Consider the following 72,089-nt stretch of genomic DNA (forward strand, 5'->3'; position numbering starts at 1 on the left):
CATTCCCTGCTCGCCACTGGACCTTGCTACTCTGGCCATGGTGCTCCATATCGTGAGCGCATAGGCCAAGGCCATCCTCAGCCTCTAGGCACACCAGCACAGCACACTCACATTGATTGTGACCATCCCTGAGCCCTTGGACGCTGTAGACCTCTCCAAGTTCCCTGGACACTGTAGCCGAGCACGCATGTCGTGCTCGCAATGCCGCCACCATGATGCAGCCCCCACCAGAGCACTCGACCACCGGTCCGAACATCAGACCACTGGTCCGAGCACCCGACCACTGGTCTGAGCACCCGACCACTAGTCCAAGCACCAGACCATAGGTCCGAGCACCAGACCACTGGTCCGAGCACCCGACCACCAGTCTGAGCACTAGACCATAGGTCTGAGCACCCGACCACTGGTCCAAGCACCGACCGCCGTGGCTAGTACCGATGGGAGTGCCTGGCGCCTCCTTGACTCGTCTGTTCCGTTCGCTAAAGCCACGGGTAACTCACATGCACACCATAACCACCCCGTAGGAGCCTGTAGTGACCTGCACGCCTCGCCGTCGTCACCATGTCACCGTGGCCGTCGGGAAGACCCTACCGGCCACCTAGGAACCGGAAGTCCTGCCCTGAGCTCTAGACGCCCTAGCCGTGTCCACATAGATCCGTAGGAGCCTACACGCCCCATTATGACGCCCTCCGAGGCCATAGCCACCACACCGACGCTGCCGACATGATTAGATGGCTGTCCGCCATGGCCAAAGCCACCGGAGGCCCTAGAGGACCCCTCGACCTACCCAACATGCCGCTGGAGCATTGTGATGCCCATGCGCACCATAGAGCCGGCCAATGCTGTTGCACCCATGCCATTCCCGCACGCCGGTTGTGCTTGAGCCGCCATTCGCCGTGACCAGTGACTTAGGAAGCACCATCCATCACCCTGACCCCACCGTTGCAGTCGCCATGGCACGGGGAGGCTTTTCCCCACCTCAATTGGATGCCTGAGCCATTGTGGGAGCTCGCCGGTGAGCACATCGCCGGTGGGAACGTGCTGTGGAAGAAACAGAGGAGAAGGGGCGAGTTGAGCAGTGCAGCCCTACACCCGGTGCACATGAGCCGAGCCGAGGAGAAATGACGATGGACTCGGTCCACCATGGACCCTACCCTAGGTCCATGGACCATGAACTTGGGTTCACCATGAGCCACACTCATGCCCACGGCCGTGACGTGGCAGCGTCATAGCATGCCACGTGTCTGGCCCGGCCTAGACTGGCCCAACCCGAAGCCCGTTTGAGACTCGGCCGTGTTGACCGTTGACCTGGCCCCACATGTCAGTGACCCTAACTGTTGACTGTTGACCTAGCCCCACATGTCAGTGACCCTGACTATTGACCGTTGACCATTGACCGACGTTGACTTTGACCAAACCCACCTGTCAGTGACCCAATGGCCTTTGGCCCCACCTGTCGGTGTGGACGACGTTGGTGACGACACGCTAACGTCATAATGACATCATTATGACGTCAGCTGGGCCCCACCTGTCAGCTCGGAACCGTGATGCTGACGTCATGCTGACATCAGCATGCCACGTCGACCAGTGACACCGTGACACGTATCAGCCCAGGATTAATTCAGCCATTATTCAATTTCAGAAAGGATTTAAACTTCAGGAATTCATAACTAATTCATACGACCTCAGAAAAATACAAGACTAGGACCAAAATTCATCTAAAATCAAGCTCTATGCAATGAACTCATGTTTGAGTGCATTTGACTCTTTTGAATTTTTGTTGCTTCTTTGTGCTACTCTATAGACGTCACTAACGCGACTATAATTCAAACATTGCAGACTCACAGGAGAACCTGACGGACGAGGACCGTGAGTACCATGAGGAGAATGGAGACGACTACACTAAAGGTGCCACATCCCACCCAATCTCGTAGCACCTATTACGCATGGCTAATATAGAACTGCTATCGCTTTACTTACTGCTACAATTATATTATGCTAGGACTTGCATGGTAGTATGCTTGCTTGGAAGCCTTTACCTTGATGCAACCTTACCCCTGCATACCCTGCTATTAGGCTAGACACACGCTTACTGTTATATATTTCATTACTTATACTTTTACTACACTTATACTACGTGTGTGGTGGAAACTGGTGTTACCTAGACTATGGGGAGAGTGCTGCATGTGTGACTTGGGTGTGTGGAGGGTGAGGGTTGTGTCGACCAAGTTGGAGTATACGACGAGCCTAGGGCAAGTCTTGCTATGGGATGCTACCTAGGCACCCCTAGAAATGGATGCCTGTGGTGGGTAAATGGTATATGAGGTGGACCTGGGTGTGAACCTGTGACAGGTGGAGCCCAAGATGGAGGTGTTGTGGTGGCACGATGAATGGAAACCCTGATGGAGACATTCTAGCTTGGTCATCCCTAAGGACTTACTAGTACTCAGATTCAACAGGAAGCCTTACGTACCACTTGCCCTATATGGTGTGGGACGGCTGGACTACTTGGTAGGATATTGCAACTACTGCTAGGTTGATAGCGGATAGTGTAAGGAGGTACGGGGCATGGAGGATTTCCCCTACACCCTTCTGAGACTTCATGGAGACCTTATGGACCCAGCTCATGACTCATAGTTTCAGCCACCCCAGACTTGACTTGGGGTGAACCAGGGCTGAATGGTAGAGTGGCATTATCCTATGCTAGCAAGCAGCCGGAATCAGCCTAGTTGACAACGGTTAGCGAGGAAGGTGGATCTTGTGGTTATGTAAAACCTCTGCAGAGTGTATGGTTGATCGATCGATACATGTGCCAACTTGTCGGCTATGGACCTTTCCTAGGTTTCGCTTAAACTAGATAGTGAGATGAGTCCTTCTCTTCTTCCCCATGAGAGAGTGTCGGTCATAGCCAGGGGCTACGGGCCTTGAGACAGTGCCGAGAGGGAGTTGGCCTATCGACTGAGCGATGGTATGGTATGCTATGGTGATGGTATGGAGATGGTGGTATGTCAATCCTAGGATCGAAACCTGGCTCGGGAAAGGGAATGGAGTGGAATGTGTGTGGGAATGGTGTTAAAACTTGACAAACTATTACTATTTACTTGATATGCTATTGCATAGGAAACCCCAGCCTTATAGGTTCACTTTGCTTATACCCAACTTGCATCCAATATCCACAAAGCAATGCTCATAGGGTTGGGAGTGGCCAGTACAAATCGTACTGATAAATTTTGGCACACAGGTTCTACTGAGGAGTATAGCTCCGAGGAGTTTGACGAATGAGGGGTTAGTGCCTACGCTCGAGTTTGGCGATCTTATCTTCAAGCTGTTCTGAATGAATGCTACTTTTGATTCCGCCAATGCGGCGATGTAATAAATTATGTAATTCCGCACTATTTGTACTATGATATTATCATTGTATGGATGTGACATTCGACTGGAATCTAGGTAATATGACCTACAACGATCGTATTACACTTCGACACTGTGGATTTCCCTTCGTGGAAATTGGGGTCGTTTCAGTTGGTATCAGAGCCATACTCGACCTTAGGACAAAACCCTTAGAAATGGACGATAGAATAGGACATAAACAGCCCTTCTTTCGGTTATATACCGACCCTGCATTTACTTTTATGCAAGGCTTATCTATTATTGACCTGCTAACACCTGTCCCCTTGAAACATGCAGATGGCAACGAACGTCGACTGGCCGCCACTAGGACTGCTACCTCTGGACCACGCCAAGCTTACCTTTGACCTACGTGAGCTTGGGGGTTTTGCACAGACCCTCTGCCGAGTTCTCATCATGTTAGGTGTTCCCGACGAGCTTGTTAAGGTCACCTGCACCGGGAAGCTAGCTAAGGAAGGAGGAATCGAAGGACCGATTGTCACCTTAGTGGAGTTCCCAGCTAGCACTACCTTACCTTCTGTCCCAGCTTTCACCGAGTTGACTATAGAGGACACAGTCGAGGAGGGACTGCGAGCTATCTCACACAAGGCACTTCGTAGAGTGATGAGGGACCACTACGAGCACCTGAAGACGACAGAGTTCTGTCTACTTCCCCAGGCCCTTGACCTCAGCCTTACACCCAGTGAGTAGAGTTTTGCAGCAGGCAGAGTTATCCTTGCCGAGGAGGATAGATGCCTTCGTGTCTTAGCTATTCACCTACTGGAGTAGGACAGGTACGTGACCCAACTAGAGCAGAGGAGACGTTAGGACCAGGCCCTCTGGTGGGAGTACCAGGAGCAAGACTCGTAGGGAGCACAGGAGCGAGCTAGTCTACTGGAGACAGTTACCAAGCTGCATGATGAACTCAACCGTCAGGAGGAGGCCCACAGAGCCAAGGTCGCTGACTTACAGGACAAAGCAGCCGACCTAGGCAATAGGAACTGCTACTTTGACAGCAAGGTCTTGGAGTTGTAGAGTGAGTTGGATGACAAGAAGGCTGAGTTCAACCGCAGAGGAGATAGAAAGAGATCCAAGGGGATTGATATGCTGAAGATCCAATCTCAGAACAAGACCCTGACTTAGGAGCTAGATGAGTTCAGGAGGAAGGCCGTTCGCAACCAGGGTCACCTGATCGAGGCACTCAGGCAGACCGAGTACCTACAGGACAAGTGTGAGAGGACATGGCAGGCTTGGCAGAAGTCTGATAGGAAGCGCTTCAGGGAGATGAAGGGTATGTGGGATCAGCTACCTAAGGAGATTCACAACAAGATGAAGCCTAGGATAGAGGAGTTTGAGTTAGCCCCGACTCACCTCAATCTAGATGCCTGCCCTACCCTACCTGGAGCCAAGCCTACTGAGGAGCTTGCCGAAGCCTTGAAGTATGTGTCCCAACTTCACAAGTCTAACAAGGAGATCAAGATCAAGAACAGTCGTATCCCAGCTATAGTATATGAGTTAGAGTAGAATGACCCTGCGTGGTCATGAGTTATGTCAGTAGCTTCCATAAGTTGTACCCCAGGATGTACCCCTTATGAGATGTATTATGAGACATTATGCGTAGTACGATTCTCGCACGTCTTTAAGTGTAGCTACTGGAGATGATGCTATGTAATAAAAACCATGTAATGAATGTTTTGGATCTTATTGCATCTTTATGAATCTTATTGCTTCTTTTGTAATGAGTGTTGGATAGCATAAATGTTTTTCTTTAAATTGTCAAAATCATGTAATCATATTGAATTATAAGCACTTATGGCACAAGCACTAAACTCTCTATGATCCGTGTTGCAGATGTCGAACCGCCGTTCTAATCGCCTAATGAATCGAGGACGTGCGCCCACCCCTGAACTAGTTGAACCCAATGGGGGACATGGTGGCAACAACCGTGGTCATGGCCATGGCCGTGGACATGGAGGGATACCTTTCCACCTGGAGAATACTCCATCGCCTGAGGAGAACATTCCTCCACCACCACCACCGAACCTAGCAGAAGTGATGGCACAATAGACCTAGCTTCTTGTAGCTCTTGTTGAAGGAGCAAACCATCGCTAGGGAGGTCAGCAGTATGACTTCCAAAGGAAGCTAGAAGGATTCCTGAAGCTAAGGCCACCTACCTACGATGGCACCGACCCTAACCCGCTTGTAGCCGATGACTGGCTCAAGGAGATGGAGAAGAAGCTTGACCTCACTACTTTCACCGACGATGAGTGTGTTGGAGCTGCCACACACCAACTCATGGGTGCAGCACGCACCTAGTGGGACAGTTTCAGTGACTCCCATGAGGACCTTGCCCACCTCTCGCGGGATGAATTCGCAGAAGCATTCACTGAGTATCACATTCCCAAGGGTATCATGGAGGCCAAAGCCGAGGAGTTCCACAACATCAAGATGGGAAAGGACAGGGTGACTGAGTACACTACTCGTTTCACCAACCTTCTGCGCTATGCACCTTCTTATGTTGTGAACTCTAAGAAGGAGAAGCTGTACTATTACCGCAAGGGACTTAACCCGCACATCAAGCTCAAGTTTGGCGGTATTGAGAGCAACACATTGCGTGCTCTGGTAGATCGCTGCATCCAGATTGAGAAGGACCGTGTTGAAGCTGGAGAAGAGTACAGGGATAGGAAACGTAAGCCTGAGGAGTCTCTCCGTGGTCGTGATCGCAAGAGGTTCCACAGAGATGCACCATCTAGGGAACGCTCTCGCCATAACAGGGATGACAACCCTGGATCGAGTAGGGGAAGTGGAGGCTACACTGCCAAATACTCCCGCCCTGCTCAGGATCATTACACCTAGGACCGTTATGCTTAGGACCGCAACAGTCAGGACTGTTTCAACCATCCCCGCACAACGAATGAACGCCCAGCACAGAACCGCTCCACACCAAGCACTAGAAACTGGAAGGCACCCACGCCAACCCCTATAGGCGGTACGCCTTTCACCTACTTTGGTTGTGGCCAACCAGGTCACAAAGCCACTGAGTGCCCTCAGAACTTAGCTGCACAGAAGTCTTAGTTCAAGGGATCAGCTACTCGTGGACGTCTCAACCATCTGGACGTCGAGGAAGCACAAGCTGCCCCTGATGTTGTGTACGATATGTTTTTAGTTAATGGCAATACTGCATCAGTTCTATTTGACTCTGGAGCAACTTGTTCTTACATATCATCCAAGTTTGCATGAGATCATGACCTATCTATAACCCCACGTGAAGAGCCTATCATCACTAGCTCACCTTTAGGAGACCTAAAGTGCACCCACATCTGTAAGGGAGTGAGTCTTACCATTGAGGGTCTTATCTTTAGAGCCGACCTAACCCTGCTACCTTCCACTAACCTAGATGTCATCTTAGGTATGGATTGATTAACCATTCACCGAGGTATCATATCATGTTCACCTAGATATGTCCAAGCAACCCACCCATCAGGCCAAGTCATTAGATGTGAACCCCAGTCTAGAAAGTCCACCTCTATCCTATGTGCCCTTAAAGCAAGTTCAGAATCACAAAAAGAGGAGAAGACAGTTTATGATGTGCCAGTAGTCAGAGACTATCCCGATGTATTCCCTGAAGAATTACCGAGTATGCCACCAGACCATGATGTCGAGTTCATCATTGATCTATTACCGGGAATGGGACCCATTGCCAAGAGACCCTATCGCATGTTAGTTGATGAACTGACTGAGCTCAAGAAATAGCTTGATGAGCTCATCTCGAAGGGATATATCAGGCCCAGTGCTTCACCTTGGGGATCCCCCGTTCTGTTTGTTAAGAAGAAGGATGGCTCGATGAGAATGTGCATTGATTACCGGAACTTGAACGCAGTCACCATCAAGAACAAGTACCCCCTACCAAGGATTGATGATTTGCTTGATCAGCTTCGAGGTGCCAAGTATTTCTCCAAGATTGATCTCAGATCCGACTATCATCAAATGAAGATTCGAGAAAATGACATCCCGAAGATAGCTTTTGTGACTAGGTATGGTCAGTTTGAGTTTACCATGGTGTCATTTGGACTCATGAATGCTCCCGCATACTTTATGAACATGATGAATAAGGTTTTCATGGAAGAACTGGATAAGTTCATGGTGGTATTCATTGATGACATCCTTGTCTATTCATCCACCGCTGAAGAACATGAACATCATTTGAGAATCGTGCTTGAGAAATTGGCCCAACATCAACTCTATGCAAAGTTCAGTAAATGTGAGTTTTGGCTATAGGAAGTTGCCTTCTTAGGCCATGTACTATCAGCTGAAGGTGTCACAATTGATCCAGCCAAGATTGAAGCTATGAAAGAATGGGATCAACCCCGCAATGTGACAGAAGTCAGAAGTTTCTTGGGATTGGCTGGATATTATCGCCGATTTATTGAGAACTTCTCCAAGATAGCCTGTCCAATGACCAACCTTCTAAAGAAGACTAAGGAGTTTGAATGGACGCCTGTGTGCGAGCAAAGCTTCCAGGAACTGAGACTGAAGCTTACCACAACTCCTGTGCTATCATTGCCTAAAATTAGCAAAGATTTCATAGTCTATTGTGATGCATCTCATCAAGGACTTGGTTGTGTGTTGATGCAAGATGGAAGAGTGATAGCTTATGCTTCTCGATAGTTGAAAGAACATGAGAACCATTACCCAACCCATGATCTGGAGTTAGCAGCAGTTGTGCATGCCTTGAAGATTTGGAGACACTACTTGATAGGCAACAAGTGTGATATCTATATAGATCACAAGAGCTTAAAGTACTTTTTCACTCAGGAAGATCTAAATATGAGGCAACGCCGATGGCTAGAGTTGATCAAGGACTATGACCTGGAAATTCACTATCATCTAGGAAAAGCTAATGTAGTCACAGATGCTCTTAGTCGCAAGAGTTACTGTCACACCTTGATCACTGAATCAGTACCACCTGAGCTCAAGGGAGAGATTGATGATTTCCAACTAGAGATACTATCGCATGGCTTGCTGAATGAGCTCTGCATATAGTATGATCTCACAGATCGCATCCGTCAAGCTTAGAAAAATTGTGAAGGGACTGAGTATCTCCGTGGTCTGATGAAACTAGGCTACAAGACCAACCACCAGAAAGATGAACAAGAAACCATCTGGTTCAAGAATAGAATCTACGTTCCATCTGACCCAGTACTACAAGGGGAAATTCTATCGAAAGCTCATGATTCCAAATATTGTATTCACCCTGGAGGGTCAAAGATGTACCAAGACCTAAAGAAACACTTCTGGTGGAAAGGCATGAAGATAGACATTGCAGGACATGTGGCACATTATGACACCTACAACAGAGTTAAGGCTGAACATCAAAGGCCTGTATGATTGCTAAAGCCTCTTGACGTTCCCGAGTGGAAATGGGAGAGCATATCCATGGATTTCATAATTGGATTGCCCCGTTCACAGAAAGGCAATGACTCCATCTGGGTGATTGTGGATCGCTTGACCAAAGTGGCTCACTTTGTACTAGTTAAGACCAAGACCAATGCCAAAAAACTAGCAGATCTATACATTGAACATATTCTCAGATTGCATGGAGCTCCCTCTAGTATTGTATCCGATTGTGGCCCTCAGTTTGTGTCCTGATTCTAGGAAGCTCTGCACAAGTCTATTGGAACCAAACTTGATTTTAGTACCGCTTATCACCCACAGACAGATGGACAGACAGAATGAGTGAATCAGATCTTAGAAGACATGCTTTGCGCTAGTGTACTGAATTATGGCTCTGATTGGGAGAAATGCCTACCCTATGCAGAGTTCTCTTACAACAACAGCTACCAAGCTAGTATCAAGATGTTGCCATTTGAAGCCCTATATGGCAGACCTTGTAAGACACCTTTGATGTGGTCCCAACCGGGAGAAAGATCATTCTTTGACTCCGCTAAGATTCAAGATGCAGAAGAAGGAGTTGCACAAGTGAAGGAGAATTTGAAAATTGCTCAAAGTCGATACAAGAGCTACGCCGACAAAAGGAGAAGAGAACTTGAGTTCAATGTGGGAGACTTCATCTATCTCAAGGTATCCCCGCTACGTGGAACTGTTAGATTCCATGTGAAAGGAAAGCTTGCCCCAAGATTTGTTGGCCCATACAAGATTTGCAAGAGGATTGGAAAGCTTGCCTACAAACTTGAGCTACCCGAGGAATTGAGGGGTGTACACTCCCTATTCCATGTCTCACAGCTACGCAAGTGTTTGAGAGTGCCTGATGAAGTAGTTCCAACTGATACACTTGACATTCAAGACACACTTGAGTATAAAGAATATCCTATCATAATTCTGGGTAGAGATACCAAAGAGACCCAAAGCAAGACTATCCCTATGTACAAGATCTAATGGAGCAATCACACAGAGAGAGAAGCAACATGGGAGAAAGAGTCTGACCTCTGGCTATGATATCCTTACCTCTTCGAAGAGTACGTTACGCTTTAATCTCGGGGATGAGATTCTGTTAAGGGGGTAGGACTGTAGCAACCCAAAAATCCACACACTGAAAATACCAACTACAAAATTTTTCTTAAAAACTTCCATGTGATGATGAGTGTCATGTATAGTAACCCAACCTAAGAGATGCATTAGGTCTAACCCCAACCCAAGTTAACACATAAGCATGGCATGTCATTAGTTAATTGTGTTTATTTAAATTCTAACAAATAAGTGTTGCATACATTGAATGTGATTTGGATTTCCCTTTGAGTTATGATATGCTTAACAACTAAAATAAATTAGGTGCACCAAATCGGAATTCAAGTTTTAAAAACCAAATTTGAATTTAAACCAAGGAAGTAGAAAAAGAAAACAGAAAGGAAAAGAAATGAGGAAGAAGGCCTCGCAGCCCAGGCTGCTCGGCTTCGCGGCCCAGCTAGCCCAACCGCACCCACCTTGCATCGACGCGCACGCACGCAGCCCATGAGCCGGCCCAGCGCGTCGCCCACGCTCGCGCACCCGTCTGCCCTGCTCGCAGCCACTGCCCGCTGGACCCCGCATGTCAGCCACACCCCCGTCTACAGTGTCGTCTTCCTCACCCATGCCTCAACCGCCTACGCGACCGGCGCCCGACAGCTGTGGCAGGGGCGGGCCAGGGGGGTCACGCCCGGGGCATGACCCTGTCCCCTTGCGCCACGCCCACGCAACCCCGCACCACCATCTGATGCGATGCACACGCCTCCACCGCATGATGCCATCTGCCCAGGGAGGCATGGTGCTCGGCTATAAAGCCAGCCCGCACGCCGCTCACGCCCGGCGCCCTAGTTTCTCCCTCAGCCTCCGCCGCCGCTAGGTGGCCCAATAGCCGCACCACACCAAGAGAAGAGGGCCATGAAGGGATCGTGAGAGGAGGATCGGAGCCCCCACGCACTGCCAAAGTCGCCAGAGCCGAAGGCGACGCCGTCGTCATCATCACAATCATGGGTCGGCACTACATGGCACTGCTTCCAGAGCTACATGGCCACAACTTGACACTGCACCGCCATCCTTTCTTCCACAGCACCCATGGTGAGCCCCGGTTCATTCCCTGCTCGCCACTAGACCTTGCTACTCTGGCCATGGCGCTCCATATCATGAGCGCATAGGCTAAGGCCATCCTCGACCTCTAGGCACACCAGCACAGCACACTCACATTGACTGTGACCATCCCTGAGCCCTTAGACGCTGTAGACCTCTCCAAGTTCCCTGGATACCATAGCCGAGCACGCATGCGCGCTCGCAATGCCGCCGCCATGATGCAGCCCCCACCAGAGCACTCGACCACCGGTCCGAACATCAGACCACTGGTCCGAGCACCCGACCACTGGTCTGAGCACCTGACCACCAGTCCAAGCACCAGACCATAGGTCCGAGCACCAGACCACTGGTCCGAGCACCCGACCACCAGTCTGAGCACCAGACCATAGGTCCGAGCACCCGACCACCGGTCCGAGCACCGACCGCCGTGGCCAGTACCGATGGGAGTGCCTGGCGCCTCCTTGACTCGTCCGTTCCATTCGCTAAAGCCACGGATAACTCACGCGCACGCCGTAACCACCCCATAGGAGCCTGTAGTGACCCGCGCGCCTCACCATCGTCACCATGTCATCGTGGCCACCGGGAAGACCCTACCGGCCACCTAGGAACCGGAAGTCCTACCCTGAGCTCTGGACACCCTCATCGTGTCCACACGGATCCGTAGGAGCCTACACGCCCCACTATGACGCCCTCCGAGGCCATAGCCACCACACCAATGCCACCGACATGATCGGAAGGCTGTCCGCCGTGGCCAAAGCCACTGAAGGCCCTGGAGGACCCCTCGACCTACCCAACATGCCGTTGGAGCATTGTGATGCCCATGCGCACCATAGAGCCGGCCAATGCCGCTGCACCGCGCCATTCCTGCACGCCGGTTGTGCTTAAGCCGCCATTCGCCGTGACCAGTGACTTAGGAAGCACCATCCATCGCCCTGACCCCACCGTTGCAGTCGCCATGGCACGGGGAGGCTTTTCCCCACCTCAATTGGATGCCTGAGCCATTGCGGGAGCTCGCCGGTGAGCACGTCACCGGTGGGAACGCGCCGTGGAAGAAACAGAGGAGAAGGGGCGAGTTGAGCAGCGCAGCCCTACACCTGGTGCACATGAGCCGAGCCGAGGAGAAATGACGATGGACTCGGTCCACCATGGACCCTGCCCTAGGTCCATGGACCGTGAACTTGGGTTCACCGTGAGCCACACTCACGCCCACGACCGTGACGTGGCAGCGTCACAGCACGCCACGTGTCCGGCCCGGCCTAGACTGGCCCAACCCGAAAGCCCGTTTGAGACTCGGCCATGTTGACCGTTGACCTGGCCCCACATGTTAGTGACCCTAACTGTTGACCATTGACCATTGACCTAGCCCCACATGTCAGTGACCCTGACTGTTGACCGTTGACCGTTGACCGACGTTGACTTCGACCGAACCCACCTGTCAGTGATCCAATGGCCTTTGGCCCCACCTGTCGATGTGGACGACGTTGGTGACGTCACGCTGACGTCATAATGACATCATTATGACGTCAGCTGGGCCCCACCTGTCAGCTCGGAACCGTGATGCTGATGTCATGCTGACATCAGCATGCCACGTCGACCAGTGACACCGTGACACGTATCAGCCCAGGATTAATTCAGCCTTTATTCAATTTTAGAAAGGATTTAAACTTCAGGAATTCATAACTAATTCATACGACCTCAGAAAAATATGAGACTAGGACCAAAATTCATCTAAAATCAAGCTCTACGCAATAAACTCATGTTTGAGTGCATTTGACTCTTTTGAATTTTCGTTGCTTCTTTATGCTACTCTATAGATGTCGCTAACGCGACTATAATGCAAACATTGCAGACTCGGAGGAGAACCTGACGGACAAGGACCGTGAGTACCATGAGGAGAACGGAGACGACTACACTAAAGGTGCCACATCCCACCCAATCTTGTAGCACCTATTACGCATGGCTAATATAGAACTGCTATCGCTTTACTTACTGCTACAATTATATTATGCTAGGACTTGCATGGTAGTATGCTTGCTTGGAAGCCTTTACCTTGACGCAACCTTACCCCTGCATACCCTGCTATTAGGCTAGACACACGCTTACTGCTATATATTTCATTACTTATACTTTTACTACGCTTATACTACGTGTGTGGTGGAAACTGGTGTTACCTGGACTATGGGGAGAGTGCTGCATGTGTGACTTGGGTGTGTGGAGGGTGAGGGTTGTGTCGACCAAGTTGGAGTATACGATGAGCCTGGGGCAAGTCTTGCTATGGGATGCTACCTGGGCACCCCTGGAAATGGATGCCTGTGGTGGGTAAATAGTATATGAGGTGGACCTAGGTGTGAACCTGTGACGGGTGGAGCCCGGGATGGAGGTGTTGTGGTGGCACGATGAATGGAAACCCTGATGGAGACATTCTAGCTTGGTCATCCCTAAGGACTTACTAGTACTCAGATTAATCGGGAAGCCTTACGTACCACTCGCCCTATATGGTGCGGGACGGCTCGACTACTTGGTAGAATATTGCAACTACTGCTAGGTTGATAGCGGACAGTGTAAAGATGTACGGGGCGCGGAGGATTTCCCCCACACCCTTCCAAGACTTCATGGAGACCTTGTGGACCCGGCTCATGACTCATAGTTTCAGCCACCCCAGACTTGACTTGGGGTGAACCAGGGCTGAATAGTAGAGTGGCATTATCCTAGGCTAGCAAGCAGCCGGAATCAGCCTAGTTGACGACGGTCGGCGAGGAAGGTAGATCTTGTGGTTATGTAAAACCTCTGCAGAGTGTATGGTTGATCGATCGATACATGTGCCGACTTGTCGGCTATGGACCTTTCCTGGGTTTCGCTTAAACTAGATAGTGAGATGAGTCCTTCTCTTCTTCCCCCATGAGAGAGTGTCGGTCGTAGCCAGGGGCTACGGGCCTTGGGATAGTGCCGAGAGGGAGTTGGCCTATCGACTGAGCGATGGTATGGTATGGTATGGTATGGTATGGTATGGTATGGTATGGTATGGTATGGTATGGTATGGTATGGTATGGTATGGTATGGTATGGTATGGTATGGTATGGTATGGTATGGTATGGTATGGTATGGTATGGTATGGTGATGGTATGGAGATGATGATATGTCGATCCCAGGATCGAAACCTAGCTCGAGAAAGGGAATGGAGTGGAATTTGTGTGGGAATGGTGTTAAAACTTGACAAACTATTACTATTTACTTGATATGCTATTGCATAGGAAACCCCAGCCTTATAGGTTCACTTTGCTTATACCCAACTTGCATCCAATATCCACAAAGCAATGCTCATAGGGTTGGGAGTGGCCAGTACAAATCGTACTGATAAATTTTGGCACACAGGTTCTGCTGAGGAGTATAGCTCCAAGGAGTTTGACGAATGAGGGGTTCGTGCCTACGCTCGAGTTTGGCGATCTTATCTTCAAGCTGTTCTGAATGAATGCTACTTTTGATTCCGCCAATGCGGCGATGTAATAAATTATGTAATTCTGCACTATTTGTACTATGATATTATCGTTGTATGGATGTGATATTCGACTGGAATCTGGGTAATATGACCTACAACGATCGTATTACACTTCGACACTGTGGATTTCCCTTCGTGGAAATCGGGGTCGTTTCAGAAAGGGCTTTGAAGGACCAAGCGAGGGTGAAGTGCAAGCGACGGCCTAGGCGTGAAGGACTGAGGGTGTGGTGAAGAAGAGAGTAGTTGCATTGAGTCTTGCTTGGAGCTATGGAAAGTCATAGAGTGAAGAGGATAAAATCATTGTTGAATCAATAGATGGAAGTGACTTGAAGCCTATGGTTGAAATTCAAATATGTGAATTGGTTTAGTCATATACTCAAGGTTGACATGCTCAAAGCATGAAGTGATGAAGACCCTCAAGCATGCATGATAAATGTGGCAAGCAATGGTTTGAAGAAGGCTCAAGAAGAAGTTTAAAGGTTGCTATCTTTAATTCTTGTATAGGTATGCTACACAATTAAGAGGGGTGCATCACTAAGTTTGAGACAAGTGAAAGTGCTCAAGTTAACTCATGTGAGAAAAGCTATAGAGTGTGAGGGAGCTAGGGCTAGTTTGGTGCTTCTACAGAAAAAATGGCTAGGCCGCGTTGTGGCAGAACCACCCAATTTAACTTAATCCCAAGCTGTACTTGTCAACCATTTGACCCTAAGTACCCGAGAGACCAAGTGAAATCAAGTAGTCCAGTCGAGCACACCCAAAGAGAGAACTCAAACAATCCACATTTGCATACAGAATCCATAAAAATAAGGAGATAAAACTTTCAAAACAACAAAACCATTTCTTACCATTACAAGGTTACATCATCAAAGTTATTACAACAAGTTTAATATAATAGTGGAAAGGTAATAGTTCCAGTTTATATGCATTACGATATATGTTACATGTTTTATCTATTTTCAAATTTGTAGCAGAAACAAACATATGGTCAGAGTTGTAGCAGAAATAAATATTTATTCAAAGACATGTTTAAGCATTTAAACGTGGTAAACAATTATTATACAAGACATGAGTGGAAGTGTTAAACTTTTCTTTATAAAAACATTTGGTGAAGATTATAAATAAACACTATGATCACAATGCTAAAGGAATGCTCGTAGAACCCACTAGGAGGTATCCACACACGAGTTAGATCTAGCATCCACCAATTACCTACAACAGGGAAAAAATAAAACCCTAAGTACACAATGTATTCCACAAGACTTACCCAACTAGGTGGGAATAGTTTCCTGACTCTCGAGGATATGCTGGGGCTATTTGGTTTGCTGGTTTATTTAACTTGCAGGAAAGCAGTTACTAATAGTGCATCCTTATATTCAAGTTTTAGCAGTCATGTTCAATTCATTAGCTAACCATTCTAGGTACGCACCTGCACTACTTTCAAGCACTTGCGCCATAGATATCGGGGCCAGCTATCTAGATTGTTTTGAAAAAACAAGCCAAGGCCAGGGTTGCTCTAACATATTTCAAACGGCTAGTTTTAGGTGCTCTCCCACTTGACTTGTTGCTGCTGCTCTCCCACTTCCATACATGACCAGAAGTCTTTGGCTACTCCCAAACCTCACTTTGTGGGTGAGAGTGACCAGAGAAGAGAAATTCTAAGTGTGGGGGGTGTGACTTGCTTTGTGAGAGGACTAAGTGGCACTAGAGAGCTTGAGAGACATTGTGTGAGTTGTCAAACACCTCAAGCACTTGAGCAAGTCAAGATTTTAGTTGATTGCATTTGTTACTCTTGGAGCTTGGCTCCTAGGTGGCTAGACATCATCGGCATGCACCCAAGGTTGTTGATTACCACTGAAAAGTTTGTGAGGGCTACGATCTAGCTTGCCTTTGAAAGAAGAAAGATCATTTAGTAAAAGCGTGGAAAGTTGTTGAAAATTCTATATTTTGAATTTCAAAATCTATAAACTTATAAAACACATATTTGGAACTCTAAATGACTTCAAATAAAAAAAATTTGAACAACAAAGTTGTAGATTATATTGAGAACTACAACTTTGGTATAGACACATGTCATCATCTAAGATTATTTGAAAATCTTAAACTTCAAATTTCAAAACAAATGAACTTAAAACAATATTTTGGTACTCAAAACAATTTCAAATTAAAAAACTTCTCAACTATAAAGTTGTAGATCGTGTCGAGCTACAATTTGATATAATGTGTGTCTTCATCCAAGTTAATATGGAAAAGTTATGAATTATTTTTTAGTCCAACTATTTATAAAGATGTCTATCTCTGTTAATCGATTTTAGAAACAGATACTTAGAATGACCGCCTCTGTTGATAGTGAATTTTAGAAATGGTCATCTGAAGATGCCTGCTTTTGAAAAAATCGATTTACAAAGACAGGTGTTTTAAGGCGACCATCCTTGATAATCGATGAATTTCGAAGGCGGACGACTTAAGACGTCCATCTCTATAAATGATTTTTTAGAGGCGGGCATTTGTTTGGAGATTGCTTAACTATTTATGGAGTAGTCTGTAGATGTGCCCGCCTTCAGAGTTGTCTCCAAAATCATTTTTGTGGGAGTGTCAACAATTATCCATTGCGTATCACATAGTGCTTTCTTATTCATTGTTGTTCCAAATGCTCAGGTTGCTAACTAGGAACAGTAGAGGCAGCGATCAGCATCTTGGGGGTGCTGAACTTCTGCCATCCGATATATGCTACTTCCCTCCCTTCTAAATTATAAATCATTCCAAGAATTTTGGAGAGTCAAAACATCTCAAGTTTGACCAAAATTATAAAGAGAATTAAAAAGATTTGTGACATCAATTAGGTATACTATGAAAATATAATTAATGAAATCTAATAATACTTAGTTGGCATCATAAATGTTATTATCTTATCATATAAATTTAGTTAAATTTAAGATGCTCTTCAAGATTCCTGGAATGCCGTGTAATTTGGGATGGAAGAAGGTACTAGGCAGCATCGGTCAGGTTAGCTCACCTACGTCCAGCAACCCGAGCAACGAGCCAACGACTAAGATTAGCAAGCGAGCAATATCGTAGCAAGCTAAGGAGTACATGTTGATGTCATTCTCGATATTTGTTTCATTTTCAGTTGTTGAATTGACGAATGAGTGAGTAGCAAAAACGAAGGATTTTAGAAGAAATGCCTTGATGATATATACGTACCTTCTCAGAACAAAAACTAAGGAGTGCAGCACAAAACAAATGGTGTGTCATCTCCAGCAGCCTCCGATAGTTGACGACCCGGCCGGCCTGTTTATTCATTTAAAACTTTTAGCTCAGGCAACCAGTCAGACAGTCTCCTTCTCCCTGCATTCAAGGACACCCGATCGAATTGGATTCTTGCCTGTGTCGGATGGAGCACAGTTCGACCCAATATCCACAAAGGAACCAGGTCGGTCTGGTTCGATTCTCTTATAATCCGTCTTTTTTAGCTTATTTTTTCAGCCGCAACAGTGTTTTTCTCTCACCACAAATCGACCAGAACAGTATTTCGGCTTGTTTTTTTGAGCGAAGCGAACAGGGGCCAAATCAGGGTAAAGTAATTATTCCAAGTTTATGCAAGAACGGAAGTAAACTTTCAGGAGCCAGTTGTATACACTGTACTGTACCTCGTTCGGCGAATCCCAATGGAACCGCATGGCATCAGGCAGCACCCGTGCATGGTTACATCACAATTATATTTCCCCTTCGGGGCAGCAGCAACAGGGGCTAATAGCCCTGCTGGTCTCATCCAAAAAGCACGATACACGTATGACCAAGACAAGTTTGAGGCACGTATCCCTCAACGCAAGCAGCAATGGCATGTTAACTAGGGTATACTACTTTTTACTGTTCAGGATTTGATCAAGAGAAATGATGATCTTCTCTCTTAGGTTTTTGCTAGAGCCACACCTGTTTTTGATCAAGCCATTGGCACCTCTGCAAGTAGCACCGCCGCTCTGTAGGGCCACCATCTCGCCTCCTCTCTCCTCCAAGTGGGCATCCGAGCCTACATGGCCCTGCTGGGCTACATGGCACGCTGGTGCGTTGAGCGTGCTCTCAACACCACGGATCTTTCATATTTGATTGTTCTTTTCCTCTTGTCCTACGTTGTCAATCCATTATTCAGAGTTTTCCAACCAAATATTAGAGCCTGTTTTTTTTTAGCCGTAGCTTTTGTAATTTTAACTTAAAAGCTAACTTTCTTGCTTTTGACTTTTGGTTCTTGGTTTTTTTATATTGGCTTTTAATAAACTTTTACGGCATGTTCGGCTACTCATGTTTCAGATTGTTTCAGCTTATTATCTCTCACAGAACACTATTGAATCATCCGAAATCTACTGTGCAGCCTAACAGCCGAACAACCCCTTAGCTACTAGCTACACCAAAAGCTAGAAAAGGTACTGTTAACATGCTTTTTCAATTTTTAGTTCATTTCATCATAATCTTGAAATTCAACCTTTTAAAAGCCAATTATTCAACAGCTGAACTAATTATTTCGGTTTTTGGCTGATAAAAACCAGATAAAAGTTCCCTTCCTGATTTCGTCTTACAGGAGTACTATTTTCACACGTGGTCTTCCGAGGCAATTCACGTTGCTATTATATAGGTATATGATTAATATGCATGCAATGGCGCAGCAAAGCCTTCTGTTTAGGTTAACAAGTAGAAAACCACTAAAAATACAAGATGACTGATACGGTTATATAGAACGTGTGTAGAGGCGTTTAACAATAGCTTTTTTTTTTATCAGGTACAACTACGCACACACACGCGTGCACCGTACACACGCAAAGAAGATATTAGAAGGCGTCGCCTCCAGTGCGTGGGAAACGTGCAGTACCACCGAACGCGCATATGTGCGTGTACCCTAAAATTTTTGAAAGAAAAATTCTAGAAAAAAGGTGTGAAACCCTGGTTGGTGGCGTGTCCACTGGATAGCCGTATGACTGGTCCACGTGCCCAATCACGTTTAAAAACAGCTTTTTAGAGACGATGATCTCTAGAAATCATCGATTTCTTGAAATGGATCATTAAAAATTGTTAAAAATATCTTAGGACGGGCTACTGGTAGGACCGCGGCCGGTGCATCTAAATCACGAGTTACACAAAAATTTGCGCGCATGTCGTTCAGTTTAAAATATGCCATTAGCAAATTTGTATCCAGAGTAAATAGCCAAACGAAAGCACACTACTCGCAACATAATCCGTCACTCTGAAACGATCCTTCGTCTTATCAAAAAAAAAGATCCTTCATTTGCGTGTTTGGAGCGCACTACTTCACACCATAAACAGTGAGTCCGTGCTGGATTTTGGTACGTACACTATGATTTTGCAACAAGGACTGCGCCGCGCCGCACTGTCCAGAGTCCACCGCATCTCGCTCGTTTGGAAGCGTCTGTCTGAGGTTCTCCAAATCCCCACCAGGCCAGCCCACCGACCGCCCGCGTCTCCCACGTCCTCCGAACCGAGCACCGCAATCCGCAGACTCGTGGCGCATGGAGCTTTCGTGCTGGGGGCGTGCCGAGGACTGTGGCGCACCCACCCAGCCAGCCCAGCCCAACCACAGCCTGCCTCCCAAAAGCGCTGCTCGTTTCCGCACTCGTTGATAATAAAGCGGGGCGACGCAGCGAGAGCGGCCGAGAGCTAAGCTAGCCGAGCGCCGTGGCACGGCAGAACCGCAGAACGCAACAGCTAGCCAAGCACCGCACCGCGAAGCAAACGAGAGGGGGGAAAAAAAAGCGCGAGGAGGAGGCCGCGCCTGCGAAGGAATCAGCGGCCCGCCGCCCAGCCGCTGCCTACCCACGGGAACGGGGATAGGTGGCTGACGGACGCATTGCGGAGCGGAGACTACGGGTAAGATAATAAAAGGGCCGGGCGTGGCGGAGCGCAACCACCTTCGTGCCGCCTCGGAGAGGACGACAGCTCTCGCGCCGCGGCTGCCGCCATGTGGACGCCGTCGCGCGGGAGCAACGCCCGGGGCAGCGGCCACCGCCGCATCGCGGACTACCTGGCGGACGACCAGACCACCACCACCGCCACCGACGCCTCCGACAACGAGTCCTACACTACCGCCTATGGGGAGGAGTTCTTCGCCGCCGCCGCCGCCGCCGGGAGCGCCGGCGGCGGTGGCATGCTGCCGGCATTCCTCGCGGACCAGGGGGACCTGGTGGAGGTCATGCTGGAGCTGGACGAGGAGTCCATGGTGGTGCGTAGCGTCACGCCCACCAGCGCCGCGCTCTACGGCGCCGCCTCCCTCCCGGCGCCGCCGCCGCCCGCGGGGTTCGGGGTGTCGCCGTCGCCGCGCCGCGCGCCGTCGGAGGGCGGCGCCGGCCGCCTGAGCCGGTGCTCGTCGACCTCGTCGCGGATACGGAAGAAGTTCGCGTGGCTGCGGTCGCCGTCGCCCTCCCCGTCCCCGTACCGCCCCACCCCCGCCGAGCTGCAGCGGGAGGCCGCCATGGCGGCGCGCGAGCGGCGGCGGGAGCAGGCGCAGCTCAACCGCTCCCGCGCCGGCGCCAGGCGCGCGCTCAAGGGCCTCCGCTTCATCAGCCGCACCACGGGCTCCGTCGAGGCCGCCGAGCTCTGGCGCCGCGTCGAGGAGCGCTTCAACGACCTCGCCCGCGAAGGGCTGCTCTCCCGCGACGACTTCGGCGAATGCATCGGTACGTCGTGCTGCTTGGCTGCAATTCACATTGTTATCCGCACAGGCGAGAAGGCAGCTCGATCTTAATTGCGACGTCCTTGTCTCCACACCCAACTGATGCAGGAATGGTGGACTCCAAGGAGTTCGCGGTGGGCATCTTCGACGCGCTGGCGCGGCGGCGGCGGCAGAACCTGGAGCGGATCACCAAGGAGGAGCTCTACGACTTCTGGCTCCAGATCTCCGATCAGAGCTTCGACGCGCGGCTCCAGATCTTCTTCGACATGTACTGAGCTAAATTTCAATTTCACGCGCCCCATTTCTCTTCTTTCTTTCCCCGGATCCCAAGTGACGTCAGAAATCGATCCGTCCCGACTCCCGATGCGTGCGCACCTGCACTACGCCACGCTTTGCCCCCCGCAGATTCTTGATAAGCTTCTTCTTCTCCTTCTGGTGCCGTTCTCGGCCCCAAATTCAGGGTGGACACCAACGTGGACGGGAGGATAACGAGGGAGGAAGTACAGGAGGTGACTTGTTTTACCACACTTTTCTAATCCTCTTTCTTCACTCCTCTGTGCATAATGCATCTCTGTTTCTAGCTCAGCTGCCACCCCAAAAGAGAGCAGGGCACTCAGCCCCATTTAGAACCTTCTTCTTCTTGTTGGCACCCTGCTCCGATTACCAAACCGCTGCTTGTAGTGGAGTACTACTAGTGTAGTGTCCCACACATACTACTCTTGTTTAATTAATTATTACTTCTACTAATTACTGCGGTAAAATATCCACGTGCTCGGCCGCTAATCCAGCGAATTGTTTGGCTTCGTCTCCCTCCTGCCACCGCAGCTGATCGTGCTCAGTGCGTCGGCCAACAAGCTGGCAAAGCTCAAGGAGCAGGCGGAGGAGTACGCGGCGCTCATCATGGAGGAGCTCGACCCGGAGAACCTTAGCTACATTGAGGTACGCGACGCGGGCGGTGGCGTTCTTGGCCGTCTGTCATTTTGGCTAGTGGAGTTGGAGCACGTGTGCTGCCGCCGTACTGACACGTGTGCTGCCACTTCCCTGCCTCGCCAGCTGTGGCAGCTCGAGGCGCTGCTGCTCCAGCGCGACACCTACATGAACTACAGCCGCCCGCTGAGCACGGCCAGCGGGGCCCAGTGGAGCCAGAACCTCGGCGTCGGCGGCGGCACGCTGACGGTACCAGGAGGCGGAGGCGGAGGAGACGGCGGCCGCGGCGCCGACGGCGATCACCCGCGCGAGCGTCGCCGGATGAGGTGGGGCGTGCGGAAGGCGGCGGCGCGGGTGCGCGTGGCGGCGGAGGAGAACTGGCGCCGCGCCTGGGTGCTGGCGCTGTGGTTCGCGGCCATGGCGGCGCTGTTCGTGTGGAAGTTCGTGCAGTACCGGCGCACGGCGGCGTTCCAGGTGATGGGGTACTGCCTCCCCACGGCCAAGGGCGCCGCGGAGACGCTCAAGCTCAACATGGCGCTCGTGCTCCTCCCCGTCTGCCGCAACACGCTCACGTGGCTGCGCTCCTCCTGGGCCCGCTTCTTCGTCCCCTTCGACGACAACATCACCTTCCACAAGGTAATTAAGAGCCGACAGTCTACTCCATGTCCGTGCATGCATGGCAGGATGGCCCTCAGCCACTTCCGCAAAATATCGTCGAGTCCGACGTGGCGAGCCACCTACTCACGGTAGATTCGTCGCCCATGATGGTAACATTCATGCGGTCGAGGACTGAGAGTGGTTTTAGTCATTTACAGTAAATAGTCCGGCCGTCCGGGGGTCGGTGGTTGGTTCGGCCGTCGCCGTCGGGGACGAGGCGCGGCGGCCAGTCGTACGCGGCGGGAACGTGGCGTCCAATGATTGGCCGCCCACGTTGGGGGTCCGAAGGGCCGCTGCCGGCCAAGGCTGCTCCGGCCCCATGTGATAGCTCGAGACTTTGGCTCACTATCTGTCCGGTAACGGGACCGGGCACTGTCTGTCCGTTAACGACTCCTGACCGAAGCAAAGACCATGACGTGCGTCTGCGTTCACTTTTCACTGCCGTAATTATATGCTGTGTTGCTGACTGTTTTTTTTTTCCTGCTCTCGTCGTCAGATGATCGCGACGGCGATCGTGGTGGGGATCACACTGCACGCGGGGAACCACCTGGCGTGCGACTTCCCGCGGGTGATCGCGGCGAGCCCGGAGGAGTACTCGCTGGTGGCCGGCGCGTTCGGCGCGGACAAGCCCACGTACGCGGGGCTCCTGTCGGGCACCGAGGGCGTCACGGGCGTGGCCATGGTGGCGCTCATGACCGTCTCCTTCACGCTGGCCACGCACCCGTTCCGCAAGGGCGAGCCCAAGCAGGGCGGCGCGGGCGCCGTCACGTCGCGGCTTCCGGCGCCGCTGAACCGGCTCACCGGCTTCAACGCCTTCTGGTACTCGCACCACCTCCTCGGCATCGTGTACGCGCTCCTGCTCGTCCACGGCTACTTCCTCTTCCTCGTCCGGAGGTGGTACGAGAAGACGGTACGTGCATCGATCTTTTTTCCTACCCTACTACTGTGATGTGATTTATTTCGGCGCATCTTTCATCTATCATGCGTTCTGTTGCATTCATTGCACGCTGTTTGTTGCTCGTTGTTTCGAGCGAGCGAGAGAGAGAGGTGTAGCGTAGCTTTCTGGAGGGTGAGCGGTTTTCTGTTTGGCCCGTCGCGCAAAGGCAAAGGTGATGGTAATCGCCCGTTCACGACCGCGACCCTTTTCTTGGACACGCCGTTGTCGCGGCCGGGGCTCCCTGCCGCTGTTGCTGCTTTATGTTGCCTTCTTCCAGAAACGACGCCTCGTGGCAATCTGAATTATCCAGAGGAAAAGAAAAAGGGCAAAAAGCCAAAAAGGAAAGGAAAATGTGCCACGACTCCACGAGCCACGGCAGTTGGCAGGAGAGGTGCGATAGGACAGGCGGAATTCACGTTCAGTGAGCAATGTCTTCGTTTCACAGCAAAGTCAATCATCTGCTCTTTGGTCATCCAGGATGGACCGCTTCGGAGAACTACTGTTACCGTGACGATGACGCTCTAGATTGTAGTAGGTGCGCGTCTGCGTGCGTGAAGGGCGGAGGGCCGTGGGACGTGGGGTACAGCCGTAAGTCGACGCCTACTTGAGGGGTGCTGGTGTCGGTGCCGCCGGAGCCATGCTTGCCAGCCCAGACCTGCTCTGAGCCTCCGCCCCGGTCGAGATCGTCAAGGGAAACGACGCGTCCGGCGGGCCGGGTCGGCTACGTCCGGCTAGGCTCTTAAAGAGGTTGACAGGGCAGACGAGGATAGTCTAGTCGGATAGATACGAATACAGTAGCGGTGGCGGCAGCAGTCGTCGCTGTGAGCTGTCGCGGACTCGCGGGGCACGCGGGCTGGTGGTGGTGATGTGCTCCACCACCGCGCGGTACTGACGTGACGTGTGGAGCGGTGGCAGTCGCCGTAGTGCTCGGCGTCTTGGGATCGGCAGATCCATGGACGGATCGAACAACTGCGCTGCGCTGCGCGGTTCAGGAACTCTGGCCACGCTCCCATGCTTGGCATGGATCCTGTCAGCTCAGCTCAGGAGTGGGCTACCGTACCAGGTCGGGGCCGCTCTGCCCAGCCGGCTCTTAAAAATCATGGTGCCTTTATTAAGGCCAGGCCAATTACATCATTTTCGGCAGAGGACTACTACGGCCAATTATATAAGCTCAGCTTCCTTTCTTTTTCTTTTGACTAGGTCCGGTACGGTTGTATGCCTACACGTATGAGTGTTTATGATGGTCCTACACTTGTTGGTGGATCTGGCTAGAGTGTTGTTGATCAGGCCACTTTACAGGGCACTTTCGTTTGGATCTTTGCGCTGAAATAGGTGGGGATTGCGCTAAGACTAATCATCGACATAGATGGACCTTATTAGACGGTCTCCAACAGTGTAGATATAATGCGATCCGTTCCAAAAATGTGTCGTGTACAGTATTTTAGCGGCAAAAAACAGGCTCCAATAGAGTAGGCAAACACAGCACCTATTTTGGGTCGGAGGAGACGTGGAACGCAAATAAGCGTCCTCCCCCGTCTCTTTGTGTCTCCACGCAGCGCCAGGCCCACCACCATGAGGGAAGGGGACGACCGGAGCCGGCTCAACACAGCGGCTGCGCGGCAACTCCGTCTCGCCGCGGCCAGCATCGAGGGCGCTCCGCATCGCCGCCCCAGATCCGCGTCGCGCCCCCACCGCCGCCCTAGATCTCCGCCTGCTGTTGCTCGGCCCCCGCCGCCGCAGGGGTGGGGGAGGGCCACCATGGCCAGGTGCCTTGCCCGCTCGCAGGCGTGAGATGAGGGAGGCGCGCTGCAGCACCGTCGCCATGTCCGCCGCCGCAGTCGACTGGCTCCCGTCAACGTCCGTGACGGCGTCCGGCCGCCCGGTGCTTTCGGCAGGCGAGGTGGAGCGAAATCTCCTCCCGCTCGTGGACCTCGAGCCCGAGGAGAACCCACGCCTCGCGCCCCTCCGCGCCTGCCTCCTCGCCGCGACGCAAGCGGCCAGCAGCAGCAAGGCCCTCATGGTGGTGAGCCCCTCTCACAGATCAGACATCAAGCGGCGCACCCGCATTGATCTAGGGTGGATTTGCGGCCGGAGTCGGCGGTGGAGGTGAGGTTTGTGGGGAGGAGAAGGTGGCGGCGACAGCAGCAGCAGCACCCCGCACGTGAGGAAGGGAGGGGGGAGGGGTGGTGGCGGAGGGGGGGGGCGCCTGCGGAGGACATCGCGATCTGGATGCCCGTTGTTGGGGTCTCGGGGATATTGCGGATGGAGCAGGAGTCATAGGACCTGGACGTAGGTGTAGTGGAGGCCGTCAGAGAGGTTGAGGAGGACGCCATTGGAGGGTGGCGCGGCGAGGAGCGGGGAGTCGGAGGTGGAGGCTGTCAGCACCGGCACCACGGCCGTCACTGTTTCGCGGAGGGCTGATTTGCGTTGGCTGATGGAGAAGCTAGATTTTAGGTACGGACCTTTTTTTTTTTTGTGCATGACCTAAACCAGAGAATAAATGTTGTCTTTAGATTCTCATTGTTGGAGTCAGTCTTAAGTGCTATCAATGGCCACGAATGCCCCCCTGCGCTTTACAGGATGGAAGCACTGTTTTCGCAGTACGCGAAATAAAACCCCCATCTACTACACATCTACAAACTCGAATCCATCCACATTCATCGCTGGATAATGAATCCATCCTTCCATTCCGATCCATCCTAAAGCCTAGCAGCCTTACCCCACTTCCCCACGAGGGGCTGTAGGCTGTTACATTACACTCATGTCGCTTTAGTTTTACCACACTGCGCCACACTCACCACACGACGCGACACCCCGAATCTGCAAGCGACGGGCGTCGTCGCATCGCATGCCTTTGCCTTTAAGCTTCCTGTGATGTGATGAGGTATGCGCAGGAAGCTTCTCCTTTGCGCTCCATTTATTCTTGGTGGTGGCAGTATACCAGCCGGCGCATCTTTTTTTCCCCTTTCTTTCGTCCCACATTTAATTCGCGACTGGAGTAGAGATGACATATTGTCATTTGTCAATCGATCAGCGGCGCAGCAACCGGCTCGTTTTGACCCAAACCCACATGGCCACCGCCCACCGGCATATCATAGTATAATGCACGGCCGTTCGCTCACCTACAACTACTGCCCCCGGCCGGCGGCAGCAGGCGACGCGACGACCCGACCGCTTGCTTTCTCCGCTTCCACATTTGCCCCGTGAACTCGTCACTCACACTCAACAGTTTGTATACATGTGTAAATTTGGCATGGCGTGACTTGGTGATGCCCGTCCCCGTCTCAACAAACCTCCAGATGAATGGTGTGACCTGCACTTTAACAAATGCATGCTACTAATAAGTGGAAACGCCTTGGGTCCCGTCCCTTGCCACAGGTAGGCAGGCAGTGTGGAGGCAGCACAATGCTGTCCAACGATCGCGGTGTCTGGAGGCCTGAGTTGTAAAGGGACCATGGCATGGGGACGGGATGAGGAGGGAGGGGTGGTGCCGACGGCATCTCATTCTCGGTCTTGGGATCGAATCCGATTAAAGCTCCTGCCTATAGTCTAGTCTTGGTGTGCTAGTGAAAGGCAAAAGAGAAACAACTCAAGACGGAGAGAGAGAGAGAGAGCATGTAGCCTTGTACTAGCTAGGCGCCACTCGCCCCTACAAACTTGCCGGCCGTGTGTGACCATGCGTGGAACTTCCCGTGCAGTTCAGTTTAGATTGCGTGCGTGGCACGGGGTTTACCCTGCTCGCTGTCGCTGGTTATCTTTTCTCCTTGGCATGGTGCTGTAGTAGGAGCCTTGTGATTGCGAGAGGTGCCGGTTAGGAGTCAGGACCACCTTTGCGTTCATGGGGAAATGCCGGGGGTCCTCTGATGCATCTAGCAATTCGCAATTGCTTTTCCATAGGCGGAATTGGTTATTATAGCTTAGAGGCGTTGGATTCTGTTTGTTCTGGGGTCGCAGGTGCGGTAGGTTCGGCGGACGGTAATGTTGATATCAGGCAGAATGGCAGATATACGGTAATGTTGATATCAGGTAGAATGGCAGATATATAGTATACTCTAGTGCTGTTTGCCTGCCATGACTTTTGCACGCCCTCTAATCTTCTGTGGAACAATGCCATGTGGAAATTTCTCCTCACAAGCATTCCAGCGGTGCTGTTTGCCTGCCATGACTTTTGCACGCCCTCTAATCATTTCAGCAGCTCTTTGTTCACAGGCTGGTGTTGAGTTTAAACACATATTTTTTAATACGCTAATAATACTGAACTCATGGCTGTTTCAGACATGGATGTACATTTCTGTCCCACTGGTGCTCTACGTTGGTGAAAGGATGCTTAGAGCCTTGAGGTCAAATGCTTATACCGTAAAAATTGTCAAGGTGAGTACTACTGGTGGTAACTGCAATGGCAAATTCATGTAGCTTGCAAGTGTCAATCTTTTTTAATCTGTACCCCTAGTACTACTAGTTGGCTATCTCCACATGTTGATTACTTAATATTTGAGACTAGAACGGTTCCTTGATAACTTGCACAAATTGCACTCAAAGAAGAACAACAACTTGCGCAGATTCAGTAATTAGAGATCCATTATAAGTTCAGATTCCATGTAGTTTGATACAATATTTTAGCTTCGATGCACATTTTTTTTCTTCCAAAAAAAGGGGATGTGTATGTGGACAGGAGCAATGGAGAATGTTGTGGCCTAGTCATGCTGCCACTACTAGGACATCCACAAAAGAATATAGGTCCTGGAACATTTCTGTCCTTCAGAAATTGCCTGTCGCTCTCTAATGATTTGCATGTCTCGAAGGTCCATGCTTTTGGTTGATTGTTTATTACTTTATTCTTTACTGGGTGCTCTTCTGCCAAATCACAACATCAAATACATACGTGTAATTACTGGTTTTAACATCTAAAGGACTTCCCTCATGCTAAGCAGTTTGATAGACGTGTTTATGTCTTTCTTTTTTCAACATACATTAGATCTGAATGCAATAATCATCTAAGTATTAGGTGCTGCAGTAACCATAACAAAGTGTCAAATCAAGAAAGAAGCATGTGCATACAGAAACTATACATTTAACATATTGATTTCTGACGAAATGACAGAACTTTTTTTCCAAAATTAAATCAATTGATGGATATTTTATTATGCAAATTTCATTACTGCAGGTGTGTCTTCTACCTGGAAATGTATTGACCATAACAATGTCAAAGCCCTACGGATTTCGGTACAGAAGTGGACAGTACATATTTCTTCAATGTCCAATGATTTCTCCATTTGAATGGTTTGTATGGCTCTTGATTTGAATCTCCTCGATCTACTCTTAGTTTCCGGTTAATTTAGTATTCACCTGCTGCTGCTTTGTGTTTGCAGGCACCCTTTCTCCATCACTTCGGCACCTGGAGATGACTACCTCAGTGTTCACATCCGAACAAATGGAGACTGGACACAAGAGCTCAAGCGCATATTTGTGGAGAACTACTTCTCACCACATCTTAACAGAAGAGCTTCATTCAGCGAGCTAGGTGCGGCAGAACCAAGAAGGTCCATCAATCTCTTTTTCCCATGGCTGCTTCTTTACATACCTAAATAGAACTGAAACTGAACGTGTTCGTTTTCTGTTCCACAGCTTGCCAAAATTACTTGTAGATGGTCCATATGGTGCCCCTGCACAGGATTTTAGAAACTACGATGTTCTACTTCTTGTCGGCCTCGGAATCGGGGCAACACCATTCATAAGCATTCTAAGGGATCTGCTTAATAACATTAAGATAGCTGACGAATTGATGGTACTGCTTTATCTTAATTTGTTCTCGTTTTGACCTTTTTCTGCAGATATGTGAATTCCCACTTATAGCTTACATATCCTTTTCTTTTTTTGCGATTATTAGGACTTGGCAATGGAGACTAGCAGGTCTGAAGACAGCGCCAACAGCTTTAGTGTCTCAACAGCTAGCAGCAACCGGAAGAGAGCATACAGAACAAGCCGTGCACATTTTTACTGGGTCACCCGAGAAGCCGGATCATTTGAATGGTTCAAAGGGGTGATGAATGAGGTTGCAGAAATGGACAAGAAGGTAGAATTTACTTCATGCCACATTGCCATCCATCTTGATGTCTGATCGTCCCTTCAGTTTACAATATGCCCACAATATTTTCTATACTGACACTGAACTCGTTGAAACCAGGGTGTCATAGAGCTGCACAATTACCTCACAAGTGTTTATGAGGAACGCGACGCGCGGACAACTCTGCTGTCCATGGTGCAGGCTCTGAACCATGCCAAGCACGGCGTCGACATCGTATCAGGAACCAGGGTATGCCAAATTCTCTGAAACTAGTAGCACAAGATTATGTCCAAAGATCCTCTTTCTGTTATTGCAAGTATAAATTTTTGAACGAACACTGCAAGTATAAATTAAAATTGAACATTTTATGTGCACTCGGCAGGTGAGGACACATTTCGCCAGACCCAATTGGAAGGAAGTCTTCACTAGGATCGCCTCCAAGCATCCGAATTCAACAGTTGGTAAACAATCTGCTCAACCAACTCTAAAATATTTCCTCAAAATCCACAAGAATGCTTCTGATGCTACTCAAATTCGACAAGAATGCTTCTGATGCTATATCATGCCTGCAGGTGTGTTCTACTGCGGCGCACCGACGCTTGCCAAAGAGCTGAAGACTCTGTCGCACGAGATGAACCACAAGACGGGCACTCGCTTCCATTTCCACAAGGAGTACTTCTGAATTTGGGACACAGAAAATGGGCACTCGATGCTCGTTCTCATGTGGTCTGATCTGATATCGATAGCGTTAGGTACCGGTAAAGAAGACGGGGAAAATTTTGCACAGATGCAAGACAAAACCAAGCTGACCTCCTCCTGATCTGGAACTGTACATAGCATAAAAGAACAGAACCACAGGGTTAGTTTAGTACGTAGCACAATTCAAATATATATTGACAAAGAAAAGAGAGAGAAAGGGCAGGATAGAGGCTGTTGACTCGAATATATTGATGATAGACATGGTATACGTGTACACAGTTATAGTCAGGTACAGTACTATAGGTAGTAGTTACATATGAATCAATGAATATACGAGGAGCCACATTCTGCCATTCTGAAGTCTGGACGTGCACTCTTCAGGCGTGTTCGTGACTGTTCCTGAGGCTGTCTGGCTGGTGGTTGCCCATGTGAGGAGTTGTTAAACGATCCATGCCGTAGCCTGAAGGCAAGGCAAGTTGGAGGACAGGAGGAGACGTCAGACGTGCTCTGCCATGTGAATCTTCCCCGCCCGTGACGCGTGTGAGCGTCCACGTCTCTGCGGCCGAGCCGATTCCAGGCCTTGTCTAGTGCCTAGTGCACTGCCCAGTGGCCACCGACGACCGACGGTTTCGCTTCGGCATGGGTTTGGCAACTTGGCAAGTCATCGCGGTGGAAGTTGGAAGCTCCCCGTGCTCGTCCTGTGGCCTTGGTGCGAATCCGTGCCTGGTGCGGCGCTCGCGCGCGCGGTCTCGCACCGAGGGTTCCAGGTAATTTTGCAATGCGTTGGGCCTGGCGTCAGTCAAGGGCCAGCTGGGATCGCTTGGACGAGTTCAGCCTGTGCCGGATCGGATGGACCGTAGACCGAAGCCGCTGGACTCAAAGCCCATCATCAGCATCATTACCAAGGCAGGCAGGGCCACACACGATCTGGACCGCCACACTAGGCCATGCAACATGGCCCAAGGAAAGGCGTGGGCATCTGGGCTGTTTGTTCGAGCCTACACTAGCATCGTCGACATCGCGACGTGACGCGAGGCGTCGCTCCGGGCTCCAGCGGAGCAACGAGCGAACGTTGCTCTGCAAGACGTCGACGTCAAGCGCGCGGGACTCCATGCCGGACCGGCGGAGCGGCGGAGCCGCATCAAGAGCTCAACTTGTCCACCGATGGCGGATGGGCGACGCGGGGTGAGAGCGACTCCGCTGTTGAACTGCGCCTCTCTGTGCTGCTGAGAAATCTGCAGAATTGCAAATGCTCTGATACAGAGATATGAGAGCTGCGGGGCTGCCTGCCCGAGACCACAATAATGGGCTTGGCCGCTTACTGTACCGAGGAATCGATGGACATCACATCGTCACTTCGTCAGTTCATCACCAACTCCGATCCTGCCAATCTGATACCCGGCCTGCAGTTGCAAGATTTTGCCGTTCTGTGCTCGCAACAGGAGTTTCGGGAAACGAAGTTCTCCGCGCCAGGTTTTATTTCGTCCTTGATGATGGGTGTTACAGAATGTCAAAGTCTGGGCGTTGTGACAAGCTGGTGATGCGTACGGTGGATTGATCTGATCATGCAGTGAACGTGATCCCATCCCAATCAACGAACAACTGCGCGATGTGAGCTCGTGTGGTCTTGCCCTCTGATTCTCTGAATCTCAAAGATGCCTCCGTCTCCACCGGAATAAACCCGACTTTGAATGGCCATCAAGTACAATTCACCTACTACCATGTAGCATCAACTGAACACGCCACACTTTGTTAAAGTTAGACATAGCAAGGTTTGTTACCAACCAAAGAGGCTAAACTTTAGAGTCTGTCTGTTTGACACTTGCGTGTTTTACCCCAACTCCACACCTGAATTTTTCTGGCACTATTCATCATCTACCTCCGACGGCCCGCGTGCACTGTTCATCTTCTACCTTCAGCCGCCCGTTGTGCACTGTTCATCTTTCACCTTTAGCCGGCCTTCGCGCCGTCCGCGGCACTGTTTATCTTCTCCGTTGGCACAGATCACAGGAAACAATTTTTTTCTATGAAAAAATAAGGACAAATCGTGACTGTGTCGGCACAGATCACAAGCAGCAAATCACGGCGGAGCGGGCACGGCCGTGTCGCGGGAGCGGCGGCGGAGGTCCGGCTTGGGGGCGGCAGTGGAGGTCCAGCCTGAGGACGGCGGCGGAGGTCCGGCCTAGTGGCGGTGACGAAGGTCCGGTCCGGCCAGAGGGTGCGCGCGGCGCCATCGCCTGGGCGCGAGGAGGAGTGGGCATCGGGAGGAGCTCGCCGGTCACGTCGCCGATGAGAGAGAGAGAGAGATAGCACGCGGAGGGGAGGACGGGAGCGCGAAAGAGAGGAGTCGATTGAAGCCTCATGTTAGGGACATGGAAAAAAATCGTGTGTTTATAGGTGCTAAAACACCCGTGTGGCCAAAGGGCGCCTAGGTCAAACGGTTAGGTGACCCAGCGGCACTCCTCAGGTCATGGGTCGACTCCTTGTGGGAGCGAATTTCAGACTGAGGTTAAAAAAATTCCCCCGCGCCGTCCCCATGTGCCAAAGCGCAGTGGAAGGCCTCGGCCTGGTTCTCATAGGGTTACGGTACCTCCTGCGTCATGATGGAGACGAGGTTCCGGGGTTTTCTCGATCTGTGTGAGAAGATCTACTTCTTAGAAGAAAACCTAAAACGTTAAACTGTGATCTCGCACGTCCAATCTTTTTGGGACCAGCAAGCAACCAGATTCGAGTACACGATTGCACAAGAGCCCTTTGCCCTGGTTATAACTTATGACAATCTTATGGCCAAAATCGTCATATCGTCCCCACACTACCCACATATAAATCAGAATATACAAGCATTATAACCACACTACCTCCTATAATGACAGTTGCAATTCCAATCCTGCCCTTCTCCCCCTCCCCCTCGGCGACGCCGTCAGGTCGCCGTCCCACAGCCTCACGACGCTACCGTCAAGAACTGCCAAGTCGATGTGGCGGTACCAACCCAGGTCACTCCTCCGCCTCACCGCCAACTCCCTCTCTTCATCCCACGGCGCCGTGGCCAAGGTCGTCGCTCTTCTCCTCCCCGTAGGCTCTGGCACCATCCTTCTGAGAACCACCTCAACCTCGCTGTCGCTGTCGCGGTCGCCGCGCGCGCCGTCGCCGTCGTCGTCATCAGCATCCGCGTCCGCGCATTTCCTGACGCCGTCCACGACTCCGTCTTCGTCTCCTGAGCCGCCGTAGTACGCAGTGAACCGGACCTTGGATGGCGTGCTTGGCTCGCTTACAGACGACGGCTCGGCCGGAGCGAGAGCGACGACCGGCCGCCGCGGCTCGTCAACAATGGCAGCCCGAGAGGGCGGAAGAGGCGCCTGTGGCTCCTGAGTATCGTCGTCGACGAGGGCGCTGACGCTGCGAACGCCGGTGGCGCTGGGCTTGGAGTTGGAAGCGCCGCTGACGGCGCGGATGCGCCAGAGGCCGACGGCGGCGGCGAGGGCGGCGACGAGCCAGGCGCAGAGCGAGCCGGCGGCCGCGGCCGCCGCGGGGAGGGAGTAGAGGCGGAGCGCAATGGCCTCCGCGGGCACCATGCCGAGGAGCTCCATTATGTGGTGGTGGTGGTAGTGGTGGGGGTGGGGAGGTCACGGCGGTTGTTGAAGAGGTGGGGGATGGTGTTGGTGCGGTGAGGAATGGAAGAAGATGGGTTTGGGTGGGAACTGGGAAGCGTATACATAGGTGGGCATGTGGCGGAGTGGGAACGAATATGCACTGGTGTCTTGTCAAAAAAAAATGCACTGGTGAACTGCCTGGAATTTTTGCAAGTTTCACCTGCACAACTGAGCATTTTGAAATTTTGTGTTTGGGTGCAGTATAAGCTGCATTTTGCAATTATTCAGCTTCCAATTTTTAGATGAACCATTTACAGCCTGTTCGGCTGGGGCTGAAACGATCGTATACGATCGTGGATTATTACTGCTGGCTATTTTGGTGTGAGAGAAAAATACTGTTCTGGCTGGAAATTTACGATCGTTTACGACCCAGCGAACATGGTGTTAGTTCCAAGTATATATGATTGTGTCTTTTGTGGAGTTGAGCTAGTGCACCTATTCCATTCATCTTTAATTTGTACGTACTGTATATTGGAGCAGAGGCAGAGTATCGCTCCGACTGTAATACGGTAATACCCATTTCCTCAACTGAAATTGAACAAGCGTCGAGGCACTCGCATGTAAAAAAAACGAGATGCGGTTAGTTTGCTGCCAAACGGGAGTAACAGTGCTGGCAACAACGGCATCAGTTGGGATCTAACCAGGAGATGCTGGGAATCGAGCTCGGGAGATGCTGGCTGAGAATTGAGATACCATTTCTCCAGCTGGGAATGGGAAGAAATGCGGGGGGCGCCGCCGCCAGCGTGACAGCGCCCTTCTCCACTCGTGGTGGGCGTGGGGACGCGTGGGCGCCACCGATTGGATCTCGTGGGCCTCATGAGTCATGAGACCTACTTCGTGGCTTGGATTAGACGATCGACCTGGCCTGATATCCTGATGCGTGGTACGTGTGGCTTGTGACCACGGAGAGGTTACTCTGGCAGTCTGCATTTCAGTTTTCACGCCGTGTAGAATCATACGGGATCATTACGTACTCCGTAAATGCCTACGTAAATGGTACTACCGTAAGAAGAAGAAAAACTTGGTGGTGACCAAGATTTACATCGATCGGAATTACCAGCTCTTGAGCAAGTCCAGAGGGTAACCCGTCCCCGTGCAGTGCAGTGCAGTGCATTTGCGGCAGAAGAAGGATCAGACGGAGACGGGACAGAAAAATCCCAGTTGTTGTCCCAGCGTGGGCGCGGGAGCACGGCAGAATGTTGCACGTCCGGTTCTGTGGCAGAGAGACAACTCTACGCCGGCCGGCGGGCCCAGCGATGGGCGACGGCCCCGTACGCCGCAGCAGCCTAGCGTCTGCAGCAGCGCCGCCGCCGCATGTGTCAGAACCGGCCGTTGCGCGAGCGGTAGGCCGGTAGGGGTGTGCTGGTCCTGCTGGGCCGACGCCCGAGCGGCGCCGGCGCGCGTATCCGCTGTCCGGCTGCGAAAATCGAAATGCCGAGCCTCGCGCGGGGCGACGTCTCCTGACTGCGAGACTGATGAAACGTACGTCGTCTCATTCTTGTTTCATCAGTGCTTGATGGGCGTCGAGCGTGCCTAGTTTATCCCGGAGCGAGGTAGGCGAGCTGCCAAATTGTTTCGATAGCCATGTTTAGGAGGTAGGCTTCTCGTATCTTAGACTTATTAGAGCTATCCAAGCGTTTCTTTTCTTGACTTGAAGCGTGTCAATATCTGGCAACCTGGCCTATTGGCTCCCAGAGGATGCACGGCACGCACAGTTTTTCAGTTTCTCCCGGCCCTCTAGCCTCTACCATTTTCAGAAGTGCAACGACGACGCATGTGCCACCAGGGGATCTTTCATGTCAATCTTTGGTAATTGGTACGTTTGCTTGCCTGTGTTTGTTTTGGCAGCCGAGGTTCGTATGATGAGTTGATCACAAAGCGTCGGCCTTCACTTCACGGTCTGGCCGTCAGAGTCCGCGTGCCTCGCGACGTACATGCAGAGCATGTGGCTCGTCTTACATCTTTCTTAAACGACGCATAATAGATACATACAATAGCCACTTATTTACCTCAAGTCAACCTTTTATCAATTTACCATACGGAATTAATCATTTGTTACACTACCATCTATTATGAATCTTGTAATTTATTTGATTTATTAAAGTTAGACCAAGTACAATTAAATCCAACAAAAATAGCTAAACACCGCGCAACAAATTATAAATTATGTTGCAATGGACAAGTTTTCTAATTCTTATAAATTATGAATCGTATAATCAGATTGTTTGCTCCAATTGGTTTGGATGGTTCTGTTCCTAGACAGAATGAAGGTAACTTTGCCACTGGTGGCGCAAGACAATGAAAAAGGTGGAGAAAGAGCATAGAAGAGGAGTGAATTCTCTAATAATCATGGGCGCTTGGATTATCTGGAAGCATAGAAATGCATGTGTCTTCGAGGGTGCTGCACCTTCGGTAACATCAATTATAAGGGAGTTCAAAGATGAACATAGTGTAACAACCTAGGTTTTCCAATAACACAAAATCTGAACTTAAAAATTTTTCTAACAAAACCCATTCATGGTGAGTGTACATACTAGAAAATCACTAAAATAGTTCCACAAGTAGAACCCAAACTAACAGGGTTGAGCATATGCATTTTAATTCAACTTGTGAGTTGCTTCTTTATGATTTTCTGTGATGAGATAAAATCAACTTAACTTTTATAAATAACTTGTTGTGTGTGTTGCCAACTCATGGCATGGACCCTAATACCCTAGATGACTTCTAGTGGACCCCACTAGGATGTATATATGTTGGCAACACATGTATACATGCATAGGAGCCCTAGGTATAGTGTAGAAATAGAAACAAAAATAACAAAGAATTAGAAAAGGGGAGGGAAATAGAAAGAGCAAAGCAGCCCAGCAACCAGCGCGGCCCAGCAACGGCCCAATGCCACCCTCCCACGCCCGCAGTCACGCGTGCGGCCACGCGGCCCAGCAGCGGCCCACGTCCGCGCCCGCTGCCAGCCCGCGCCTCACCTTCATCCGCTGCTAGGTGGGCCCCTCCTGTCATCCCATACCCTCGCTCCCCTCCCTTCTTTAGGCAAAGCAGAGCAGCGTGCCTCGCCGCTCGCCGTGCCAGCCGTCCGTGCCCCCTGCTCCTTGCCCATATGCGTGTGGATGCTCGCCACGTCACCAATCCACGCCACCCTACCTGCCCTAGCTCGCGCCGCGACGAGATGACGACGTAAGTGCCTTGGCCCACGCCTCTCACAGCCATGCCTGCCACCGCCGTACAACGCCCTTGACCGGTCGCCGAGCGAAAACGGGAGCGCCAAGGCACCCCCACACTCCCGTCAAACCCCAGAACCCTAACCCAGGCCACCTGATCGCCAGTACACGTGTCCCCGCACTACTCCTCGCCATCCGCCGCCCACCATGGGTGAGCTCGGGCTATAAAACCCCCTCCAGTGCCCTAGCCCCTCTCACATCCACCCCCCCCTGCCACTCGGTGGCAACCCACGAACAGCACCTAGCCAGAAGGGAAGGAGAGGAAGGGAGGAGGAAAATGAGGGAAGGGAGTGCTGCCCTCCAGAGCTGATCAGTCACCGCGGAGATGCTGCCAGAGCCGGAGACATCGCCCCGATCGGCTACATTGGCATAGCTACTTGGCACGACACTACACCACCTCGTCACTGCCCCCGTCTCGCCACTGCACCTGTTATCCTAGCACCACCTGCCACCACCGGTGAGCCCCGAGACCCTTGCTTTGCCTTGCCGGCGTGACCGCCATGGCCGCCACCGTGTTCTCCCCACTTGGGAGGACCAAAGGTGCCGCCTTTCACCATAGCCTAGCACCGCACACGTACGCTGCACACCAATCAGCCGCAACATGGCGATGCCGAGCCCTCTAAGCTTGAGTACGCCATGCCCCGCCTGGTGAAGCCCCGTTCTGGCAGATCCGGAGCGGTAGCGGTGGATCTGTCACCACGGTAGGTTGCGCCTCCCTACGGGGAGCACAAAGCCCCAACCACACTAGCTTAGGAGCCCTTGGGGCCGCTGGTCACGTTCGTGCCACTGACGTGGCCAAGCACCCATGCCACCGCCGTGTTAGAGCTATTCCGTCCAACTCTGACCACCTCGCTTGGCAAGGAAGGGACGTCAATCTTCGTCTTGAACCCACGTACCCCGCTATGTAGATGGTTGAACAAAAAGCCCCGGCTTTGCCCTGGATCACCGTAGCCGCAAGCTCGCTGGAGCTCCACCGTGTGCGTTCATCGCGGTGCTGATGCCGCCGTGCCTATTGGTCACCGCCGTTGAGTCCTTTGGCTCGCCGGTGACTCTAATCGAAGGAAATGAGCCGCCTTAGCTCCAATTGAGGTTGTGGCCACCGCACCGCCGGCCGCCTTCACCGCCGAGCCACTATCGCCGTGGCTGCCTCTCCTAAAGCCCTTAGCGCCACCCCTAGAGCCCTAGCTATGTCCTCCGTGGCGCGGGAAAGCTAATGGAGCTTCCCCTGGAGCCTTACCATCACCCAGAGCACATCGCCGCTGACCCCACACCACTGAGAACCACCAAGTCGCCATCGATGGGCGCCAGAGCCTCAAAGCCCCACCTTTAGCCCCTTGATGTAATCACCGTGACTCCATGAAGCCGTAGAGCCCCTTAGTCGCCCCGCTAGGCCACCGTATCGCGTGGCTGAGCGAGCTCTCTACTGGCGAAGGGCGCCGCCATAAGAAATAGAAGAGAGGGGGAGGCAGCCATGCCCTCGCCTAACCCCTGTGTGCACCCGATGCACCGAGCATGACCCGCACTAGCCCCGCGCATGGCCCCGGTCTACCGTGGACCAAGTCTACGAACCATGGTGCGCCGAGCATCAATCCACCATGAGCCGACCCCATGGACCAAGCCCGGTAGAGGGCCGCGCATGCCATATGGCCGCCTGTGCGTTTGACATGTGTCCAGGGTGGACTGGCCCAACCCGGCCCAACTCGGCCCAATACCTGGCTCGCTAAGCCTAGTCTGGGCCTAGTCAACCATTGAACATTGACCTTGATCGTTGGCCATTGACCTGGTCCCACCTATCAGTCTCTGCCAAGCCACGAGCCAATCAGGAAGTGCCACATGTCAGCCTATGAATTTTCCTATTCTTTTTCTTTTTTAGAAAATGATTTAAACTTAGAAAAATCACAGAAATCTCATCTGACCTCAGAAAAATATGAAACCAGTGTCCAAATTTTTTCTAAAAATGAGCTCTATGTCATAGGCTTGTGTTTGAGTGCATTTGGATCTTTTGAATTTCTATTGCTTCTTGGTGATCATCTATAGAAGTCGCTTATCATGGCTATATGTCTTGTTTGATAGACCCAGAGGAGTCGTAGACTAAGGAGCATGACCCTGACTACACTGAGGAGGCTTGGAGATGACCTACCAGGTACCACATCCCATCCAACCTCATAGAATCCTTTTAGACATGCTACAATGTAGATGCTAGTGCTTTACTTTTGTGCAATTGATCTGTGATAGGTTGCATGGTAGACTTGCTTGTGAGCCACTACCTTGTCGCAACCTATACCCCTACACACCTGCTGTTAGGCAAGATGCTCGCTTACTTACTTGCTACTGCTTCTACTATGCATTATATCTATGGTGTGATGCTTGGTGGAGGATTGCTTGTGAGTAGTAAAGGCACTTGGTGCCGATAATGTGGTAACAACTGGAGAGATCTTGGAATGTGTCTTGGGTGTGTGGTGAGGGTTGAGTCGATCGGGTAGGATCTTACGACAAGTCATTGGACGAGTCTTGTCAGGGGGTGCGACCTAGGCATCCCCTACGAGCGGTACCTGTGGCGGGTGCATGTGAGATGAGGAGATCCTAGCGTGGAGTGTCTTTGTGGAACAAAGCCCCAGGATGGAGGTGTCATCGAGGCACGGGGTGTTGGTTATCCCCTTTGGGAAGATATCATGTTCGGTCCCCCTAAGGTCTGATATGTCAAGAGAATCGGATCATAGGACCCTATGTTCACACCACTCGCTCCTAAATGGGCGGGGGACGTCTATCCGACCAGCTAGGATGGTGCCACTACATCTAGGTTGAAAGTGGATAGTGTTGGGAGGTACGGGCGTATGGCCCACACCCTCCTAAGATAGCGTAGTGACCTTTGGGGGGCCGATACAATGTCTCACAGTCTCAGCATTTTGTGGACTTCGGGGTGGGCCATGGATGAGTGGTAGGGTGGCATTGCACTGGTTGGAAGGTAGCCTGATATCAACCTAGGCGGGGCACCGCCGATGATGGTGATCTTATGGTTCTAGGTGTACATGCTCTGTAGAGTTGATCGATCTATACGTATAGCTGTGTCCTCAGATATGGATATTCCTATGACCTATGATTCCCTTGATTAGTGAGTGGAGTCCTTTCTTCTCTCCTGCTAGGTTCTTGTGTTGGTTTTCGGCTTTGGACCGATGAGGCAAGGTACGAGTGGGAGTCATCCTTGTCACCTAGAGTGTGTGAGAGTGGTGAGATGTGTGTGATGGGATGGCAGAACATGTGGATGAGATGTGTTAAAACTTGATGAATTATTATTAAAACTTGACATACTCGCATAGGAAACTACAACCACAAACAGGTCTTTTGCTCTACCCTTTCATTCCACTACCACAAAACAAACGCAAAGCATAGGGTGGGAGCTAGTGGCCAGTACAAATCATACTAAGAATTGTTTGGCAGGTTCCGAGCCTGAGTACGACTACTAGGGAGATGGTTGGGAGGATTAGAGGTCTTGTTCCTATGCTCAAGTTTGGTTCGAGAAGATGGAGTCGACGCACTGCTACCAGTTCTACTTGATGCTGTTCTAGTTGCTGCATGCTCTGAGTGATTCCTCTAAGTGGCAATGTAATAATGAGTAAACCTTACTTTTTGTACTCTCTTTAAGATAGGTATTCAATGTATAAGTATGATATCCACTGTTATTTGATAATGTGATGGGATGATCACCTGGGACTATCACATTATACTTTGAATTTGTGGATTTTCCTTCGAGGAAATGGGGATCGTTTCAATTGGTATCAAAGGCATACTTAACCCTAGGATGAGACCCTTAGGATTGGACGCTAGAAATAAGAGTGGAACGACCTTGCATCTTTTTATGCATGGCTTACCTCTTTTTCTAATATGCTGGTCCCCTTTTATGGACCAATTTGCATATGGCACCAGCAGTTGAGCTTCCCTGTCGACGGTCTAAGCTACAAGCATTTTGCTCAGATGCTCTATGACGTCCTCGAGGAGATTGGTGTCCCTATCGAGCAGGTCGAGTATGTCTATCATGGCGAGCCAAGGACCCGATGGACTACAGGGCCACATCATCATCCACCTCAGGTTTCCTACGAGTGAGACCCTGCTAGAGCTGCATGCCTTCTAGGAGCTATAGGTGGAGACCTCCATCGTAGCTTGTGTTGAGTTTGTTTCATGCTCGGCCCTTCGCCGCATGATGCATGACGCCCACGAGCACTTGGACCTTATCTAGAGTACTAGGAGGTAGGTCTTGGCCGCTGAGCAGACTATCTACACCAAGGAGGGCCCTTGCCTTCAAGTGTCTAGATAGTACATCCTCTACCAGGATAGGTACATCATGGAGGTTGAGTCACAGAACCATCGGTACCAGGACATGTTGTTCCAAGCTGACGAGGCCTTCCTAGAGGAAGAGAAGAAGGAGGTACTCAAGGAGACCATCCATGTGGAGCGTGAGGGCTACAACCGCATGGAGGCCTACTACAAGGCACGTGAGAGCAAGCTAAAGTAGGAGATTATAGATCTAAGAGACAAGACTAGAGACTTTAGGCTCCATAATGACTACTTAGACTATAAGGTGCTCGAGCTTGAGGATGCCCTCAAGCATAAGAAGAGGTGCCTAAGGGATCACATTGAGATGGAGAAGAGGTATGGTTTTAGGAAGATAATGCTGGAGAGCCATTGCAACATGTTGGAGAGGGAGGTGGTTCAGTTGAGCGTTAACTGCTGCTCACAACCAACATCACCTTATTGAGTACATGAAGTACATGGAGTTCTAGAAGGATAGGGTAGACATGATAAGCTAGGCATGGGTTGACGCCGACATCAGGCGAGTCAAGGAGTTTAAGGAGATGTAGAAGTTCCTACCACCTGAGTCACACAAGAGGCTACACAAGGAGTCCTTCAGGGTTGAGCCAACCAAGCTCAATCTGAAGGCATGCCCTGTACGAGGACTACCCCAAGGCCACGAAGACCGAGCAGTTGGAGGAGGCCCTAGAGTACATCGCTGAGGATGCACCTGTACCGATGTAGAGCTCCAGGAGATGGATGCTAGCACTTCACCGCCACCTAGTCAGAGTTAACTTCCTAGTGATGCTCTAATAATGTAGTAGTTGTAGTGTCAATGATGAGCCCTACATGGCTATGAGACATGACTCACTTTTAGGAGTAGAGTAGAATGTCCCTATATTGGAGCCTACCTGCGTGGAGTGCGATTTCCCGCAAGTCTTCTAGTGTAGCTACTAGAGACATCGCCATGTAATAAACTCATGTAATGAATGCTTGGATCTTAATGCTTCTTAAGGTTGTCTTGCTTCTTTGTTTGAGTCTATGGCTAGAATTAAATTACTAAGTAAATTGCTAATGAATCACGTAACCACTTGCTCATAACCTATGACCTAATATTTGCAGCAAAGATGTCGTGTCGCCACTCAAAACGTCTAAACCGTCGCTCTCCGTCCCCCGTGCCTGCTGGCCATGGAGGAGGATACGTTGCCACCCATGTTGCCCTCAACCTTGAGGAGGAGGTACCTCCTCCTAGAGAGCAGCACGTGGAGGAGCCCATCCTAGAGGGGCCAGGCGCAACCCAACCTAGGGGTGAGGACGCTCCACCTAGGGGTGACAATGCTCCACCACCACCACCACATTTGTCTGAGGTGATGGACCACTAGATGCATCTCATGGAGACACTGGCTAAGGGGCTACTATGCCACAATGGAGGTCTACCCAATGACTTCTAGAGGAAGCTAGAGGGTTTCCTCAAGCTGAGGCCCCCTACCTTTGATAGCTCAGACGATGACCTCATCGTCGTAGAGGACTGGCCACGAGAGATGGAGAAGAAGCTAGGCCTAACCACTTGCTCCAATGAGGAGTGTGTTGGAGTCATAGCCCACCAGCTCACTGGCATCGCATGTGCGTGGTGGGATAGCTATTGTGACACCCACACTGACCCCACGCACATCTCATGGGAGGAGTTCACCGAAGCCTTCCGCAAGCACCACATGCCCGAGGGCATGATGGATGCCAAGGTGGAAGAGGACCACAACATTTCCTAGGGGTCCCAAAAGATCTAGGAGTACGCCAACTGCTTCACTCGTATGATGAGGTACGCTCCTAGTGAGACAGATTCTGAGAAGAAGAAGATGTACTTCTTCAAGAAGGGTCTGAACACACGCCTCAAGGTGGCCCTCTTGGGTCATACCTGCTACACCCTCTAGGAGATGATTAACAAGGTCCTGGAGATGGAGAGGGATCGTTTGGAGGCCGACGCCCTCTATAAGGAGAAGAAGTGTTAGTCTGAGAGCACCTCTCATGCCCCAACATCTCAGAGGCCACGTGCTCATGTGCCCTTGCTGCCTCGCCCTCATGCCATCTAAGGAGCCACACCTACTTTGAGCCATGGAGGTGGTACCCACATCACCAACTACCACCACACCACTCAGAGCCCCCCTACTTAGAGCCCTAGCACATGGAAGACCATTGCACCCACTGCCATGGGCAGCATGCCCTTTACTTGCTTCAGCTATGGTCAGCCAAGCCACAAGGTCACTGACTGCCCCGTGAAGAATTCTACACCACCTGCTCTGACCTTAGCGAGATAGGATGCTGTTTAGGGTATGCCACACAAGCCTACCATAAGACCAACCCATGGTCATCTCACCCACCTGACCACGGAGGACGCCCAGAATGCTCTTGATGTGGTGTATGGTATGTTTTTAGTGCTTGGGACTAAGGCTTCAGTACTATTTGATTTTGGTGCTACATGTTCATACATGTCTACTAAGTTTTCACTGAGAGCATAATCTACCTATAACTCCACGAAGAGTGCCCATAGACACTAGCTCACCCTTGGGCAACATCAGATGCACCAAGAGATGTCAGGGAGTGAACATCACCATTGAGGGTTACCATTTTCTAGCCGATCTTACCTTGTTTCCCTCTGATGAACTGGATGTCATATTAGGGATGGATTGACTAACTCAACACAATGGAGTAATATGTTTCTCACCATGGTATGTGGAGATAGCACATCTGAGTGGTCACGTAATCTGTTATGAGTCCAACCTTGAGAGGACGGTTTCTATGTTGTGTGCCTTGGAAGCCAAGTTAGTCGAGGAGGTGCCCGTAGTATGCGAGTACCCTAATGTGTTCCCCAAAGAGCTACCAGGTATGCCACCTGATCGGGATGTGGAGTATGTAATCGACCTTCTACCTAGTATGGGACCTATTGCTAAGAGGCCCTACCACATGTGGGTTGATGAGCTAGAGGAACTCAAGAAATAGCTCAGGTGAAAGCTCTAGTTTGGTTTTGGTGAATTGATGAAACCCTAAGTGCTAACCTAGTTTATCAAGTGATCATGAGATAGGTAGCCCATTCCAAGTGGTGAAGCAAATGAAGATCATGACATGATGATGGTGATGCTATGGTGATGATCAAGTGCTTGGACTTGAAAAGAAGAAAGAGAAAAACAAAAGGCTCAAGGCAAAGGTATAAGTGGTAGGAGCCAATTTATTTTTGGTGATTGAGACACTTAGTGAGTGTGATCACATTTAGGATCGATAGCCGTACTATTAAGAGGGGTGAAACTCGTATCAAAATGCGATTATCAGAGTGCCACTAGATGCTCTAACTCATTGCATATGCATTTAGGATTTAGTGGAGTGCTAACACCCTTGAAAACATTTGTGAAAATATGCTAACACATGTGCACTTCCTCGACACAGCAGTATAACCATCTTGCTCACTCTCTTTACATTACCGCAAACTAGTTGTCAAGCTCTTTAGTGTAGCTAGTTGTGCGAGCTTGTTAGTTTGGTTAGTGTGGCTCTTTAGTTAGCATTTGAGAGCGCACTAACTTAGTATAGTGACATAGCCATTGTGTGGATAAAAACTATATAAACTAGAATTGTGGTAGGTGGCTTGCATTTTTAATAGGCTAGCGCAACACTTGCTTCACCTCATAATTGTCTAACCGGTTTGTTAAGTATTGTTATTGAAATTTTTAATAGGCTATTCACCCCCTCTAGCCATTAAGACCTTACATCAGGGAGTTGTCTAACAAGGGGTACATCAGGCCTAGTGCTTCACCCTAGAGTTCCCCTATTTTGTTTGTGAAGAAGAAGGATGGTTCCATGAGGATGTGCATTGACTATCGGAACTTGAATGCCGTGACTATCAAGAACAAGTACCCACTACCAAGGATAGATGACCTACTAGATCAACTGTGGAATGCTAAGTTCTTTTCCAAGATTGATCTCTGATTTGGGTACCATCAAATGAAGATCAAGACTAAGGACATTCCCAAGACAGCCTTTGTCACTAGGTATGGGCAGTATGAGTTCATCGTTGTGTCCTTTGGACTCACCAATGCCCTGGCCTACTTCATGAATATAAACCCACTACAAGGTGTTCATGGAGGAGATGATAAGTTTGTGGTGGTGTTCATCAATGACATTCTTATTTATTCGGCCACTCCAGAAGAACATGATCAGCATCTAAGAATAGTGCTAGAGAAGCTAAGACAGAACCAATTGTATGCCAAGTTCAGCAAGTGCGAGTTCTAGCTTGAAGAAGTTGCCTTCTTAGGTCACATTCTCACTGCTGAGGGGGTAGCTGTTGATCCTGCTAAGATTGAAGCAGTGAAAGAGTGGGAACAACCCCGCAATGCGACTGATATCTAGAATTTTCTTGGGTTGGCAGGATACTACCACCACTTCATTGAGAACTTCTCCAAGATTGCCAAGCTAATAACCAACCTTCTAAACAAGACCAATGAGTTCAAGTGGACGCTAGACTACAAGCAAAGTGTCTAGACCTTGAAATAGAAGCTTACCACCACTCCTGTGCTAGCATTACCTGACATTCAGCAAGACTTCGTGGTCTATTGTGATGCATCTAGACAGGGACTTAGCTATGTTTTAATGTAGAATGGGAGAGTTATAGCTTATGCTTCCCACTAGTTGAAGGACTATGAGCAACGCTACCCTACCCATGACATTGAGCTTGCAGCTATTGTGTATGCCCTAAAGATCTAGAGACACTATCTGATCAGGAACAAATATGACATCTACATCGATCACAACAGTCTAAAGTACTTTTTCACTTAGGAGGATCTAAACATGAGATAGCACTGATGGCAAGAGCTGATTAAGGACTACAACCTAGAGATACACTATCACCCAAGGAAAGCCAATGTGGTCTTTAGATGCCCTGAGCCATAAGAGCTATTGCCATAGTCTGATGCCACAAGCCATACCACCAGAGCTAAGTTAGGAGATGGAGGACCTTCGACTCGAGATCATACCAAAAGGAACACTGAATGAGCTTTGAGTGTAGTACAACCTTGAAGATCAAATCCACAAAGCCCAGCAAGAATGCCCCAAAATCTGGGAGATCCAAGAGCTCATGGAGCTAGACAAGTGTCCTGAGTTCAGAGAAGATGAAAAGGCGGTGTACTAGTACAAGGATAGAATCTATGTGCCCTCTGATGCAGCCTTGCGAGAGGAGATCCTAGTCGAGGGTCATGACTCTAAGTATTGTATCCACCCAGGAAGTACCAAGATGTATGCCGACTTGAAGAAGCTTTTCTAGTGGAAGAATATGAAAGCTGATATTGTAGGGCATATCGCACGTTGCAACATCTACAATAGGATCAAGGCCAAGCACCAAAGACCAACAGGACTATTGAAGCCCTTAGATGTTCATATGTGGAAGTGAAAATCATATCCATGGACTTTATAGTGGGTTTATCTCAAACCCCGAAAGGCCATGACTCAATGTGGGTAATTGTTGATAGATTAACCAAGGTAGCTCACTTCATAGCTGTGAAGAATGACTACAAAACTAAGAAGCTCATAGATCTCTATGTGGATAACATTCTCAGGCTTCACGGAGCCCTTGTGAGCATAGTGTCTAATCAAGGGACACAATATGTGTCTAAGTTTTGGAAGAGTCTCCACAAGGCAATCAGGACTCAACTAGATTATAGCACCTCTTACCACCCTCAGACCGATGGCCAAATAGAGAGAGTGAACCAGATCTTGGAGGATATGCTCTAAGCTTGTGTTATAAAATATGGGTATGATTGGGAGAAGAGTTTGCCACATGCAGAGTTCTCTTACAACAAAAGTTACCAGGCTAGTCTTAAGATGTCACCATTTGAGGCCTTGTATGGGAGGAAGTGTAGAACACCTCTAATGTGGTCAGAAGTAGGAGAGAGATCATTCTTTGGCTCTGTAAAGATCAAGGACACCAAAGAAGGAGTCGCCCAAGTGCGAGAGAATCTGAGAATTGCTCAAAGCCAATAGAAGAGTTACGCAGATAAAAGGCAAAGCGACCTTGAGTTTGAAGTTGGGGACTATGTTTATCTCAAAGTCTCCCCACTTTGAGGCACCATCAGGTTCCATGTGAAAGGGAAGTTGGCGCCAAGGTATGTAGGACCTTACCGAATTTGTCAGAGAGTTGGCAAGCTAGCCTATGAGTTGGAACTGCCTGAGGAATTGACCGAAGTGCACCCAGTGTTCCATGTATCCCAACTACACAAGTGCTTGAAGCTACCAGATGAGCAAGTACCTACAGAGGCACTCGATATATAGGACACTCTAGAGTATAGGGAGCACCCTATCCAGATACTTGATAGAGCCGAGAAGGAAACTAGAAGCATGATCATACCCATGTGCAAAGTTCAGTGGAGCAACCACACTGAACGAGAAGCCACTTGGGAGAAAGAGTCAGAACTTTGAATGCTTTACTCCTACCTCTGTGAAAGGTACATCTCCACTTAAATCTCAGGACAAGATTCCTATGAGGGGGGAGGAAAGTAATAACCTAGGTTTTTCAATAACCAAAAATCTAAACTTAAAATTTTTTTCTAACAAAACCCATGCATGGTGAGTGTGCATACTAGGAAATCACTCATGTAGTTGCACCAGTAGAACCCAAACTAGCAGGATTGAGCATATGCATTTTAATTCAACTTGTGAGTTGCTTCTTGATGATTTTGTGTGATGAAATATAATCAACTTAACCTTTATAAATAACTTGTGTGTGTATTGCCAACCCTTGGCATGGACCCTAATACCCTAGATGACTTCTAGTGGACCCTACTAGGATGCATATATGTTGGCAACCCATATATACATGCATTAGATCCCTAGGTATAGTGTAGAAATAGAAACAGAAATAAAAAATTAGAAAAGGGGACAAAAATAGAAAGAGCAAAGCAGCCTAGGAACCAGCGTGGCCCAGCGCTAGCCTCTTGTGCCCGCACTCACGTGCGCGACCACGTGACCCATGTCCATGCTTGCTGCCAGCCCGTGCCCCGCCTTCATCCATTGCCGCCACCAGGTGGGACCTGCCTGTCATCCCCTACCCTCGCTCCCCTCTCTGCTTTAGGCAAAGTAGAGCACCGCGCCCCGACGCTCGCCGAGCCAACCATCCATGCCCCCTGCCCCATGCCCATATGCGCACAGATGATCGCCACGTCACCAATCTACGCCACCCCTCCTGCACCAGCTCATGCCACAACGAGCTGACGACACAAGTGCCATGGCTCACGCCTCTCATAGTCGCCCTTAACCAGCCACGTACGATGCCCTTGACCAGCTCAGGCTATAAAACCCCCTTCAGTGCCCTAGACCTTCTCACATCCACCCCACCACCACTTGGTGGCAACCCACGAACCGCACAAAGCTAGAAGGGAAGGAGAGGAAGGGAGCGCCACCCTCCGAAGCTGATCGTCGCCGTGGAGACATTATCGGAGCCAGAGACACCACCTTGATTGGCTGCGTCAACGTAGCTACTCGGCACGGCACTACACCGCCTTATCACTTCCCCATCTCACCAATGCACTACTATCCTAGCACCACCGACACCACTGGTGAGCCCTAAGACCCCCGCCCTGCCTTGTCGGTGACCGCCATGGCTGCCACTAGGTTCTCCCCACTTGGGAGGACCAAAGGTGCCACCTTTCACCATTGCCTAGCACCACACACGCACACATACACCATTTGGCCACAACACGGCGATGCTGAGCCCTCTGAGCTTGGGTACACCTACGTCGACACTCTGCAAGAGACCACGCTCGCCACGGCCATGCCCTATCATGATGAAGCCATGTTCTAGTAGATCTAGAGCGGTAGTGGTGGATCTATCACCATGGTAGGTTGCGCCTCCCAACAGGGAGCATAAAGCCCCAACCACGCTAGCTAAGGAGCCCTTGGGGGTGCTAGTCATGTTCGCGCCGCCGGTGTGGCCAAGCGCCCAAGTTGTTGCCGTGTGCAGAGCTATTCTGGCAAACTTCGACAAGGAAGGGCCATTGAGCTTCACCTTGAGCCCACGCACCCTGCTATGTAGACGATTGAAAGGAAAGCCCTGACTTTGCCCTAGATCGCCATAGCCACAAGCTTGCTGGAGCGTTACCACGGTGCGGACCCTGCCATGCCTATTGGTCATCATCGTCGAGTCCTTTGGCTCACCGGTGACTCTAATCGAAGGAAAGGAGCCACCTTGGCTCTAATTGAGGCCACGAACACCACGCTGCCGCCTGCCTTCACCGCTGCCGCCATGGCTGCCTCACCTAAAACCCTTAGCAGTGCCCCTAGAGCCCTAGCCGTGTCCTCTATGGCATGAGAAAACTAATGGAGCTTCCCCTAGAGCCTTACCATCGCCCAAAGCACCTCGTCGCTGACCCCGCACCGCCGAGAACCACCGAGTCACCATCGACGGGCACCCAGAGCCTCAAAGCCCCACCTTTAGCCTTTCGATGCAATCACCATGACCTCGCAATGCCGTAGAGCCCCTTAGCCACCCCGCTAGTCCACCGTATCGTGTGGCTGAGCGAGCTCGCCACTGGCAAAGGGCGTCGTCACGAGAAATAGAAGAGAGGGGGAGGTAGCCGTGCCCTCGCCTGACCCCCATATGTACCCAAAGCAGCAAGCACCGCCTGCACTAGCCCCACACATGGAGCTAGTCCACCGCGGACTAAGTCTGTGGACCATGGTGTGCCGAGCACCAGTCCACCTTGAGCCAACCCCGTGGATTCTTTCCCGATAGAGGCCCACGCGTGCCACGTGGCCGCCTATACATTTGACATGTGTCTGGGCTAGACCGGTCCAACCTGGCCCAACTCGGGCCAATACCTGGCCCGCTAAGCCTAGTCTGGGCCCAGTCAACTGTGACTATTAGCCTTGATCGTTGACCGTTGACCTGGTCCCACCTATCAGTCTCTGCCGAGCCACGAGCCAATCAGGAATTGCCATGTGTTAGCCTCTGAATTTTCCTATTCTTTTTCTTTGTTAGAAAATTAATACAAATTCATCTGACCTTAGAAAAATATGAAATAAGTGTCCAAATTTTTCTAAAAATGAGCTCTACATCATAGGCTTATGTTTGAGTGCATTTGGATCTTTTGAAGTTCTATTGCTTCTTTGTGATCATCTATAGGAGTCACTTATCATGGCTTTATGTCTCGTTAGACAGACCCGGAGGAGCCGTAGACTGAGGAGCATGATGCCACAATGTAGATGCTAGTGCTTTACTTTTGTGCAAATGATCCGTGATAGGTTGCATGGTAGACTTTGCTTGTGATCCATTACCTTGTCGCAACCTATACCCCTACACACCCACTGTTAGGCTAGACGCTCGCTTACTTACTTGCTACTGCTTCTACTACGCATTATATCTATGATGTGATGCTTGGTGGAGGATTATTTGTGAGTGGTTAAGGCACTTGGTGCCAATAATATGGTAACAACTAGGGAGATCTTGGCGTGCATCTTGGATGTGCGGTGAGGGTTGAGTCGATTGGGTAGGATCTTATGATGAGTCATTGGACGAGTCTTGCCGAGGGTGTGACCTAGGCATCCCCTACCAGAGATACTTATGGTGGGTGCATGTGAGATGAGGAGATCCTAGGGTGGAGTGTCTTTGTGGGATGAAGCACCAGGATGGAGGTGTCGTCGAGGCATGGGGTGTTGGTTATACCCTTTGAGAAGATATCTTGTCCGGTCCCCCTAAGGACTGGTATGTCGAGAGAACCGCATCATAGGACCCTACGTACACGCCACTCGTTCCTGAATGGGTGGGGGATGGATGCTGACTAGCTAGGATGGTGCCACTACAACTAGGTTGGAAGTGGATAGTGTAGGGAGGTATGGGCATGTGGCCCACACCCTCCTAAGACAGCGTAGTGACCTTTGGGGTCCGATACTACGTCTCATAGTCTCAGCATTTTGGTGGACTTCGGGGTGGCCCAGGGCTGAGTGGTAGGGTGGCATCGCACCGGTTGGAAGGTAGCCCAATATCAGCCTAGGCGGGGTATCACCGATGATGGTGATCTTATGGTTCTAGGTGTACATGCTCTGTAGAGTTGATCGATCTATATGTATAGCCGCGTCCTTAGATATGGACATTCCTATGACCTATGTTTCCCTTGATTAGTGAGTGGAGTCCTTTCTTCTATCCCCCTAAGTTATTGTGTTGGTTTCTGGCTTTGGCCGAGGAGGCAAGGTACAAGAGGGAGTCATCCTTGTCTCCTAGAGAGTGTGAGAGTGGTGAGATGTATGTGATGGGATGGGAGAATGTGTGGATGAGATGGGTTAAATCTTGATGAATTATTATTAAAACTTGACATACTCATATAGGAAACTACAACCACGAATAAGTCTTTTGCTCTACCCTTGTATTCCACTACCACAAAGCAAACGCAAAGCATAGGGTCGAAGCCAGTGCCCACTACAAATTGTACTGATAATTGTTTAGCAGTTCCGAGCCTAAGTATGACTACTAGGGAGACGTTTGGGATGATTGGAGGTCCTGTTCCTACGCTCAAATTTGGTACGAGAAGATGGAGTCGACGCCTGTTGTTGTTCTACTCAATGTTGTTCTAGTTGTTGCATGCTCTGAGTGATTCTGCCAAGTGGCAATGTAATAATGAGTAAACATTGCTATTTGTACTCTCTTTAAGATAGGTATTCGATGTATGACCGTGATATCGACTGGTATTTGATAATGTGATGGGATGATCACCAGGGACTATCACATTATATTTCGAATCTGTGGATTTCCCTTCGTGGAAATTGGGATCAGTTTCACATAGTCTCTAGTGCCTAACCAGAGCTAAGAAGCGTAGGGTTTAGACCTTGGTGGTAGAATATAGTTTTCTTTGTAGCTTTGGTCGGGTCGTGTTGTTTTTTCGGCTCAAGTTTTTCGTCTTTTATTTTGATGCCCAAACCACCTCTCATATTTGGTCCCTGTATGAGATAAGTGGGTTGTATGGGGACTATTTTCTTCTATAATATAACTAAGCGTAGCTCTCCTGCGTTTTAAAAAAAACTTAATAACTAGAAGAATACACTGCGCAGTTCGGTCTGTGCTATGATCAAGTCACGGGGTACAAACATGGACCATTGCAGTTCATAATAGAGGAGGCAAAACAGGTTTCAAGCCAAATTTCTAAGTGGAAAATAGTCCATACGAGAAGGGAGGAAAATTGTGCTGCCCATGAGCTCGCGCAGCTGGCGCTTAGATCAAATAGTGTGGTGGTTTGGCGCCATAAAGTGACGGTTTGTATCCAGCAAATTATTGCTCAAGATTGTACTGATCCAAGGTCTTTCTTACTTGGTCCCCCTATGAGATAAGTGGTCCTCTCTTTTCCTCACAAAAAAAAGAATACCCCATGCGCTGCCACGGGACTTTCTTATTAGAAATAAACTTTATATATATATATCATTACTATATGATGCCCTGGCTTGGTTTGCATGTTATTTTATTGCATCGGATCTTGTAAAAATCGATAACCTAATGGAAGAAAAGTCAATAAAATATGAGATCATGTTATATAAGAATCGGATGATAAAACAAATAGCATATGTAAATGACTTACGTTGATAGATTAAAAAATAAGAGTATTACACGTAATAGAGATGATATGGATAATTTTTTAAATTAATAAGGGCGGACATGGATAGTTGTCTACACACTAGTATTACACATATTTTTTAAATTAATAGCATTACACATAATAGAAATAAGGAGAGAAAGAGGATGACTAGTGGGGCCTACGCGCTAGTGAGTAGAGAGAGGGGAGTAGCTGAGGGCAATATCGTCCATACAAAAATACCTGTCTGCTCTGTATGCTGCAGCCGGGCCCAAGACCTTCCAAGACATATAGCGTGGTATCTTTCAAACGGAGGAAAAACTATAATGGTAAGGTTTAGAATAGGTAAATAGTAATGTTTCTTCTCCAAACTTTGAAATTTATAACGGTATCAATCAAAAAAAACCTAAAAAGAAAATGTTCTAAACTCATGATTTTTTTCCTTCAAAGATTTTATTTAAATATATGCAGATGGGATCTTATTTTGAAGCATTTATTGTAAAAAATACAATGGTGCAACCAAAATTTAATTTGGATAATGGGCTAGTAAACTGTCCTTTAAATTTGAAAATGTTGGCACATATATTCTAATTTTCCCCAAGTGTTCACATTCCTTTTATTGTGTACTTTGTAATGTTCCTATAGTATCCATGAGATATTTCATGGTGGGTAGTATCCTTGGGATTTTCCATGATATATTTTTAATTTTTTACACAGTAGCCATGAGATGTTATTTGTTGTATTTTAAGTTGTTCACATAGTATCTATGAGATGTTCAACTCTTTTTTCCTCTGTTATGTGGCCTTTTGGTTTTGTTTTTTACATTTGTTTTATGTTTTGTTTTTTCATATCTATTAAAGTATTAATTATGTTTTCTACTTTATTGTTGTTGTTTATTTTCCTTTTATTTGGTATTTTTATATACTTTATAGTATTTTTTATATCCATGATCTTATGGTGATATTCACTTGAATTATTTCATGAGAATGATTCACTTGAATTGTTTCTTATTAATATAATAATATTGTTCACATAGTATTTATGGGGTGCATTCTGAATGATCGATGTTCATGAGATATTCCATGATGTATTCTGGATTGTTTTGGTTATTCTTGAGATACTCCATGATGTATGCGAGATTTTTTGTGAGTATTTGTTGGGTACCATAAAACGGGGGTACCCCTAGCGTATATCGAAAGAGCCACTTCAACCCCATAAAAAACAAAGCCAGAAGGTAAGCCATTGGTTAATTACCGGCCCCGTCCGAGCCCACCGGCTCTCCGCCTCGTGCGAGGCCACGCATGGGAGGCCTCGACAAGGAACCCATTCTCCGTCTCGCCCGACGGCCCCGCGCGTACGGCCTCGGACGAGACAACGATTCTCCATATCGCTCGAGGCCGGCTCGGCAATAGCCCGTCGCCCCCGCCTCGACCCGTCTTCCCAACAACGCGCCGCATCCCATTAATGTGTCAACCACTCCCGCAATCTCAGCCGGGCGACGGCTCAACACTGCGGAGTGGCCGACGGGATGGGAGGTCACACCGACGCCATATCGACCAGAGCAGGATGGGGTAGGGGTTACCGGCCACTACGCACTAGTGTTGTACCCACGATCAGCGCCCAAACTACACTGTGCCACCTAATCCTTGCCCCTAGAACAGCGCGGCATGGGGAGTCATGTCCGGGTCACTATAGCCCCGGAATCAGCATGCGAGCCCGACCGCTCTCTCCAAAGCCTCGGCAATCTACTACAGGGTCTCAGCAAACATGGGATTCACGACTGCCAAGCCTCCCACTATGGCTCAGCCTTGGCACCAACTAAGCATCGGCCTCTCGTGCCGTTGACACACAGTGACCAGCACGCCAACTGCCGCGCCCGCTTCAAGGTAACACTGGAGCTTCCACAACGCACAGGATCGGATGTGACCAGCACATCACCCCAGTACTTAAGGATGGACCACTCCGTCGACCGCACCGTCACAGGAACATGCTACAGGGCTCGGACATGTCGCCTTCGTCCGCACGACGTCGTGTAGCTAGCGAATGTATTACCCTCGTCCCCCTTCAACTATAAAAGGGAGGGACCTGGACCGTTTCTAGGGGGACGGACGATTAGGCCTAGGCTCACGCAACGAACTCACGCATATACGCACGAACGAACAACCAAGCTCCCCCACGGCTTGAGATCAACACCTCAAGCAATCCACGCCGCACAACAAAGAGACCTGGGACTAAGCCCCCTCTCTCGCCCTGCTTGTAACCCCCTACTACGAGCATTTCGGTGCAAGGAATACAGGATCGATCCCTTGAACTAGATGTAGGGTACCCATAACCCGAACTAGTATAAACTTTGTGTCTCTTTGCATCACCATCCGGAATTGAGAACATGCAGTACAAATTTACTAGTGGGTTGAGGACCCACCAGTCCAAAACACCAACAGTTGGCGTGCCAGGTAGGGGCCTCTACGTGTCAGTTTCGTCATCCCAACAAGTTCTAAATGGCAGACCTCGTACGACTGCTGCGTCTTAGCACGGTGATTTGGTTTAGGAGCCTAGAGTTCATGTCTCTAGGGCATGAGTATGACATGGTACTCCTTATGCCCCAAGCCCCACCGACCGACGACAACGTCATGCACCGACAGCCCAGGCGTAGGCAGCGCCAGGGCGGCCGCTCTCGCTGCGCTCACCAGGCACGATGCGAGCAAGATCACCCCGACGCTATGCGAACCTAGGGTGACACGCTGCTCTCTGCTGGTATCCTACGACCAGCTGTTGGCACAAGGTCCCTGGTTGGGGACCTGTCTAGCCTAAGCCTGGACAAGGGAAAAATGCCGGTGGCATGCGGCGATGCCCCGTCATCAAGCTCCGCTCCACCACTCCCTGAGGAGCCAACTCCGGCGGAGTAGAGCCAGGCGATGGCACCATCCCCATGCCCCTTCGGGTTGAGAAATGTCGCCACCTCTTATGCTTACGCCTATGCTTCCGCTCACACAGTTCCCTCAGGACGCCGCCAGTGCTTCGCTCTCGATTTCGACACCACCGCGTCGACCCACACCCACGCTGACTCCTTGGAGGAGGATGAGGCATGGGCTAGAGTGGATTTCTCCAAACTCCATGACCCTGAAGCCATGCGCCGCTTCTTGGCCGCAAGCGACTACTGCTTCGGCTACTCCGACTCCGATGACGAGGGCATCTACGACCCCACTCGCGAGTGTTTCCACGTTGGGCTCGGGATGCCAAGGACAGGTGAGGAAGATGAGGGCACAGGCAACCGGTCTCTGCCTCGCTAGGGAGTGGACGCCGCCACACCTCCGCGCATTGTCCCACCGGTAGCACGGAGCAGGAACCTTGCCCCCACGCAACCTCAACGCCCAGACCTAGAACAGCTCCGTGAGCTCCAGGCCAAGGTCGAACAAGACCGACTCCTCCTGCAGCAGCTTTGAGACTCTCTCAAACAGGAGCAGCAAGGTCACGGCGATGGTGGAGGAGCCCGATGGAGGGCCCACGATGTGCACCACCGCATCCACGATGATGAGGGGAGTGAGCAACCCCTAATCTTCAATCACACTAGCCAGAATGTCGCGGCTGCGGCAATGCTAGTCCGCGCGATGCCCGAGCCTTCTACCATAGAGGGGCGATGGGTCCGTGGCTAGCTCTGAGATCTTCTTGAGACCGCCGCAGTGCAGCAGGCCGAGAGTTCCACCTCCCGACGTCATGGGGGCGCCTCAGACCTACCCGTGGCACCGCCTTAGCAAGATAGGGAAGCCTCGGTTCGTCACGAGCCCGCTCAAGCACCGATAGCCCATAGGGTTCCCTTGCTGCTTGACCGCCTCGGCAACCAATGCGAGGTGTAAGGAGACTATGAGGTGGTCAGCAGGCGACAACGCCACGACAATGAGGGGCCAGCCTAGGTCTACCACCCACACTAAAGTGGCCATTATGACAGTGAGAAGGACCACAGTCCTTCTCCTGAACCGCCTGGCCCTTGAGTCTTTAGCAGAGCCATCCGCGCTGCTCATTTCCCAGCCCAGTTTCGGCAACCAGCCATCCTCACAAAGTATAGCGGTGAGACCAATCCCGAACTTTGGCTTGCCAATTACTGCCTGGCTTGTCAGCTAGGTGGCGCGGGTGATGACCTGCTCATCATCCGCAACCTCCCCTTGCTCTTATCAGACTCGGCGTGAGCCTGGCTCGAGCACCTTCCTCCCTCACAAATCCATGACTGGCGTGACTTGGTTAGGGTCTTCATCGGGAATTTCTAGGGCACATATGTGTGCCCTGGAAACTCTTGGGACCTTAAGAGCTATCGCCAGAAACTGGACGAGTCTCTCCAAGACTTCATTCGACGCTTCTCCAAACAGTGCACCGAGTTGCCCAGCGTCGGCGACTCGGAAATCGTTCAGGCTTTCCTCTCTGGCACCACCTACCAAGACTTGGTCTGAGAGTTAGGCCAGAACATGCCACGCTCGGCTACCGCGCTCCTCGACATCACCACCAACTTTGCCTTGGGCGAAGAGGCTGTTGGGGCCATCTTCCCCGACAGCGACACCAAAGGGAAGCAGAGGGACGAGGCCCCCGAGGCCTCGGCTCCCCACCTCCCCAAGAGAAAGAAAAAGGGTCACCAGGGGAAGCAGGACATCCTCGAGGCTGATCTGGTCGTGGCCACAGAACGCAAGAATCCCCAAGGCCCCAAGGGCCCCAGGCCCTTCGACGACATGCTTAGGAAACCCTGCCCTTACCACCAGGGCCTGGTAAAGCACGCCCTTGAGGATTGCTCCATGCTCCGGTGTTACTACGCCAAGCTCGGGCTCCCCGATGATGATGCCAAGTAGAGGGACACCGGTGACCAGGATGATGACAAGGATGATGGGTTCCCCGAGGTGCACAACGCCTTCATGATCTTTGGTGGACCCTCGGCGTGCCTTACGGCGTGCCAGCGAAAGAGGGAGCGTCGAGAGGTCTTCTCGGTCAAGGTGGCCACTCCTTGATACATCGACTGGTCTTAGGAAGCGATCACCTTTGATCGAGATGACCACCCCAACCATGTCCCAAATCCCGGGCAGTACCCGCTTGTTGTCGACCCAATCGTTGGCAACACCCGACTCACCAAGGTGTTGATGGACGGAGGCAGCGGCCTCAACATCCTCTACGCCAGCACCCTAGAGCTCCTGGAGATCGACCGGTCGTGGCTCCGGGGTGACGCTACGCCTTTCCATGGCATCATGCCAGGGAAACGCACGCGGCCTCTAGGGTGCATCGACCTTCCTGTTTGCTTCAGCACCCCCTCCAACTACCGCAAGGAGGTCCTTACCTTTGAGGTGGTTGGATTCAGGGGAACCTACCACGCCATCCTAGGGTGGTCGTGCTACGCCAAGTTCATGGTGGTCCCCAACTACACCTACCTCAAGCTCAAGATGCTAGGTCCCAATGGTGTCATCACGATCGAGTCCACGTACGAACATGCATACGACTACGACATCGAGTGCATCGAATACGCCGAGGCTCTCGTGGAAGCCGAGACCCTCATCGTTGACCTCGAACGACTTAGCAGCCAGCTACCCGAGCCCAAGCGTCAAGCCAGGACATTCAAGCCCATGGAAGCTATCAAGCTCGTCCCAGTCGACCCCGCCTACCCCGATGACTAGGCGCTGAGGATCAGCGCCACCCTCGACATCAAATAGGAAGTCATGCTCGTTGACTTTCTCCGTGCGAACGCCGACATGTTCGCGTGGAGTCCCTCAGACATGCTGGGCATACCAAGGGAGGTCACCAAGCACACCTTAGACATCCGGACCGGCTCTAGACTGGTGAAGCAGTGCCTACGCCGATTCAATGAGGAAAAGCGCAGGACCATCGACGAGGAGGTACAGAAACTTTTGGCGGCCGAGTTCATCAAGGAAGTATCCCATCCAAAATGGTTAGCTAACCCTGTGTTGGTCAAGAAGAAGAATGGGAAGTGGAGGATGTGTGTAGACTACACTGGTTTGAATAAAGCCTACCTGAAAGTGCCCTTCCCACTACCTCGAATCGATCAAATCGTTGACTCCACTGCAGGATGCGAGACCTTGTCTTTCCTTGATGCGTATTCTGGTTACCATCAAATCAAGATGAAAGAGTCTGACCAGCTCGCGACTTCTTTCACCACCCCATTCGACATGTACTGCTACGTAACTATGCCGTTCGGCCTCAGAAACATAGGGGCCACGTACTAGCGGCGCATGACCTAGGTCTTTGGTGACCACATTGGGCGAACCATCGAGGCCTATGTGGACGACATTGTGGTCAAGTCTAGAAGGGCCGGGGACCTCATCGACGACCTAGAGATAGCCTTCAAATGCCTTAGAGAGAAGGGCATCAAGCTCAACCCCGAGAAGTGTGTGTTCGGGGTGCCCCGAGGCATGCTCTTGGGATTCATAGTCTCAGAACACGGCATCAAGGCCAACCCAGAGAAGGTCTCAGTCGTGACCAACATGGGGCTGATCTGAGACCTCAAGGGAGTACAGAGGGTCATGGGGTGCCTTGCGGCCCTGAGTCGCTTCATCTTGCGCCTTGGCGAAAAAGGCTTGCCTCTGTACCACCTCTTGAGAAAATCCAAACGCTTTTCTTGGACCCCTGAGGCCGAAGAAGCCCTCGCCAAGCTCAAAGCACTGCTTACCAATCCTCCCATCCTGGTACTGCCGGCTAGGGATGAGGCCCTCTTACTCTATGTCACCGCGACAACCCAAGTGGCCAGCGCGGTCGTAGTAGTAGAGAGGCAGGAAGAGGGGAATGCTCTACCCATCCAATGACCTGTTTACTTCATCAGTGAAGTGCTCTCTAAGACCAAAGCACGCTACCCCCACATCCAAAAGCTTATCTACACCATAGTCTTGGCTCGACGCAAGCTGCGCCACTACTTCGAGTCCCGCCCGGTGACTATGATATCGTCTTTCCCCCTGGGAGAGATAATCCATAACCGGGAGGCCTCGGGTAGGATAGCCAAATGGGTCGTCGAACTCATGGGGGAAGCCCTGACCTTTGCACCTCGAAAAGCAATAAAATCCTAGGTCTTGGCCGATTTTGTGTCTGAGTGGACCAACACCCAACTGCCACCTGCTCAAATTCAGACGGAGTGCTGGACCATGTACTTCGATGGGTCCCTGATGAAGACCGGGGTAGGCGCGGGTCTGCTCTTCATCTCGCCCCTTGGAGTACACATGTGCTACATGGTTCAGCTCCACTTTGCCACCTCCAACAACGTAGCTGAGTATGAAGCCCTTGTCAACGGCTTGCAGATCGCCATCGAGCTTGGAGTATGGCGTCTCAACATCCAGGGTGACTCATAGCTCATCGTTGATCAAGTCATGAAGGAGTCAAACTATCTCGACCCCAAAATGGAGGCGTACTACAAGATGGTATGTCGCCTAGAAGACAAGTTCGACGGTCTCGAACTCAACCACATCACCCGGAAATACAACGAGGCCATGGACAAACTGGCAAAGATGGCCTTGACATGGGCTCTGATCCCCCCGAACGTCTTTGCTAGGGACCTCCACAAGCCTTCCAATGACTATGCCTCGGCAGCAGAAGAGGGCCCATCGGCCGAACCCACCATGGGGCTCGACGCCCCCTCTGCTGCCGAGACTCCTTCGGCCGAGCCCGAGGTCATGGAAGTCAACACAGGGCCTCCCTAGACCGACCAAGGCACAGATTGGCGAGTCCCATTTTGTGATTGGCTCGCTCAGGGAGAACTTCCTAATGATAGGACCAAATCCCGATGGCTTACACGACAAGCCAAGACTTACATCCTCTGCAATCACGAATTGTACAGGCGAAGTCCCTCTAGCATCCTCCATCGATGCATCACCACCGAGGCAGGACAAGCCCTACTTTAGGACTTACACGTAGGGGCCTGTAGGCACCATGCAGTGCCTCAGACGCTCGTCGGAAACGCCTTCCGCCAAGGGTTCTACTGGCCGATAGCGGTTGCCGATGCCACCAAGTTAGTACGCTCCTGCGATGGATGCCAGTACTATGCACGGTAGACGCACCTCCTGGCCCAAGCCCTCCAAACCATCCCCATCACATGGCCATTTGCCGTATGGGGGCTCGACATGGTCGGGCCTCTGCAGAAGGCCCCCGGGGGCTACACCCATCTTTTGGTAGCAATCGATAAGTTCTCCAAATGGATCGAGGCTCGTCCGATCAATCAAATCAAATATGAACAAGCAGTGCTATTCTTCACTGACATTATTCACAGGTTCAGGGTCCCTAACACCATCATCACTAACAATGGGACACAGTTCACCGGCAAAAAATTCTTGACATTCTACGATGACCACCACATCCGTGTGGCCTGGTCAGCCATAGGACACCCAAGGACCAATGGCCAAGTGGAACGTGCCAACGGCATGATCCTACAAGGCCTCAAGCCAAGAATTTACAACTGGTTGAAGAAGTTTGGCAAGAAATAGCTCACCGAACTCCCATCGGCCATCTAGAGCCAGAGGAACACTTCAAGCCGAGCCATGGGGTTCACACCTTTCTTCCTGGTCTATGGTGCCGAGGCCATCCTCCCCACTGACTTGGAATATGGTTCCTCGAGGCTACAGGCCAACAACGAGCAATGCAACCGCACCACCCATGAGGACGCCCTCGACCAACTGGAGGAAGCCCGAGATGTTGCGCTGCTGCATTCGGCCAAGTACCAGCAAGCCCTACGGCGCTATCAGGCCTGGCGCATTCGAAGCTGAGACCTAAAGGTAGGTGACCTGGTGTTGAGGCTCACACAGAGCAACAAGGGCCACCACAAGCTGACCCCACCATGGGAAGGACCATACATCGTCGCCCAAGTGCTGAAGCCCGGGACCTACAAGCTAGCCAACGAGAAGGGCGAAATCCTCACCAACGCTTGGAACATAGAACAGCTACGTCGCTTTTACCCTTAAATTTCCAAGCATTGTATACATTGTTTCTTGAAATACAATTAAGAAGCGTTCTTTAGTTGTTCTAATTATTCGAGAGACCCCCCAGACCCATCATGGGTCTCGGCAATACGATAGCACTGTAAGGGAGACTTGGCTCTGCCTCTATAGAACCGGGCCTCCCTCGGGAGCTAGACGGGGGACTCCCCCCTAACTCCCACGCACCATTCTTTAATCGTTTTTCGAAAAAAAATCCTACGCCAAAACTCTCTAGCACGCTCTGACACGAATCGGTTGTAAAAAACCCACGGACCAAAAAGTCGATTTCCTAAGCAGAAGGCCGATAGAGTCGTGAGACGGCCTACGCCCCCAGGCTACGGCACTCCCTCGCCACCTTTCGCCCAAGGAACGGCTTAGGTTCCAAGGAGGTTTTTTGCAAAAAGAAATCTGATCAGAGACAACAGAGGCTAGAGGCTCGGAAATACAAGAAAAACGATTAAGAAACACAAGTACTTTAAAAAAGGCCTCGACGGCCACAAGCGTTACGACACAAAATCAATCCCTATCTCATTTACATGGCCTCTTGGGCCCAGGTCAAGGCTCGGGACCTTTAGCATCGACAGACGGCGGGGGAGGGACCACCTCCTCTTCGAACAGCGTCACCAGCACCGTGCCAGGGCCTTCCGCCGCCTCCATCAGCTTTGTGACCACCTCGTTGGCCTCCTCATCATCGTCAGGTAGGACATAGCCATCGCTGATGGCTAGGAGGTCAACGCCGATGTAGTGCGAGGCGATGACAGCCAGTGCGCACTTGACACCCGTGTGCAACGCTCCTCGGAGCCGCTCGCGCGTTTGGCCGCTCAATGCAACCAGACGGCTCCCAAGGGAGCTACCTGACTAAACCCCCTCGACCTCCAAGGCCTCACAGGTGGTACGGGTGGCTCCTTTCAGCGCCTCATGCTCCCCGATCTCGGTCTCGAGCACCGCCTGCACTGCAACGGAAGCCTCGGCTGCCCAGGTGACCTCCGCCTCCAACTCTGTGCCCAAGGAAATAGGGTGGGATTGAGTGCAAAGAAAACCAAGCCAAAAAAGGGACAGAAGCCTGCGGAACTCACCCCTAGCCTTCTACTCCCAGTGTCGGGCCTCGACTCGAGAGGCCTCGGCTTTGTCTCCCCAGCACTAGGCCTCGGCTTGGGAAGCCTCAGCCTTTTCCTTCAGACGCTGGGCCTCAACCCGAGAAGCCTTGTCCACCCTGGAAGCCTCTCTCCCTAGCTCTGCATCACACCATGGAGTTAGGAGGCGAACACAAGAAAAACAAAGAAAACGAGGGGGATAGTACTCACCCTTGGCCTTTCCCCTCCAGACCACAGCCTCGGTCCGAGAGGCCTCAACCACCGTAAGGGCCTCATCCAAGGCGCCTTTCGTTAGTTGGTGCGCACTCTGTTTCGCTCCTAGCTGCCCAGCAAGGACCTTGCCCGAGGTCATCGCTTCTTCAGCCCAAGACCTAAAGGCGTCCCGATCACCGGCGACGTGGGTCAGCTCCTCCTCCAACTCCTTTACCCGCGCCACCAAAGGGGCGACCTACTCCTGGGCCATGGCCACCTTGACCTTCGCATCGGCACAACAAAGACGAAGGTCCTCCACCTCCATGCTCTGTGCCGCCAGAAGCTTGTTGGCACCCATGAGCAGGCCCTTTTGTCGCTGGAGTTGGTCCCAGATGTCCCTCTCCTACCAGAGAAAGACCGACTTCCTAAGGGACCGAGTCTTGAGCTCCTAGGGAAGTAGAACAGGGGTCATTCACTACAACAAAACTTAGAAAAAGACAACATCGCACGAGAAAAGAAAGCGTGAACCTGGGCGACTCCGGGCAGTTCATCGTGCACCACGGACAGCGCCGTCTGTAGTGACCGCTTCGCCAGCTGGCGGTATTGCTCAAAGGTGTCCCAGCGCCCACCCTCGGCTACGTCCTTGAGGGCGAACAGAGGCTCCCCCTTAGGGTCATCCTAACTCCACCACAGGACACGTAGGTGATCCCACCCGCAAGGCTCGGGTCGCACCCGCACGAGGGCCGAGCTTCCCTCGCCTAGGGTCAGAATCGGCTGTTCCATGGCACCGGTCTCCTCGGCATCGACCACCTCCCGCGCCTGGGATGTATCGTCGGAGGAGATCGGATGGACCTCCGCCTTCTGGGCGCTCTCCCGCAACGACGGCAGGCCTTGAACCAAGGATGCCACAGAGGCCTCCGCCGCCTTCATCTCCACCTCCTGGGCAGATGGCCTCACCCCCATCATGTCGGCCTCGGTGGTCTCAGGGGCTCTGGCCTCTGCCATCGTGGCCTCAGTGGTCGTGGAAACGCCAACCCCCGCCGCTACGGCCTCGGTGGTCTTTTGCGCCCCGGCCTCTGTCGCCTCAACCTCAGAGACCCCGGGGGCCTCGACCTTGATGGCCCTGGCAACTAAGGGCACCTCGGCCCCATCCGACTCACGAGCCTTGCCCTCATGGGGCGGAGGTGCTCCCTCCCCTGTCTGTGTTGGGGTCGCCTCGGTAGCCCCTCCTTGGGTGGACGGCTCCTTTAGGGCGGCCCTCACCGACGCCGCACCACGTTGTATGGCGGCTTGCGCCTCCGCCACCTAGTGGGTAGTGGAGCCAGGGCTCACCTTGAGCGCCTTGAGGGGCACCAAGGAAAGCACCTCCGCAGGTCGCTTCTGACTAAGGACAAATCACCTACAAGGTCAGCATGAGACCGAAGAACGAATGGAAAAATGCGGTGGCTCTACCAAAAATACGCTTACCCCGAGCGAGGCTGCAACCGCTTTGGCACTACAACCCTCGTCTACAAAGGCGGTGGTGGTGGCAGGGGCGTGGCCTCTGCATCCGCCGGTGCTTGTCAGTCCCCAATGAGCCCCGACACCCCCTCGATCCTCTGCGGGGGCGGTTGCGTCGCACCCGCCGCCACCTGCTCCACTACTGCCGTTGAGCCCATCGGGCTGATGGCACGCTTGCCTAGCGCCCACACCTCGGGCGTGTCGGCCTCGGCCCCAGGGCGGGTGACTGCCGACCCTGGGACAGCTCCTCCTCCTCCCCTTGGGAGCGCTAGACTACTTGCCGATGCCCCAGGCACTGTCTCCCCGACGTTAGGGAGATGGTCCAGGGGACCCCACCCCACCTCGCCCTCATCATCTCCGTCCAAGGCATCCATTGATAGCGACGATGAAGGGGACTCCTCCAATGGGAGACCATCCTTCCTTTGCTGCCGACGGCGCTTGTCTAGTTCCTCGTGCGCAAGGATCTTCTTCGTGCACTTCACTGCCTTGGCGTCCTTCCGCTTTTTCTGCGCCTCGGCGTGCGCCCGGTTGATTGCCCGCCGCCTCGCATCCTTAGGAACAGGCGGTGGGGAGGCTCGCACGTCCCTCATCCCTTGTGGGAACGGCGAATGTGGATAAGGGAACAAGAAATAATGAGAAATGGAGAGGGCTCGGGGACTGCAGCGGCGTGTGACTTACAAGTGAGAGGAACCCCCGTGACGGATGCATCGCGAGGGTGGTCAGACCACCGCTCCTCAGCTTCGCATCCACCGTCTTCCTCACCCAGCGAAGAATTTCCTCGTCAGAGAGGGCGGAGGTGGACATCCAGATGCCCGTGATTGGCTCATCTGGCCTCATCTCGAACAGGCACCGCCTCCGAGCCATCAGCGGCAGCACCCTCCAACGGTGGAAGGCGGCCACAACCACAGCCATGGTAAGGCTGCGGTCCCGTAGCCTCTCCAGCCCCTCCAAGAGCGGCTACAGCTTGGGCTGATCCTCCCTCGGGATGCCGTACTTCCATCTCTCCGGGCAGCTCCCCATAATCCACCCAGTGTAGGAGGGGAGACCACCATCGTCGTTGTGAAGGTAGAACCAGCTCATGTACCATCGACGATTGGATGACGCGAGCTAGGCTAGGATGTAGAGGTGCTGGTGGTCCTAGCGCACTTGGAGAGTGCAACCGCTGGCCCTCACCGCCTTCCTCCTGCTCGACGTGCCCGTCGGCTTGGTGGTATGCCCCGCCCGGAAGAGATGGAGCCACAACTCCCAATGGGGAGCAATCCCCAAATACCCTCATAGACAGCGACGAAGATGGCCGCCTACGCGATAGAATTGGGGTTGAAATTGTGGAGCTCCACGCTATAGTAGTGTGAGAGCGCCTGCATGAACCAGTCCACCGGGATGCCGAGGCCACGCTCGTGAAAGGACACGAAGCTCACGATGTAACCGTCATGAGGCCTCGGTTCCGGCTTGCCCGATGGAGTGATCCACTCCGGCCTATTGGGGTCGGTCACCGGACGAAGGAGTCCACCGTCGACGAGCGACTGAAGCACCTCCACGGTGACATCGGATGGATCCCAAGGGTCCACCTCGATGACAACAATGTCACCGGCCATGAGTGCGGTGGAGGTTTTGAATACGGCGGTGAGTCTCTCTCTCTGTCTCTCTCTCTCTCTGCCTCGCCCTTCTCCCTTCTTCTCCCCGGTGCTCGCTGTTCTAGTGACGGCTCAATGAGGGCAGAGCTAATGCAGGCAAGGTAACGAGGGAAGGGGCGAGGCTCGTTGCGTATTTATGCAGGGTGAAGGTGAAATGGACAGGTGATGAAATCAAGGAAGTTTCCCCTAGATCCGGCATAGTTAATCCTGATCCAATTTTGCTGCCCACATGCCCACCTTTCCCTCATTAATCGTGGGAACAGTTACGTTCCATCCACTGACACCACGTCGCATCCGACCGCCGCAGTGGCAGGTGGTGTTTTGACTCCCCGAGAAAATTGCCTCAAAAGGCGCGACGGTCGTTGTCGAGCCAATAGGGGAGATATCCCCCCGCCCTATTCCTTTTAGACGAAGGAACGAGACGCCGAGCCCATTACCGTCCAGGGGTTCGAAGGCTGGGCCTCGAGGGGTTTCAACAGCCGCCTCAGGGCAACAGAGTCAGGGATGACCATGGGTGAGCCCATATGGGGCTGAGACCTAAGCAAGCGAAATGCTTAGGACGCCCAAAGTCATGTCCAAGACCGGCAGGGAGGTCTCCAAATGGGATCCCACCGTAGGGAGGCACCGAGCCACCGAGGCCCAGCGAACGGCCCCGGCACCCACTAGAGAAACCCTCTGGTACTCTTGGAGTGCGTCTCTATACCGCTAGCTGACCCCTAGCAAATGGGGTATGGGCCTCCACTCGGACTACCCGATAACAGCTCACCAGAAGTGCCACCGCTCGTGCCCACCGAGGGTAGCCTAGCACATTCCACCCCTCCTTCCAAGCAAAAAGGAAGCGCAAGGGTCGTACAAAAAAGCCAGAGGAACCCCTGATGGCCTTCTTGCTCTATGCAGAGGCTAAGGGGCTCTTCCTGCAACCTTGCCGAGACCCAGTGACCTCGGCTCGCACTCGAGGGGGCTCGGTAAAACAAACCCTCCTTCCGAGCAAAAAGGAAGCGCGAGGGTTGTACAAAAAGTCAGGGGAGCTCCTGACGGCCCTCTCACTCCGTGCAGAGGCTAGGGGGCTCTTCCTGCAGATATGCCGAGACCCCGTGACCCAGGCTCGCACCCAAGGGGGCCTCGACAAACAAACCTTCACACGTGAGGGGAGTACAAAAAGCCAGGGGAACTCCTGATGGCCCTCTCGCTCCATGTGGAGGCTAGGGGGTTCTTCCTGCAACCTTACCGAGACCCAGCGACCTAGGCTCGCACCCAAATGGGCTCGACAAATAACCCCTCCGTCCGAACGAAAAGGATATGTGAGGGTCGAACAAAAAAGTCAGGAGGACCCCTGACCACCCTCTCGCTTCGCACGGAGGCTCGGGGGCTCCTCCTGCACCCAAGACAAAGACAAATGACCAAAGCCCATGCTGGAAGTTTTGTTAAAAACACGATAAAGGGCATCGAGCCCGTTACGGTCCAGGGGTTCAAAGGCTGGGCCCCCTAGGGTTTCGACAGCCGCCCCAGGGCAACAGAGTCAGGGACGACTGTGGGCGAGCCCATGTATGGCCAAGGCCTGAGCAAACGATCGCTCGGGACGTCCCAAGTCATGTCTGAGACCGACAGGGAGGTCTCCGAATGGGATCCCACCGTAGGGAGGCACCGAGCCACCGGGGCCCAACGAACGGCCCTGGCACCCACTAGAGAAACCCTCTGGTACTCTTGGAGTGTGTCTCTGGACTGCTAGCCGACCTTTAGCGAACGGGGCTTGGGCCTCCACTTGAACTACCCGATAACGGCTCACCAGAAATGTTACCGCTCGCGCCCACCGAGGGTAGCCTGGCATATTCCACCCCTCCTTCTAAGCGAAAAGGAAGCGCGAGGGTCATACAAAAAGTCAGGGGAGCTCCCGACCGCCCTCTCGCTCCGTGCAGGGGCTCAGGAGCTCTTCCTACGACCTTGCCTAAACCCCGTGACCCAAACTCGCACTTGTGGGCTCGGCAAATGCAATAAAATCTCTCGCTCAAAGTGAGGAAAAAGACCCTGGGGGAATGAATCCACTCCCCCAGGGCCTCGGGGGCTACACCCGGCGGGTGCGCTCACGCGCACCCACCAAGGCCTCGAAGCACAAAAACACTGTTCCGCCAGGAGCTACCGCAAGTCGAGCCTCGTCAAAACCTCAAGAAGAGCGCTCACGCTCTCCCTGAGGCTCAGGGGCTACTGTCGGGTACCATAAAATGGGGTACCCCTAGCGTATATCGAAAGAGCCACTTCAACCCCATAAAAAACAAAGCCAGAAGGTAAGCCATTGGTTAATTACCAGCCCTGTCCGGGCCCACCGGCTCTCCGCCTCGCCGTCGACCTCGCACGGGAGGTCTCGACGGCCTGACGAATCTTTGCCTCGCGCGAGGCCACGCACGGGAGGCCTCGATAAGGAACCCATTCTCTGTCTCGCCCGAGGCCCCGCGTGTACGGCCTCGGACGAGACAGCGATTCTCCGTATCGCTCGAGGCCGGCTCGGCAATAGCCCGTCGCCCTCGCCTCGACCCATCTTCCCGACAACGCGCCGCATCCCATTAATGCGTCAACCACTCCCGTAATCTTAGCCGGGCGACGGCTCGACACCGCGGAGTGGCCGACGGGACGGGAGGTCACACCGATGCCATACCGACCAGAGCAGGACGGGGTAGGGGTTACTGGCCACTGCGCACTAGTGTTGTACCCACGATCGGCGCCCAAACTACACTGTGCCACCTAATCTTTGCCCCTGGAACAGCGCGGCATGGGGAGTCACATCCGGGTCACTATAGCCCCAAAATCAGCATGCGAGCCCGACCGCTCTCTCCAAAGCCTCGGCAATCTACTGCAGGGTCTCGGCAAACACGGGATTCACGACTGCCGAGCCTCCCACGATGGCTCGGCCTCGGCACCAACTAAACCTCGGCCTCTCGCGCCGTCGACACGCAGTGACCAGCACGCCAACTGTCGCGCCCGCTTCAAGGTAACACTGGAGCTCCCACAACGCACAGGATCGGATGTGACCAGTACGTCGCCCCAGTACTTAAGGATGGACCACTTCGTCGACCGCGCCGCCACAGGAACAGGCTACAGGGCTCGGACATATCGCCTTCGTCCGCACGACGTCGTGTAGCTAGCGAATGTATTACCCTCGTCCCCCCTTTAACTATAAAAGGGAGGGACCTGGACCATTTCCAGAAGGGGGACGGACGATTAGGCCTAGGCTCACACAACGAACTCACGCATATACGCACGAACGAACACCCAAGCTCCCTCACGGCTTGAGATCAACACCTCAAGCAATCCACGCCGCACCACAAAGAGACCTGGGACTAAGCCTCCTCTCTCGCCCTGCTTGTAACCCCCTACTACGAGCATTTCGGTGCAAGGAATACAAGATCGATCTCTTGAACTGGACGTAGGGTACCCATTATCCGAACCAGTATAAACTTTGTGTCTCTTTGCATCACCATCCGGAATTAGGAACACGCAGTACAAATTTACTAGTGAGTTGAGGACCCGCCGGTCCAAAACACCGACAGTATTCATTTTAAATATTGTTTATTTTGCAATGTTTTCAGTATACATTTAGATGTTTCATGGTATATTTTGGGTTTTTTCATATAGTATCAATAGGATGTTCTATACTATGTATTGTTGACATAGGTTTGTTTGGCTGGTATTAAAGCGGCTGAAGCTGTTTTGTTGTGAGAGAAAAATACTGTATGATAAGTTTAAACGAACAGACCCTTTTTCAGGTGAATTGTTGACATAGTATTCATGAGATTTCTTATGGTGCATTTTAATTATTTGCGTAGTATGCATGAGACGGGGGTTGTTAGGCGGCTAGTGGTGCAGTGGCAAGTAGCGACGGTCCGACGGACAAGGAGTCATGCACCTCGAGCACACAGCAGACTCTCCTATGCGGGTGCAGTGGCTTATGACATCGTGGTTAGTCCAGTCTGAATGACGGTGTCCTAAGGATAGTTGGGTGAAATTTGAAAATTTGGTTACCGTAGTATTTTTATTTTTATTTGGTAATTAGTATTTAATTATGGACTAATTAGACTCAAAACGTTCGTCTCGTGATTTTTAACCAAACTGTGTAATTTTTTTTTTATGTACATTTAATGCTATGCACATATCGTAAGATTCAATGTGATAGCTACTGTAGTACTTTTTAAAAAACTTTTTGAAACTAAACAAATTACTAAAAGTTTCATGAGAGATAAATGAGATGACATGTCTGAAAAAGCATTGTTTTGCATGTATCGAGGAAGAGAGAGTATCGGAGTTTCAGTGTGGAGGAAACGAGTCGGCGTTGTTTCCACGCGTTGGAATCTGGATGAAAGCTGCACTGAGCACTGAGCGGCTTCCTTCCGTTTCATCCCATCCCGTGCGGCCAGCTTTTCCCTGCGGCAACTCGCGTGCGTGCGACTCCGCGCCAGCGGCCGCTTGCGGCCAAAGTCTTCCACGGCGGCGGCGGACCTTCTACAGGTGGTGGACCCACGCAGCTCCAAGCCCGCGGCCGGCGGCGATGTTCCGCGTCAACCCCTTGAGACTGGCCTCAGATCTCGATCTCCTCTCTTTCCGATCTTCTCTCCTTTCCGTGCGATTTGTGGTCGAGGTGCTGTGCTGTGAAGCGATTGGCGGCGCAGCGGCGTAATGGCGTGCGAGTTCGTGGCGGAGGCTGTGCCCGCCGCCGCCCCTCCTTCCATACCGGCTTCGAAGCACCACCGGTTGGAGATCGATGAGTACCCCGTAGAGGGCGTTTCGATCGGGAGCAAGGAGACGTGCGTCATCTTCCCGACGCTGAGCCTCGCCTTCGCGCAGGAGTTCCTATCTTGATTTTTTCAACAAAAAAAAAAAAAAAAAAGAGTTCCTATCTTGATGTTTATTTTGCTGATGTGCCCGCAATCCATGTACTGACGGAAAGCTCAGGGATAAGGTTGGATAGCTTCTTCTTTCTCTGATCGCTTTTATCCATTTGCATTTGTTTATTTCGCCTCTGTGGACTGTATGTCGATTACGTTGTGGGAAAATTTGCTATTCAAAATAGTGTACGTAGTTCACAAGACACAGTTGATCATGACATCTTGCAACAATTAAATGTTGCAACTAGTCTATGGAATGGTGAAATGAAAGCGTGCACCGAGACTGTTTCATTCATGTATCGTCATGTTTTAAAGACAGTGAGATGAAATCTTGCACTGAGACGAGATCCAAAGTTGCAGGTTTGGGCCTTCCGATGTCCGATGATGAGCTCCTCGGCTGTTACCCCACATCTAGACGCCATCTTGGGCTCTCTTGGCCCACGTCTAGACAAGTCTGGGGGCGTTGTCGGCCCGTGACGTTCCTGGAATTTACACGTGCTAGTATTCTGTCTGGTACAGCCCATCGAATTCACTCCAAGGGCCTGTAGCCCATCTGAGGACCGTTTTGATCGATGCAATGCAACCAACAGAGCCATGAGCTCACGCACGTAAAATAAGGGTATATATGCCGCGTATACATGAATATATCCTACTTCCTCGTACAAAAAATATTAGTACTGTCGTAGTGA

The 72,089-nt window shown here is 51.4% G+C and overlaps 2 protein-coding genes across 2 annotated transcripts; one reads left to right on the plus strand and one right to left on the minus strand.

Moving 5' to 3' along the window:
- Positions 1-20,077: 20,077 nt before the first annotated feature.
- On the plus strand, positions 20,078-30,763 carry LOC136549880 (respiratory burst oxidase homolog protein E-like). Its single transcript, XM_066541307.1, has 14 exons — positions 20,078-21,126; positions 21,231-21,390; positions 21,583-21,631; positions 21,948-22,061; positions 22,176-22,685; positions 23,203-23,616; positions 27,919-28,014; positions 28,808-28,923; positions 29,013-29,183; positions 29,269-29,428; positions 29,531-29,716; positions 29,828-29,956; positions 30,090-30,168; positions 30,280-30,763. The coding sequence occupies exons 1-14, from the start codon at positions 20,412-20,414 to the stop codon at positions 30,387-30,389; spliced, it is 3,009 nt and encodes a 1,002-aa protein (XP_066397404.1). The 5' UTR covers positions 20,078-20,411; the 3' UTR covers positions 30,390-30,763.
- A 2,248-nt stretch (positions 30,764-33,011) lies between these two features.
- On the minus strand, positions 33,012-34,092 carry LOC136549881 (uncharacterized). The gene has a single exon (XM_066541308.1). The coding sequence runs from the start codon at positions 33,991-33,993 to the stop codon at positions 33,268-33,270; it is 726 nt and encodes a 241-aa protein (XP_066397405.1). The 5' UTR covers positions 33,994-34,092; the 3' UTR covers positions 33,012-33,267.
- Positions 34,093-72,089: the final 37,997 nt, after the last annotated feature.

The sequence above is a fragment of the Miscanthus floridulus genome, chromosome 4 (assembly GCF_019320115.1).
Source record: "Miscanthus floridulus cultivar M001 chromosome 4, ASM1932011v1, whole genome shotgun sequence".
In the NCBI taxonomy this organism is placed as follows: Eukaryota; Viridiplantae; Streptophyta; class Magnoliopsida; order Poales; family Poaceae; genus Miscanthus; species Miscanthus floridulus.

What these genes read in the sequence shown, in the direction of transcription:
- LOC136549880 (XM_066541307.1), top strand. Translation starts at nt 20,412, where the DNA reads ATGTGGACGCCGTCGCGCGGGAGCAACGCCCGGGGCAGCGGCCACCGC. An exon ending in CGAGGGAGGAAGTACAGGAG is followed by an intron (nt 21,632 to 21,947) that starts GTGACTTGTTTT and finishes CTGCCACCGCAG; the next exon opens with CTGATCGTGCTCAGTGCGTC. An exon ending in ATACCGTAAAAATTGTCAAG is followed by an intron (nt 28,015 to 28,807) that starts GTGAGTACTACT and finishes TCATTACTGCAG; the next exon opens with GTGTGTCTTCTACCTGGAAA.
- LOC136549881 (XM_066541308.1), bottom strand. Translation starts at nt 33,993, where the DNA reads ATGGAGCTCCTCGGCATGGTGCCCGCGGAGGCCATTGCGCTCCGCCTC.